General features: G+C 40.1%; 1 protein-coding gene across 2 annotated transcripts; it reads right to left on the bottom strand.

Moving 5' to 3' along the window:
* Window positions 1-12961: 12961 nt before the first annotated feature.
* LOC137297736 (innexin unc-9-like) lies at window positions 12962-61734 on the bottom strand. Of its 2 annotated transcripts, none has more exons than XM_067829677.1 (5): window positions 61625-61734; window positions 60705-60846; window positions 23933-24177; window positions 15421-16183; window positions 12962-15102 (listed from the first exon to the last, which is right to left on the bottom strand). In XM_067829677.1, exons 3-5 carry the CDS (start codon window positions 23935-23937, stop codon window positions 14668-14670), a joined length of 1203 nt encoding a protein of 400 aa, XP_067685778.1. In that variant the 5' UTR covers window positions 23938-24177; window positions 60705-60846; window positions 61625-61734; the 3' UTR covers window positions 12962-14667. The 2 variants fall into 2 exon arrangements, with proteins under 2 accessions (XP_067685778.1, XP_067685779.1); XM_067829678.1 differs by lacking the exon at window positions 61625-61734 and adding an exon at window positions 58465-58611 and having other exon boundaries at window positions 60705-60779.
* Between the last annotated feature and the right edge of the window lie 10355 nt (window positions 61735-72089).

Here is a 72089-nt window from a genome sequence, read left to right as displayed (position 1 = left end):
CGATTATTTTACAGAACGCCACCATATAGCTGGAATATTGCATAGTGTGGCTTAAAGCTAAACTGACTGACTCACTCACTCGATTCATCAAACATTGAACTGGGTCGATCTAAATCAATTTTAAATCAGAATCTCTTAAAGAAAGAAGATTCTATCCGGTTATTGGATTCTGTTTTAATGAAGTTGGTTGATTCATGGTTTACGTGGATTCCAATAAAATCTGTGGATGAGCAACTGAAAAATCCCGCAGACTTACCTATAAGTAAGGATACTATAAACAGCACTTCCTCGCTACACCCGTTATCATGATTACAACAGAATGTGATATTTTACTGGGCTGAAAACAATACATCCTAGACCCGAGACCAAACCACTTATGATTAAATATGATATATATGAGCATGCAAAGGATAAACTTACCTCGTTGACTGAAAGCCTAACTTTACCGGAAAATGTATCATTAGAACTGTTTCCTGCGTGCGGTATTTACACGTAGATCCAATTTTACACGGAAGCTGGAGGCAGGAAAGGTCATGAAAAACTGAACAGCCATGAATCAACCCAAGTGACATACTTCCAAAATGTAGTCACTGTTAGGTAAAGGGAGATAATCAGTGTGACATGGAATAGGTGCTTCATCTATGTTGCTAATTTGATCTGTGAGTGATGTTAACGAGTGAGTGAGTGAGTGAGTTTAGTTTTACGCCACACTCAGCAATATTCCAGCTATATGGCGGCGGTCTGTAAATAATCGAGTCTGGACCAGACAATCCAGTGATCAACATCATGAGCATCGATCTGCGCAACTGGGAATCGATGACATGTGTCAACCAAGTCAGCGAGCCAGACTACTCGATCCCGTTAGTCGCCTCTTACGACAAGCTGAGTCGCCTTTTATGGCAAGCATGGGTTGCTGAAGGCCTATTCTACCCCGGGACCTTCACGGGTCTGATGTTAACGACTGACTTATGTATGGTATACCACATTTAACAATATTTCATGTCGATCATTTATGCGGGGCTTCATGTATTACACCTGTTTACTAAAGACTAAGTAAAGCCAGCCGTGATAATGCTTGACAGTAAACTTATCGTCAGCACTTTTCGTTACACTCCACTACTGAGACTCAGTGATGGAATGTAACGAAATACACTGAGACTAAGTTTACCTAGACTGTGGTGGAGTGTAACGAAATACACTGGGACTAAGTTTACTTAGACTGTACTGCTTGATAAATAATCTATAAAAGAGGCGCCAAATTGCATTCACTCACACATGTACAGCAGACAACACAGGCATGTCATTTTCTGAGTGAGTGAGTGAGTTTAGCTTTACGCCGCACTCAGCAATATTCCAGCTATATGGCGGCGGTCTGTAAATAATCGAGTCTGGACCAGACAATCCAGTGATCAGCAACATGAGCATCGATCTGCGCAATTGGGAACCGATGACATGTGCCAACCAAGTCAGCGAGCCTGACCACTCGATCCCGTTAGTCGCCTCTTACGACAAGCTGAGTCGCCTTTTATGGCAAGCATGGGTTGCTGAAGGCCTATTCTACCCCGGGACCTTCACGGGGCTGTCATTTTCTCGACTCCATCGTTTTTTACTCGACTCGTATATGTCCGTAAATAAATAATAGTTATTTTCGTATCATTTTCGAAAAAGTAACGAATTTCGTCTACGGGACTGAATATATAACAAAACCTGTCTAAATCGGCACCGAGGGCACCGAAATAAAATGCCTGTTTTGACAGTGACGATCATTTTCCAACATGGCTGCCATTTACACTCGTCAGTCTCTGCAAGTTCCTTTTGAGAGGGCCGAAGACGACTGTCAATGTCACTGATAAGCTGAATTTTATAACAAGGGTTAACTCCAATCATGACACACAAAGTGACGAGTTATAATGAGATAGGAATACCAGACTCATTTGCACTCATTCGTTCAAGGACTTCATTTGCCCTCCAAGCACAAAGCTTAAGGCGCTTCAGCGATTTGAAGTTTTAATCTGTTTTGTAGCCGGTGAATCCATTTTATATAACCATACTCCTCAACAATGTTCATCATTAGCATTATTGTTAAAACATGAGCAAGGCATAATGGCTGCTACTACAGGTGGATTTAGCACGTGGTCTTCGATGTGACGTCACGATTTGGGAATTCCCTAATGTGATGGTCCAAGAAGTTAAAATGATAACAAAGTTTTGATTCCACATATTGTAGCTTGCGAGCTGCCGACGTTCTGAAGCATCGTTGTTGACTTATGAAAAATAAACAAGTGCCTTGCTTCATTGTTCGTGCAGCTGTAAACTAACACGCTCACTGACTCATGGGCGCTCGACTCTGATATGTTTATAAGTATGTCCTGAAAATAGCTGTAAATATATCAGAGTCGAGTGCCTATGCACTAACTCCCTCGGATATAGGATCAAACTGGGGTTATACGTCACGCCGCCGCAAATGGCTACCACATTGCTGGAGCTTCACAAAGAAACAACCACCTGCTCACGCATATAGTTTTGTCTAAATAAGCGAATGTTTCAACAACTATGTTACCTAGCATCCCCATTTAATGAGGAAATGGGCACAAACACAAAACAGTATGCTGGAACATATCTCTGACGATACGGCTACTAGAGGAACGTTTAACGTGAATCAAGACGCATATTTCGTGTTGTCCACCGATGTGAACATAGGCTATTTCAGTACAGCTCAGTGGCACCTGTAGTAGTAGCAGTAGTTGTTGATATTGCGTGTGAGTGGCGTCCCAAGTTGCCTATCACCTTGCCTGAACTTTAGAAATAAGTTACTTCAAAGTTTGAATCTATTGTATTCGTGTTGGAAGACGTGAGAAATAAGTCTCTCAGAGTTGCCTCCCTTAGACCACGGGCATCACCTGAGAGCGTCAGTAAACTTGTACGTTTGTGCTGATCAGCAATACTCCGACTATTTCAGGCGACAATGTAATCGAGTCAGGCTGCACAAGAGGCCATTGATATTACTAACAACTTCCCTTTCCAGGAGGGCAAAGTTGTGATGAATCTGATTACTCGATCGCCCCGTCCGAAATTATCTTTTCTAACACTGAAATTCTGTTACTTTGGTGTGTACTAACATAACAGATCGCACGTCTGTATGTTGATATGAATTGACGTAAGGAAATGTAACTTTACATACGTAATGGTATACCAAGAAGAACGGCGTCTGGACAAGACTGAAAGGGCTGCGTCACTTTCACAACTGGCAGTTTTGAAGATCAAAATTTATATTTAACGAAAAAACAACAACAACAAACAAAACAAACAAAAAGCCCTATAACATACTCACTTGTAGAAAAATATCTATATATGTGGACTTAATATCACCAGAGAAGGGCATCACTTTAAAATAAGCATATCAATACGAACCCTAACATATTTAAGTGAAAACCAACCACATTTTGCAGCCAATGCACTGTAGAAAGAGTTAGCTCCCTTTGACCGTGTTGATCCTGTTTTCGGGCATGGCTCTGTTGACTGCTGGTCTATTCTGCGCCTGGACTTCAACGTCTGTTATTTGTCCACACCATGAACACCAAAAAGGTCCACACCATGAACACTGAGTAGCAAGCTGTCACAGAGTGTTGGTGTTGGAGCCAGGAAGTACATCCAGAGAAAATTGATCCACAACAATTTGCACTTGACGAATTTTAAAACATTACAATGAAAAATCTGAAAGGTCAAGGTCGGTAGAAAAGCGTCATTCGTCCCTCCACAATCACCAAGTTCAACAAGATGGAAGTAATGTCACACTGAATGTGAACATTATGAGGAAACTGTTCCACTGTTTGTGGTTCGCCTTATTACAGTGTTCCCAGAAATTATTGAGAAAATCTTTGTTTTTTTTCTAATGATGCTAAGATTTGAAAAAGGGCTTTCACTATGCACTAAGCATACTAAATAAGGGAGACAACTCTTGAAGGCTTAGAAGGCAGCTCATTACGTCAAGAGTTATCTCCCTTGTCTGAGCAGACGGCTTCCTGTGTTGACATGGCAGAATTTACAGCAAGAGAGAAAAGAAAGCTCATTCTTGATGATTTTAAAAGGGGTGAGGCTGATGCTAAAGTGTTAGCTTGTAGACATGGTATTCCTCTGTCTACAGTATACAGAACTTTGAAGAATATTCAAACAGGAACCGGGATAGAGCACAAAGCAGGGGCAGGTCGGCCTAGGAAATTCAGTGTTGTGGATTGCCGATGACTTGGGCAGATTGTGAGTAGGGGCAAATTGAAAAGTGTTGAGAACATCAGAAATGAAATGATTAGCGGAGGAAGTCCTCAGGTATGCAATGAAACAGTTAGGCAGGAATTACAGAGACTTAATTGGGTGAAAAAACATGGAATTCTCTCGCCGTTGATGAAAGATGCACAAAAGGAAAAACGTTTAAACTGGTGTCGGGCTCATGAAAATCAAGATTGGGATAATGTTTTCTTTTCGGATGAAAGTTCTGTTTGTCTTTTCCCTAATTGTGTGAAAATTTGGACCAAAGATACTGTCAAACCTATCTACCAGCGACCAAAACATAGCCCGAAGTTTCACATGTGGGGTGGCATATCGGCTCGCGGAGTGACGCCATTGTGTGTTTTCACGGGAAACTTGACAAAAGAAAGATACGTTGACATTCTAAATGGTCACCTTCTTCCGACAGCACAAACATTGTATGAAGATGATTGGATTTTCCAGCATGATAATGACCCAAAACACACTGCGCGCTACACAAAACAGTGGTTGTCGGGCGAAAATGTTCAAGTTTTAGACTGGCCCAGTAACAGCCCAGACCTAAACCCAATTGAGAATGTGTGGTGAGTCATGAAGGACAGAATAAACCAAAAGGGACTGAGAAATATTGAAGATATGAAGGCCGAGGTGGTCCAATATTGGGATACCCTGTCACACGATTACCTACAAACTTTGATGGGTAGTGTGCCTAGGCGTATTCAGGCATGCATTGCTGAGCGAGGAGGTCTAACAAAGTACTAAAACAAGACTGAAACTGTAAAAGGATGATGTTTTAACATGCTTATGTAAGTAAAACGCCAGAAGTTAATAAACGCAATGAGTTACATGACGCAACATGATTCTCAATAATTTCTGGGAATACTATACATGGTAGTTCTATCAGTTCTCTATGTGGAGGTTCAGAAAGCCACTGCCATGTTCCTACTCCATCATAGAATTACTGACGTCGTTGATGGCGCTGTTGCCGTAAGCCCCGATTGCAACACTGGGAAATTCATAAACCGCTTTAAACATTAGCTGTGAATGGGGCAAGTGCTATTGTACCGGCACAGTTCGTGTTCTACTAGGACAGCATGGTTTGGCTTTCCTTGTCTCCATTCTTCACCAGCAGATTTGTTGTGAAGTAGACCGCTGCTGATGTTAATCGTAGCCATTCACATGTAGGCTGCATCTGCCCCGTTCCAAATGGAATGGAACTCGTGTTTTTATTTGTTTAAAAAAACGACATGTTTCATTTGCAGTGTAATTAACAGTGATGGCGTGTTTCTGTGTAAATAATGTATTTCAATTCATTCCTTTTCTCATATGCATTTAAATCTATCATGGTATATTAAAAGTTCAAATGAAACTATCATCTGATAGATACTGACACTGTATATTCGCAGCATATAGATGCGATCATTTCACTGCATCCAATTAGTAATCATGGAGGTTAGTCGCGGAGGTACACTCATGTGCCATATGAAATGACCGCTGTGATTCCTGCCAGCAGCAGTTTGCTCTATTAAATGAAAATTTATTTCACCTTGGCATTAGTTAAAGGGTTTCAAATTTTAGGGAGTACATATTTGACGTAACACCTGATACATTTTGTAAGCAAAGGGGGAATAACTCTCGTGTACTTTGTATGACGTCTGCTCAAAGTGTCATGGCACCTAGAGGTAAAGATCTTACAGTCTATCAGGTAAAGTTCATATTAAGTTTGAATTCACAACGCAAGATGTGATGTGAAGTAGGTAAAATAACTGGAACCAAGGGGTTTACTGTCTGTAAATTCCTTAAGATATATTCTCAAGGCATTCTCTTCCCACAGAGGTTACTTGTCATATCCTCGTACGAACCTCTGTTCCAATACGGCCATATTTCGCGGTTCTCATAAAATCCCCTACCGGCAAAAATGGCAGAAGATTATCTCCCTTTTTTCTGTCCAATCAGAACACCTGTTACAACGACTTAGATTCAAGTTGACAAATGCAAGCAATGTGGAGAAACAAAAATGACATGACTGAGTTCTGTCTAGAAGAAACATTTGAGTATCGCGCTCTTGAAGAGGTTCTAGTTTTCACGATGCATCCGGAAATTACCGAGATTTTTTTAACGATCAGTTTTGAAACAATGTCGCTGATTGCACTACTAAATCTGATTGCCTTCAATCACGAGTCGGGAACACTCGCACCATGAAAGGGTCGTATTAGAACAAAGGTTATGTAGGAAGATATGACAAGTAACCACTGTGGGAAGAGAATGATCTCAAGGAGGACATACAGAAAATCATCAGTGGCAGGAGAAGAAAATCAACTGACAGATACTAGGGCTTTCTTGAATGTCGTGAAATGTAACAGGAGGAAGTCTCTTCATGATATATCTTCACTTTGGGACCAGGTATCTCAAGTAGGACTATTCAAGAGGACGATACAAAGGCGTCTCCATGAAAATGGTTTTCATAGAAGAGTTGTGAAGAAGACAACCACCATATCCTCTCAAAACAGGTTCACGAGAAGAGCCTTTTCCACAACACGTTTGAGATGGAATGTAAATAGAGATTGGTCCAGGGTAATATATTCAGATGAGATTCAAGTTGTTGTAGGAAAACATCAGAAAGTTATATTTGTAGAACCAGTGAAAAAAGTGGAAACCCCGGTGCCTCGGTGTGTATAAAGATAACCATGCTCCATGGCCCAGTGTCATGTTTTGGGGTGTTTTTGTTTTGAAGGTGTTGGAACCCATGTCAATGTAGATGGTCACATCAACTCAAAACGTATATAGATATACTGGACAGCAACCTCTGACCAGTTAAAGCCAGCATGTCAGGGCTATATATTTCAAGAGGACAACTGTCCTGTCCATGTTTCAGTTTTAACGTGTGAATGACGTTCAGACAATGAATTGTCCCCAGAGTGTAATATCATTAAAATGTATGAAGAACTCCGAATATCAGGCTACAAAGTCATGAAACATGAAATAAGAACGAAGAAGGATCTGATAGATCACGTTCACAGTATCTGGACATCACTTACTTCAGAGTACAAAAAATTTACTTACAGCAAATGGCTGTATTACTAAACACTGAATATATCAGGTAAGTGATTTAAGGCATAATCTGGAAACCAAACTTTATTTACATCCCATCACAGAGGGTGGCATTTGGTGAACTTTAATATGGCACATAAGTGTACGTGTATTTGTTTTCAATAGTACATCGTGTCCATACCTCCAACAGCTAAATGTTGTGATTTGATAAGACACCACTCAACGTAATATATTCACAACGAATTATAGAATTAGACATTTCAATCAGATAGTAGCTCTATTAAGACCGGACATCCTTCATCGTAGGTGATAATTAATGTTACTTGCTAAAGGTGGCTACTTGCACTGACTAAAGGTAGTCATAAACTTAATTTGAATAAACACACAACAGAAGTTATTTTGGTGACCATCAGACTAGACAGGGCTGCCAAATGGCCTGAAGCCAGTATCTCTTTGAAAAGTCACACGGTGACTTTCATCTACGGCAAGCGTTCAGGATTTGACTGACCAGTCCATCTCGGTCACCCAAGCCATTTCTGACCTTTGGCATTTGTTGACATACGACAGGTAGACGTGACAAGATATCTGAGGATACACATTGGCGATCTGTCCCTGCCAACCCTGAGACAGACAGGTACTATATCTCACAGGTGCAATAGTGCATTGACTGAATTTTCCCATAATTGTAACACCCTTCTTACCTTAAGAATGTGTGTAGAGTAGGATGTTTTTTTCAGTGAAAATCAAACATTCTGAGGTACATGCAGGTGAAACCTTGCGTGTCCGGGTGTGACCGCTGAATGCCTAATCGTCATATTTGAACATTATCTAATACCTGGTAGGGGTGTTCCTGTTTCAATATATGCACACGTCAGAAACGGCGACTGTAAAGTTTGGAGTTAAGTTGTAAAGTTGTAGTATTTGTTCCCAAGGTGAATTCAACGGACACTAACCGGGGTTATTGTACCATACAGCGACGTGGTTGCGTGTGTGCGTAGGTAATCGTTGCGGTGCGGTAGTCCAGTGGTTGGAGCGAATACTCGTGGAGCCTAATCGAACCCGGGGTTCGATTCCCAAGATGGCTACAATGTCTGAAACCCTTTTCTGGTGCTCACCACCACCATATTGATATCCTAATTCTAAATCCCTTTCAAAGATTTTATCAAGTAATCATTCTATCAATCTTGTCTGAAGTCATCAGTGCTGTTATTGCGAAATAATCATATGCCACGAAACGCTTTTCACAATTACAATATATCTTCGTTAAAACGCAGGAACCTTTGTATTTTTCCAACACGCATCACAAGCATGTATTTGTGAATCACTATCAAGGCACACTGACTATACAATTTTTTAAAAGCACGCAATACAGGGTATACGATATCTGGAGTGCAATGATAACACACTTTAACACACCACATGCGCACATGAAACGCTAGAGGCACCCGGTGAGCGGAACTGACCCAGTTTAGAAGATCTTATTTGTCTCGGTGTTGTGATGGCATTTATTTTTTGTTAAAAAATTCATGTTTTCATGGTGTTAAAGGTCAGTGCGCCCGTGTATGTTGATTGGCCATTATCTAACACGAGAGCGCAATAACAAGGTCTTGTTCGCAGCTGAACGCTGTTGATACTTTCGTGCCAGTTGTCATGTATTAACAGATATATAACACTTTAGGTCGAGACTAAAAGTTTTCTGGTTATCCTAACTGTGTTGCTGAACTGAATCATCTGTGTTTTGATATTGGGTGAGTGAAGGTGTGAGGAATAAACACCGCTTTTTACTACAGTTAGGACGGTGGGGTAGCCCAGTGGTCAAGACCCGGGTTCGATTCCCCGCATGGGTACAGTGTGTGAACCCCTCTTCTTTTGTCCCAAGCTATGATATTGCATGAATATTGAAAACTAAACTCACTCTGTCACTCCTTGTACTTCTTCAGCAGTATCCCGGGATGACAGCCATGGTTAGGTAAAGGACAGGTGTAAAACTAGACTACCCTGAATACATATAGTGTTAACAGAAAATAAATTACTCCCATATTCCCATTCAGACTGAAACGGAGCTACGAACAACGTAGTAAGATATGACAAATGACCACTGTGGGAAGAGAATGGGTGGTCAGGTTCGGTTGACACGTGTCATCAATTGATCGATGCTCTTGCTGTTGATTACTGGATTGCATGGTAAAGACTCCATTAATTACAGACCGCCACCATACAGCTGGAATATTGCTGTGTAAAACTAATCTCAATCACTCACCACACCAAAGGGTTATCGGATCCTGACATGGCTAGGGGACGCAACTTCCTTTATAGGCACTTAGCAGACAAATGAGAATCACTGAAAGAATAAATGGTGAGTGAATTTTACGCCGCTGGTAGCAATATTTCAGCAACAGCACGGTAGGCCACACCGGAAATGGGCATCACACTTTGTGCGCATGCGGGAAATGAAACCTGTGACGTGACCAGAGACGCGTTAAGCAGGAGGCTATACTGCCGGACAGTATTATACATGTAGTCGCTTTCAGTAACATTGGTCATCATCTCTTAATCACTCAATCCGTGAGGCTAAATACTCAAGTAAACTATACAGCATCAACATATTTGGCAAACAAAATAACATCACTATTCCTACGTACAAATGTTCAAGTCACAGCTTGTCTCCAGGTTTGTCTGGGCAATATAACAAGATATGGAGCTGGTTGCACTTCATAAAAAGATCATTGCTATCTGAGAGGCAGAGTGTGTCTACCCGTAAAGATCCGTGTAAGAATTGGCTTTCAGCAACCCATGCTTGTTTTAAAAAGGAACCTAACAGGATCAGGTGGTTAAAGGTCACATGCAACGTAAAACACAACTTTGCAGATTCTGGTACCTTTCGGTATGCACTTACCGAAACAAATCATCAAAAATGCCAATTCAACCTAGTTGAAAAAACGCGATGAAAAAAGCCCTCGAAATCGGAGTTCAAACGATTCACTAAATTATGACTCGTGCACCTCTGCCACATTATGAAAAAAAAAGTGTGATACTTGTACACATGACATGTTTTTATGACTGTGGGTTGCAAACAAATTACATCCATTTTTCCCGGATGACTGGATCTGACGAAATCTGGTGCAAACTCTTGTCAGTTTCAAGTCCTGCTTTGTACTTGGACGAATGACAGTTTCTAGCCGCGCAGTAGTTCACCATCTCTACGGAGATGATTTTTGACTGGATCGAACACAAATTCAGAGAATATGTATCTACAAAACCCAACATATCTATATACATTCTTTATGGATAACAACTTCTTCTAGTGCATATGATCTTGTTTGACAACGATATATAAATCCACACTGAAACGACGCATCAAGTACAATAAAAGAAGTTGTTATCCATAAAGAATCTTACTATCGTGTGACTCTCCATACTTCTAAAATGCTCATCAAAGAGATCACCTTTCTGAACACATAATGAGCCCTCAGCGTATCAGCAAATGGAGCAGCCAATCGGACGCCATCGTTACACTTGAGTGCACCCCCACCCGCTATGACTGGGTTCGGTCTCCCGAAGGCTTCGTTTCGAGGAAAGTAAGCCCAAGTACAAAACATTGCACTTTTGAATCGTGATTGTACGCTTATAATTTTATTTATTTATTTTTTAACAACCAGCAATTCATAATGTCATGAATAATTGATAATTGTATTTTAATTATGTTTGAGTTCATGGTTGCATGTGACCTTTAAGCTTGCTGATTCGGCTGATACATGTCATCGTATACCAACTGCGTGGAGCTATGTGCATGCTGGCTCGATAATTTACAGACTGCCATCACATAACTAGACTTTTGCTGAATCAGACATTAAACAAACAAGCAGAAAGCAACTAGCTTGTGACAGTTAGAGGACTGGCTACATAAGGATATAGCGACTCTAGACCAGGTTGATCCAGTGCATGTATTTAGGGAGTATGTCACATGTCAATACACAGTTTCTCGAGGATGTCCGTGTAGGTAATATGTATATACAGGATGTTCATGTTCTCTTTCAAAACGTTCCTTAAGTGCATATAAATAACAAAGGCACCTCTTAAAGAGGATTCCGACATGAAAGGTGTGACTGGAGCTATGTATTTTGAGTGAGTAAGATTCTACGCTTCTTTTAGCAATATTCCAGCAACATCACGGTGGGGGACACCACACATGGCGGGGGACACCACACACGGCGGGGGACACCAGAAATGGGCTTCACACACTGTATCCATGTGAGGTAACAAACTCGTGGCGAGGGAACACTTTAACCACTAGGCTGCAAATGCTCGTTACATGACACACACTACAAATGCTTGTTACATGACACACTCTACAAATGCTCGTTACATGACAAACACTACAAATGCTTGTTACACGACACACAGTACAAGTGCTCGTTACATGACACACACTATAAATGCTCGTTACTTGACACACAGTACAAATGCTTGTTACATGACACACACTGCAAATGCTTGTTACATGACACACTCTACAAATGCTCGTTACATGACAAACACTACAAATGCTTGTTACATGACACACACTACAAATGCTTGTTACATGACACACTACAAATGCTCGTAACATGACACACACTACAAATGCCTATTACATGACACACAGTACAAATGCTTGTTACACGACACACAGTACAAGTGCTCGTTACTTGACACACACTATAAATGCTCGTTACTTGACACACAGTACAAATACTTGTTACACGACACACAGTACAAATGCCTGTTACATGACACACAGTACAAATGCTTGTTACACGACACACAGTACAAATGCTTGTTACAAGGCACACTACAAATGCTCGTAACATGACACACACTATAAATGCTTGTTACAAGGCACACAGTACAAATGCTCGTAACATGACACACACTGTAAATGCTTGTTACAAGGCACACAGTAGAAATGCTCGTTACATGACACACACTATAAATGCCTGTTACATGGCACACACTACAAATGCTCGTTAAATGACACACACTACAAATGGCCAATGTCATACAAAGTGGTCGTTGCGTGACAGAGTATGGATGGGGCACGTCACACAAAATAGTCGTAATGACACAAGGTACAAGTGTGCACGTCTCTTCCAAAATGATCGTAATGACACACAGTGCAAGTGTGCCCGTGTCTCCCAAACTGGTCGTTACCCGGTGCACAGTACAAGTATGCACGTGAGTCCAAGAATGGTCGTTACAACACACAGTTCAAGTGAGCACGTGTCTCTTGAAATGATCGTAATGGCACACTGTACAAGTGTGCACGTGTCCCCCATGATGATCGTAATAACGCACAGTATGGATTGGGCACGTAGCACATAATGATCCTTATGACACACAGAACACATGGGTCAGGTGAGGCGTGATTGGAGAACATGGCAACTGACAGCCATTTCATAGTTGCAAAACACCACATAAAAGATGAAGCAACAATTTTCTGGATAACTTCTTGTCTATAGCATAGGACGACTGTTGGTTGATGCCTCGCTCGACTCAATAATCAAGTTCTTATAAATAAAGTTGTTTTCTTAATTATTGACTCACCAACTTCTACAGTGATCAAACAACCTGATAAATGATCACAATATTCCATGAATGAATCTCGACACAATTTTCATATAAAATATTTATTTCAAAGAACACAATCGCCACATGCATACTGATACATACATTGACATGTATGTTGACATGATAACTGTAAACATATACACCTTACAACTTCTAGATTAACTGGAACAGAGGAGATTTCATAGTTTCTATATCATTAGCACAAGGTAAATAAACACATCATCCCCCTTAGTATAAGGATGACCTCCTTTTATCAAAATTTACAAAGTGGGAACTAATGAAAATTTGATTTGGAAATATGATTTTAAAGCAGAATGAAACTTTAAACTTTCAAATGTCTGATTTCGAAGTTGAAATGATACAATGCAATGATAAAACTGAATATAACTTTATTGACAACCAGGTTAAACATGATATGGTGCGACAGCTTGTGAAGGGACTAGCATTACACATGATGGTTTTTCAGCTAATGAGGTTTATTTTGAAAACTAGAAACAAACTGGCAAATAATCACAAATAAATAACTTTGCGAATGTACAAACAGCAGTATGGAAAGCCCAGTGGCGTGGTGCTGTGCTGTATGTAGTACACTTGTTGCAGGAAGCTCATGTATTTCCTATGGTATATTCAGTTATTCACCCTTAAGTATACACATGTTTCAATACAAACTGCATATACACATCCCACAGTACTATACACAGGCGATGCTACCCATCAAAAAATATACTTTGTACATGTTTCAAATTTCGAAAATCGTATAAAATATATCTCGATGTTGAATTCGCAAACAGGTTGTCAAATATTAAGGCACTTGGAATACCAGATTATGAAAAATATAATACATCATTTGGCCGGTGTTCGTTGAGCATGGAAGACATTTGTCGGTCTAGCGGGTTTAAGTACTTACAGGTCATATTTATATATGTACAACCAATCAAGGCCGATTACCTTCTTGAGATGCCATGTTAAAGTACAAGGAAAACACCCAGTAAAGGAGAGCGCATGCAATCTCCGTTTGTGCAAAACCTCTGACCAAACGTTTTCATTATGTAAATGTACAAAACCAAAGGAAGACTTTGTGATCTTGTTGTTGTCAGCAAACAATGCAAATAATGAATTTGACCAGGACCAATAGCTAAAGCATTAAAATGACAAAAAAAATCAGACTAGAAACATTTTGATTATTTGTGTGTACTGACGTTTCTTTGAGAGATCATTGAAATTGCATATGAGTTCCTAACCCACGCCTTCTAGTTTTATTTCTAATCTAAAAAAACATGAACTATGCTAAAATAGATTTGAAACTAAAATTAATCTAAAAGTAAATAAAAATCACATGTTCTTGGTCGGAGTATATACATGTCATTTCAAAATATCTCTGGCTTGATAATAGGTCTTCGAAAATCGAACAAAAGAAACATGACTAACACGTGTTTTACACCATTGGGGGCTAATATGATGATAAACTGATGGAATGTTGATTCTCAGGTACATCTATTCAATGATATACGCCACATTCTGATGCTTCCGGGAATGTCCATTGTCAACGTGCCATTCGTGTCTTTCCTAACCTACACCATTACATGGCCAGAACAACGAGAGTCATCAGACTCAAGCAACATATAATGCCACTTATTCCCAAACGGCTTAGAGCCGAAGTCAGCTATAAGCCAAGCAAGTTCCAGAAACAAATTATCACTGGACACAAGATTGTCTGTATCAGCTAACGTAAATGTTAGCTGTGGAAGTCTAAGCGTGTGTCTCGTTAAACTCATCCATTGATTTCTTGATCATCGGCTTGTCCTTGTAGGTCTTCCACAATTCCTTGATCAGATCGGACAGAAGGATATCATTAGAGTTCTTGGCAACGATCCTCAGGACAAAGATGCCATCATCACGCAGATACTGGTCGGCAAACTTGCGGGCAAATCTCTTGTCCTCCTCTCCGTGGAGCTCGTCTAGGAGCTTGAGGTATTTCTTGACGTATCGGCCTCGGTTGACGCGGAAGAGAGCACGCCAGATCCAGAAGAGGAAGTTACCGACAGTGAGGACTGCAACAACGACGAACCAGAACCAAAGGAAGATGAAGATCTTTTCGTTGAAGAGGTTGATTGGTAGAACACACTGGACAGTGTACCTCTGAATGTTCTGGAGTTGGCGAATGTCGAAATCACACAGAGTGACCTAGAAAAATAAAAGACTCCTATTAGTACAGTCCGGCACACAAACAAATCCAAAATAAAGAGATTACTCCTTTTACACACATCGAATTTTCATTCATCATTTGCATTGTAAAATTCCCAAATAGGCCGAATGCAGATTGTATGATTCAAACTATTATTTTCTGTGCTTTGTATCTTCGTGATTAAATTAAAAAAACAACTAATCTTGATAAACGTATCGGTTATGCCGGGACCGAGATGTCATGTCGAGGCAACCGAAAATTCGACACAACGGTGCTTGTCTGTATTTGCTGGACCGCTTAAAATTAGATTTACTTACTTTGGGGAAGCGGGGAGACTCCTTCCATGTCAAATCATTTGCAAGTCCACTGAGAACCTCAAATCCGTATAAGTTATACCATCCTCCCATGAAACCGTTGAGGATGAAGAACTGGCAGATGACATTGACAACATACAGGAGTTTCACGAAGATGTACAACCCAGTCAGGAAGGTTCCATCGCGCTTGGCACACAGGAAGCACACAACTTTGGACAGGCGTTGACGGACGCGAACCAGGACGTTGAATGAATACTGACGGTGGGCTTCGAGCCACCTGTCCATGTATTTGGCGATGAACTTGATGGTTTCTTCTCTCTTGCTGGGATCACCGACTTGGGTGTTGTTGGTCATGTTGACGATTTTATCAAGGTTAAGGCCAGATGAGCCGTTGAACATTCTCCAGACAATAGCGGGACACTTGAATAGGAAAGCCATGAACAGCAAGATAATTGGCACCCACTGGTAGTAGGTCAGTTCTTCTGAATCCCTCTCGTGGTGCTCAATTGGGATGGTGGCATCCATTGGAATGTAATAAGTGTTTTTCACCCAGCAGTATGATTTTGTATACGACGTAAATGCCCCCGTAAAATGAGCTGGTGTCCAGCATTCAATTGGGTTGCCCACATACTGACCACCACTGATGAATAGGGCAAAGACGGCGAGGAGAACCACTGTGTACAAGTGGTTGAGGCGATCCACCCAATCATCGTCCAAGGAAGATGTAAGCTTGGTGTAGGAGAAGGCTCCTAGAAGTGCGCTGACTCTGGAACACAGAAGAAAATATTGTTACCCGTTGGATCATATCATTACAGTCCCGGTGGTTAGATGAGTTTACCTTCTAGTTAAAGATTATTTCTTGCGCTCCCCGTAGTGCTAGATTATTGCGTAAAAAACGATGTAAAACTAAATTCATTGGCCAGCGTACAGTCGAAGTACAGTAACAAATGTTCAGAAATCAAATCACTTTCCAGTTTAGATTAGTATATATGAAGATATTATCACGCACAGGTCATACTACAAGAGACCAAACTGATAAACGCACCATCAGGGTGTAGTTGTAAACAGTTGATGGTCTCCAATAACCTATTTTTCTTCCAAATAGAGACAGAGGAGGGGAGATTTATTTTTGTCACGCCTCTGTGTAATATACACCAGTCCCTGATGTCGACTTCAGCGCATCGGCTCACTGCTAATAGGTCACAATGTGAACTCTACAGTAGCTGGATACATTCTGACAGAATGCCACTCACATTGACAACGAAGATTAATCTATCTTGAGTCATACCCGCCGCATTGAACAATTCACATTAAACGATGTCAAAAGAAATATTTTTCATTGAATTGTGTTTCCAGGACTGAACCCTTTTGTTAACGTTGCGTTAGCTGACAAAAGCATTGACCTCTACCCCGTTGTGACATTACATTATGATAATAATGTGTGTTTAGTCTGCTCATCCTTGACGTCACACAATCAAGTTCCTTTCAGTGAAATAATGCCATGACGATTTATTTGTATGATAAGACCTGTGTTATGGCTGTTAATTTCAATGAAATAACTATGCGTAATCACGCACCTGGCCATAGTTGTACAGCTTTTATATCATAGTATTATGACACATAATACCCTCACATTTGACTCGGTATGTCAAAACATTGCCTTTTCAGCATATGCTCCAATTTATAATATATTGTATTTTGCATGTAGGGACATCGTGGGAGAATCATAGAACTAGCCTAATGAAAGTAAACATTATGTTGACTTTTATACGGGACGTGTAGCGTGAAATTCGTTTATCTGAAAAATGTTACAGAAAACGCAAGCGTCGGGAGAAGCGAGGTTAAGTCAATGGCTAAGAGAAGTTGGAAACTGTGGTCACAAATGCATGGGAGATAACTCTCATTTAAATGTGGGCTGAAAATGACTTAGAAGTCTTACACCACTAATATGTTGTATTGTTGATTTGAGTGCGCCTTGACAGGTGCATTATGCGTATCCTTGGTAATGAAGACTGTACATTTGTTTTCAGGACGAAGGCTTCAAACAGTATATCGTGCTCATTTAACAGACGTCCTTAATACATAGACATATATAGGTTAGGGTAAACTGAACGCCACTATCACCCTTCAAGCTGTATCTATCATAGGTGTCTACTTGTCCCAGCATGTTGGTGGCCTGCTTGTCTTTATCGCCATATTTGATTTCATCTTCAAGTTAAGGAGAGTCCTTGTTACACAAAACCCTATCAATCATGATACGTAAGATGTGTGTTTACGGATCATGATTATTACGGTGGTAACGAATAGTGCTTTTGAATGCAGTATTGAATATATTTTAGACTGTATCTATCTGTATACATAGCAACATTCCTATCTCTTGATTTTTTTATGGTTGCTATCCACGATTTGATAATCATGCATGTCACCTAAGTGTTCTAATCATGTCTCGTGATTCACTTGTGAATAGATCCATGACTTCCACAATTCATCTACCTTACGAAATACTGCTCTTAATGTTGCGTAACTACATGAAACATTAACGACTGCGGTGAAAGCCTTTGAAAATAGTGTGACAGTTTATTACTCCAAAAAATGTATCGATATTTGGTACAGACCACGTGACAGAAGTTCGCCTTGCAGGAGATCACCAAAGAGAAATACCCTTCGACAACCTTCAAATATTGACCCGTGTCGTTATTTGCAAAGATTAGAACGTTATACCAACGCCAACAGTTTGGGCCAGTGCCAAAATATACTTAAGCCCAGCGCTGAGGGGACCACACATTCCTGCAGTCACCGTGAGTGAGTTAAATCAGCGGTTTCCAATACAGTTTAGACATTGTCATTTTTTCCGCGTATTAGGGGTATCAATGTGACGGGTTAATATTGAGTTTTGAATATTGGGACTAAACGCGTAGGCATGTGAGACTAAACGCGTAGGCATGTATTCCTACAACCCTCTCACGTCAGCATGACTTCATGAAAACCTTAGGCCAAAGTCATAAATCATATAGTATAACTGGATTACGATAATCCACTGTTAACCACTTCGCTGAACGACAAAGTCAGCTTTACATAACTAGAAGATATGGGTTTAAGCTTTTTCGTGGCTTAATGTGCTGAGGTAATGACGGTCCCTGAAGATCAAAAGAGGCTCCGTGACATATTTCGTTTGTCTTGCAAGTCTTTGGTAAAACACCCCCAAACTGTTCAATAGAGAATAAATATTGATACAAGGGGTTAAACGTTGAATTCGACTTAAACTTAGATTCTACAGACATAGACACGTCTCAAATAAAGCCGTCTATATGGACATGTGACCACTGTGTTCAGTTTAGAAACGTTTACATTTACCAGTTTTACTAGTGTGTAAGGGAGTAGGGTATAGCATACATTTGCTATATGTCGGGGGAAAATGGTTACCGGGGCTTGGATAATTTTCACCGTTTTGTTCGAGACCTCAAAGAAGCATGGAATTAGATTCATAAAGGTTAATACTGACAATGGGTTACATTTTGTCTTTCGTGGACCATCACAATAATACAGAAACCTATGAAGGGAGACTCGAACACGAGCCATCTGCTTATTATTCTGTTTAGCGCTCGGTATAAGGGGGATAAAAAGAGGAAGTTAGCGTGCTGTGTCTACTTTGGGACTTAGTATCTAGTTCCGTTTTGTCCATTTTAAAATAGAGTATAACAAGGCCCTCCTGGCCTGAAAACGAGTTTAACAAAGTCCTCTCAACCTTTTTGAAACTAAGCTTAAGCCAAACAACCTGATGTTAGCATGTCACGCATTTTGGAAGGATGATATGGCATTCTCCGGCCGTGAAGAATGCTTGGACCGCGATTGGGACTAAGATATCTTACCGTTATGTGCACAGGGCGAGAGGGGACTGGTTGTCTGTGTTTACGTGCACGTAGCCATCTGGCGTATCTTACGCAACGGGTTACGCATGCGATTTTGTAAACAACTCGAGTCTTTGGTGAGGTTTAGGCTTAAAAGTCTCTTATTCATACGTGCTAGGGAAACGGGGCCCCAGTTATTCCCCAACAGGTGTGGACAAACAATATTTCTTGGCATGAAACAAAATGGGTAATGCGCTGTTGGGGTGATAGGACAGGCTTAGCACCAAGAACATTGATCAGTGTTAGTAATGTTTGTATGGTACCGGTATATTTACAGGCAGTTGTCTCTAAACTGATTTTAATGCCAGCTTTATTTCCTGAGTATATTTCAGCTTAAGACTGATCGATCTCCTTCGAAGAGGCCGTCCAGACAAAGTTGGTAGTTTGTGAGTTAATTTATTGTGGGTCCTTTTATTACACCTTCCCACTACAAATGACGTTACAACAAAGGCACCGTGGCACAGCCCGAGAACTGGGAGTGGCCTGAGGGGTGAACCCTTGAGGAATGGCATCGTCTTCCTAGGGAGAGTCATCAACGCACCTGACCGTGACGAAACAGTCACTACCCCGGGAGAAAATGCCTGTGGGTGGTTGGTACGACGTGTCATCTGTCTCCCGTTGTATACATTTGACGTGACAACCCCTTGGCATGATAACGGACCAATGGATGATTATGCAATACATCCAATTGGGTATATGAATGGGGGTTACAGAGAAATAATGGCTTCCGAAGTGTATAGCTATTTCAAAGAATAGTTGCCCCGCTGATAAGAATTAATCACGTGACATATTCAACAGCTGAACCCGGCGATAATGGAATGAAGGGAATGCTTATTTATTTTGTTAGTTTCTAATTAATCGACAATAGAAAATGATGAATAATTGTGTCAGAATTGTGGATTGTTGCAAATGCCCTTTTGGAGGAATTGCTACGCGTTCTTAAGATGAACCCCTAAAATATTTGGAACTCCCTCTTGGGTGGCCACGACAGGACCTGATCTCTTCTTCTCCCTCGTCAACATAGAGTGTCTCAGTGAGCAAATAAACATACAAGGCCGAATACTTCATGGGCGTTTTTTTTCCAGGTTGTTTCTAATCGTAGCATTTGGATTCGATTTTTTTATGCTTTAAAGTTTTATTACGAATGTTTACGCTCATCCTTTTAAGTCAGCTGCAAGCGGGGTTAAAGCGGACTTGTTTTGAAAGGATGTTTTCAACGAAAGATGCGTCGGTCTTGAATCCAGGTTCCTCGGCGGCTGGTGTTGCCTCTCAGTGTTCGGACATAAATGTCATTTTAATCTGAAACTACATTATAGTAGTATCCGCTTAATTAGAAATGTGTCTGTTATCTATTTATTCATTTAAAATTCACAGGAATGCGTGTACTGCAAGGAGAGTACATTTGTCCATATATTTCTTGATGTTCGACATATTCTCCAAGGTTGACCGAGATACCCTTAATCAAAAGAAATGAAGGATTTACGTTTAGGTCATACTGAACCGCGTAGTTTCATGTCCGAATGTTTCATGATAACATCCGTCTAAGTAAGACACCTTCAAACGGGCCACATACCAAGATGTTATCGGGGATTCAGGATGGAGATGATGTTACCGAAGGCCTACTTGGTCACGTGGCTGATGGCATGACTTCTGGGTCCGAGCATCTCCGAACCCAATCATGTACCATTAAGTTTTTGTTAGGAAGGTAGCTGCAACTATATAGGTAGTTGGCTTCCTGGTACTACCCATCGAAAGTCATTACAATCTTTAGAAGCAAATTCACATTGGTGTCAGAGTGAAATATCAGTGAAAATATGAGTTGGTCTCCGTATGTGTATGAGCAAAGGGTATATCCTAATTCACCCGTAGCACCCGTCATTTACAAGATTTGCCTAAAGTATTTATTGCCCAGCGCCACACAGCAGTACTTCTATACGTAAAAGCCATAAACTACATAACAGCATTACACTTAGCAGTTTATTCCGTCCGAAAAGCAATTTCATTAAGCAACTGACACCCCGAAAAGCGACGTTTGATCTGCCGCGTTACCTGATAGACGCGATTAACACAATCCTACGAGCTGTCGGCTTACATGAAGTTACATAACGCCTAAGAAATTGGTTGTTTGAAGGAAAGGTGTAGATGTTGAGGCATAGACCACGTGATGACCTAATTAGCGTTGACATCTATCTCTGCGCATAAATGGAACTACTCTAATCAAATAGTTATACATGTATTTTTAAACGTTACAATCTGTATTGTTGCTACAAAGGGTTGTGAGTGGTTTAATATATCATTTGGGCCATGCACGGTGTATGGCTCATTAGAACGACTTGATGGCTAACCTGTGTCTGATCCGTCAGGTGCATATCAAAAGAGACCGGTAACAATGAGTGCCCTTTAGCTGAACTCGGGTCTCGTGTTTCACAGAGGCATTTTAAGTTGCTAAGGAACAACAACGAAAAATTGCGGTTCTTTCACAGAATCAAGTGCATTGAACTACGCGATCACTGGTCTGTAGCCAGTTATGTTTGGACATCAGTGTAAATTTCAACCGGAAATTTGGATGGATGATTGTTTATGATGGGTTACAAAGAAGCAAGAGGCTGTCTGGTTCGTTAATAATATGTATTGGGTCAGGGGACTATAAAACTGCTGCGAAACAATTGGGGTTGAAGACAAGGTTTATGGGGAAACATTAGGCAGTGTTCCTTGCACACGCGATAACCTCAGCTCACTCCTGACAGTTTGGGATGAAGTGCACCCATTCGTAAAAATTCAATTGTAGGGATATTGTCTTTGTGCCACCTGGACGGGAGTGACGGGACAAAGGCGGTGGTTGTTGCTCCTCTGGGGCCCTTGGCATGCACAAGCTACGATAGCAGGTGATAGTTACGGGTGAACCACCTTCTGTCTCAAAGAAAGATGCATCAAGCAGCGTTCACATCTGATGCAAAAAAGAAGCCACCGTACTCCAAACATTGCTTAAAGACCTGTCATTTGTGCATCCTGGTCTGTCTCATAGTCCCTGAACCACATTATTTTGCCAAAGCCTTCTCTGCAGTGCTAAAGCCTTAAATGAAGTAAGTCTACATTTCCATAGGTTCTGAATCTCTGGTCTTTTCACTTAAAATGGGTTCATTTCTTACTATCAAAATTATATATATTCAGAAACCTAACCTTAGTCTATGTGCACCCTTGAAGCATGTCGTGTTCGGGTGTGAACAGAAGCATTGAGTTTCTTTCCAGAATAACTTTTTACAAATTCTCACTAAAATTTAAAGTTTGTAATGTCCCCAGAGGATGTTTTGACAGTACGGATTTGACAAAAGTGTCAGCAAACACTGGAAGGCCGTCTACAGACGACAAACAAACAAGCGCCATCTTGCCCCGGGTGAGGCAAAGGTGAAGAGGTATATTTAGAACCATGGACGACCAAGTATTTGAAAGTGAAACCGGAGACAACAGAAGACGGCGTACAACTCTGAATTAATGAGCAGACTTACAAAAAATAACCTGACAGGTAAAAAAAGAACAATTAAAGTGAAACGTTAACATCAAAATTAACAGAGCAAAGCATTTGTAGGAATCGTTGATCTTAAACCAGCGTTTCCCCTGAAGTAAGCGACGCAAACAAAGGCATCTAATGAGTTCCTACTAATTAGAGAAATACAATTTGTTGACACCTGACATAAAATAACAAGTAAAGCTCTATTACCCTAATTACTCCTGTCAGTGAAACAATGTACGATAACCTATGATAAAGTCCTGAGAGATTAATTCGGCATGACGTTAGTACAGGGTCGTGTCCTAGTTCCTTATCTCTTAAGCATATTGAAGATATAGATATATAAGTGTTATGTGCAATCGGCACGGACTGTTTCATTATGCATTCCCTTTGTATTAAATAACACAGGTATCTTCCAGTGATATGTTTCAACCTTTACACCTTTAAATCTATAGAGTCGTTACAACATACCCACGAAACGCTAGTCATAAAGCCACGTTTTTTTCTTTGACTCTCGAAAAATTTATGTTAGGGAAAAAAGTCTATTAATGTTAATACACACCACAAAACCCATATGCATACAACATATAAACCAGCACGGGAACATAATGAACGGAAGGCAACTGGAGAATAGTGACGTAACATAGTGCTTATACAGCGACTCTCGCGACTGACGGTAGCGATTTGTATACCCATTGCGTAGAGTGCAGTGAGCGTGTTTTGTTGTTGTAGATCTTAAACAATGGTTGCCCGATCAAGATAACTGCTATAAAGTATACTGAACATATTGTGTAAACACCGCGCTATCCTCTGCGGTGAAAGGGTGACGACAATTCGTAAGTGTACAGGTATGAAACCTAACAATCCCTTACACACCTCGGGATCATATAGCGATTAAATTACGTCACGCAACATTGAATCAACGTTATTCAGGAGGGAAATTTAAGGACATTTAAATTCGTGAAAAGTGATTGCTTGAAGTAAATATAAATGTTGAATCAACTATATGTAAAAGTTTTGTAAAAAAATAATATCCCATGAAACTGAAATAACCTGTGGTGAAACAGAAATCTTATACATGTAAACAAAGAATACTCACGACATTGTGTAAAACTCGTGTTATATCTCCGATCAACAAGTGTTGGCCCAAGATGCGATCATCCAAGGCAGCCACAGGTATTCTCTCTGTCCAGTATCCACTGGGTCAGCTTGGATGCACTACCCGAAATAATTTCCAACACTCAGGGCTGGCGAAACTTTATGTGGTCTGACTGTCAGCCACACTCTGATATGGCCCACGCTGTCGCTTGTGTCACGTGACCCGCTCTAGCCAATCAATGTCACCTGGAAAGGTACAAGTGTCATCCATGAGTAATTCCGCTCGAGGGGTTTGTCTCCCTTTGAAAGATTGCCCCTTCGCATAATATTACGTTTTCTTCCTCCAGGAAGTAATTAATGCATAGTCTTTATACTTTGTTCTTAAGGTTACACAATTTAAAAGAATCCTCTGATTTCGACATGTAGGGAAGATGAGCGCATGGGTAGATATGTGACCCAGATAAGGTCGGTAGAGGACAGGGATCGTACACCGTTGGGCTTTTGGCACCTGTTCACTGAAGCAAGTGATGTGATGCAATACAAACGTAGAATGACAAGTGCTCGCTCAACAGAAAACACAGACAGCGAACTCAAGTTTTGTTTATATCTTTAAAACGTCAAAACTTAGTAGTTTTTAAGCATCATTAACAAAACTGTAACATATTTTTACAACACCATTCATCGCAAGTTTCAAATATGGCTGTTAACACAGTAATTATAAAGAACATACATGACACTTTTAATAGATAACAACTTCATTTTATTATACGTTGTCCATAACACCTGTCGTGTATTCATGCTTTTCTAAATGCCTTTCAAGAACTTCATACTAAAGTTGTGGCCTTGTAGGAACATACAAAATTGCTTATGAAGAAAGGCTGCTAAGGCTTCGTGTCTACACGAACATGAGATCTGGGTAGGTGCGTTAGCAGCAAGTGACTTGAAATTACCTTTGTCCTCGTTAGGGTGTATTTGTCGGTTTCATTGTGCAGTCCTATTCATATGAAAGATCTTCCCAAGCAGATGTCATCAAGATACAAACGCTAAAATTAGTATACGCTTGCGCTTACGATAAATAACATTATATATCTTGTGCTAGACTAACGCTTTGTCTGTGAAAACATGTATTTTTGAAGGCGTCAAATAAACCAATATAAATTGAAACGGTGAGCCATTGAGAAGGGAGATTCAGAAACTGAGATAATCTAGACTCGCTTGAATTACAGCTTTAGCACTGCAGAGAGCAATGCAGTAGGTAGTCTGTTTCAAGTCCCCGAACCACAATATTTTCCCTACTGTATTGCCCTCCTAAATTGCTTAAGGTGCCGGCCTAAATGAAGCAAGTTTAAACTTCCCCTGAATCAGTGGCTTTGCTTTTAAATCCAAATGGGTTAATCTGATACTATGAAAATGAAGTGTATTCATGGGCTTGGCGTTAAATGCCATTGAAGAATTCTGTCCGTCTAGAGTATCCCTGGTCTAGGTAGTCAGGGAAATGTGAGACAGTTTGGCCTGTTGTTTCGAAAGTACCCCAATATGATACAACAGTATAGGAGGCCGTAATTCGTTCAGGACTTAGTGTTATATATACGTACAGAATTATGTTCCCAGTATAATGCTATAGGAGCCGTGATAACCGTATCATGAATATTGTTATTGTTGTTGCTATTTACTTGTCCGCGGGACACAGTGCGCATTGCGATTTACCGTCAATCCTCACTGTTCGATTGACGCTAATGGTGGACTAAATTAGGCCTGAAAACTGTCAGATATATATTTTAAATTTCCGAGTGGCCTCGTCGGGTGAAACGTACTGCCATGAATTTAAGGCTGTCAAAACACCACACAAATCAGACGTATCTGGTCACTACAAAGGACATGGCCTCGGATACCGACTGTAGTCATTGTTCCAGCATGTCCGCAGTTGACCGCCATCTTTATCTCAACTTTGTGTCACTCGTTACGCGTTAGAAGCCAATAATGATAGACATTGGCTTGACCCCCGAACCTTGAAATAAGCTATTGACAAATTGTATCGAAGGGGGATTTAGTTCGTGATTAATGTATGTTCACTGCAAGTCGAACGGCCATCTTGAAATTTCCAACCTGGCAGGACCTGCTTTGTTGTGAAGTAGCATTACTTCAAAGTTTCCTTGACATAATGGATTTAATAGTTACCTTTCTGAATTGCTGTAGTATTCCATTGTGTATCCTGTATACAAGGACTATAAAAGTGTTGACACTTTAATTCACAATACATCACCCAGAACACTAATATTTGGAGTGCGTAGGTGAACCAAAATCTAAGATATTATTTCATCAAAAAAGCTACCTTTTGTTTATTTGGAAGGTAAAGAAGAATATGTCACAGTTGTTAAATTTGACAAGTGCGGTACTTTGTGTTATTTATTTACCAAGTACCCCATTTCCACCTCGGCGTTATACATACAGTTATGACATATCCTGCAATCGGTGTATGAAGTGTAACGAGTACAAAGTGATATTGAAGATCATCATTCTGGTTGACACGAGTGCATTCGCCCGGGGGCATGTTGGTTATATCCCATGTTGGGAATCTTGGATATCAATAGATAATCCGTAAAGGATGAATGATCATGTTATTAACCCATAAACCACCTTCGGGATTATACAATAGAGTCTGAACAGGAATTCCAGCAACACACGCATTTTGTCGATTATTTATGTCACTTTAGCGGATGAAGCCTCAGGATGTTGACAGGAAGGTATCGAGGGTGGTCAGATGTAATCCCAAACACAGTATACGTTCCATTTGACCTCATTCAGAAAGGCATTATGTATTCATTCAACATTGTAATTTGTTATTAAACTATCTGTTGAAAATGAAAACTGGACATAGATTTGAGGTTTGTTTTACCTCACAAATGTCACAGGGGGTTGGGTAGCCCAGTGGTTACAGCGACCACTGCTCGTCATGAAGAAGCCAGGGTTCGATTCCTCATATGGGGACACTGGGTGAAAAATATTCCACCGTAGCGATATTACTGGATTATTGCTAAAGGCAACGCCATTCTTGGGAACACCAAGAATTGTCTCCAAACACTGTAAATATGTCAGGCATCGAAATTCGTACACACTATAAATGTTTTGGAACAGTATCAAAAATTTCTTCAATAAGGACACTCTGACGCACTGATGTCTGATGTCATTTTTTCCATGACGTCATATGGATGACATATCTCTGACAGTGGCGGCAGTAACATCAGCTTATTCATTCTTTATTTGGAAGTCATTACCATCACGTGTATTGGTACCTTGTATTTCGGGGTGTCAGCAGTTACAAAATTTCATATACATTCCACTCAAATTACAATGCACTGGACCTATCTAATAAGAGATGCGGCACAGTTCTGTACGTCGCTTCCGAATCACAAGATATGTTTTCCACAAACTACAATTTGCCAGACTCCTCAGACATGGAAAAAATACAAATGGCGACAGAGAACGTCGCTTCCGAATCACAAGATATGTTTTCCACAAACTACAATTTGCCAGACTCCTCAGACATGGAAAAAATACAAATGGCGACAGAGAACGTCGCTTCCGAATCACAAGATATGTTTTCCACAAACTATAATTTGCCAGACTCCTCAGACATGGAAAAAATACAAATGGCGACAGAGAACGTCGCTTCCGAACCACAAGATATGTTTTCCACAAACTACAATTTGCCAGACTCCTCAGACATGGAAAAAATACAAATGGCGACAGAGAACGTCGCTTCCGAATCACAAGATATGTTTTCCACAAACTATAATTTGCCAGACTCTTCAGACATGGAAAAAATACAAATGGCGGCAGAGAACGTCGCTTCCGAATCACAAGATATGTTTTCCACAAACTATAATTTGCCAGACTCCTCAGACATGGAAAAAATACAAATGGCGGCAGAGAACGTCGCTTCTGGGTTCCTCAACAACATATTTCCCACAAATTACAATAAAACAGACTCATTAATTCAAAGGCGGCGGCATAATTCTGTACGTGTCTAGATCCCTAAGGACTGCAGATTGAAATCTCCGTCTACCTATCTTATGTTTGTGCACAGTATAAACCACGGTGTGAGTATTGATAGAGTGTGATAATAGGGATAGCCTAATCCCTTCCATCAACAATTACACAACGTCGTCACCGCTTACGACTAGATTAATGGAAGCACTTTGTGCTCTCAAGGGTCTTTGTCTTGCGTTGTTTAAAGGTTCGATAATAAAACAAAGAGCGTCTGTACTTAAGACAAAGGATGTGTTTACAAATGTTTTTTTCTATTGTTTACAAACAAACGTTTTGTTGGTGTTTATCACAGATTACTCTGATGCCCTTCCGCCCAATGTCAAGGTCGTTGACGCGTCGGACGCAATAGGAAAAGTTAATCTCTAAAAATATCACGCTTGTGTGTCTATTTTTAAACAATTTCAAGAACGATTTCGATTACAGGATAGAAAGTGGTGCAATATAACCGCTGCATCTGAGGGTACGTATTTCAAACAATTTACAACCATCTTCTTACGAATGCTTGGTTACATTGATATCTCTGAGGTCTGATTTACGACGGGATGGTGCCTTGTCGCCTAATACGCTGTAATTCTCTGTTTAGAAGTCCACCCCTAGACCACAATAAGAATGAGATGATGTAAGGCCGCCACGATAGTGTTTCGTTGATTGACGGGACCATACCAAAATCGGTTGCACAAAAATGGTATAGGTGTCTGACAACGGCGTTAGCATTTGCACATAAAGGACGCATCATTTGCAATGAATGAATTTTCTAACCATATAACTGTTCCTCATTATCACACCTACTCCTAAATGATACGGGGGCGGTGGGATAGCCTGGTGGATAAAGCGTTCTCACGTCCCGCCTAGATCCCGGGTTCGATTCCCCACACTGATTAAAAAAACCTCGTTTATTGGTTAAGGTCTGAGGTCCGAGATCTGCACCACATAGTCAGTATTTGATTTTCTAGTTGCTTTGAAATAGTTTCTTTTGTTACTTCTAATAAGAATAACAATAATTGTCTTATGAGAGCATAGTTTCCAGAAATAGAAGATGAGACAAGACAGAAGTGGACCCACACGCATTTTTGTTTATGGCATAATAATACTGTTGTCGTAAAACCAAGGGCATTTGAAGAGATCCGTCAAGGACTGTAGTAACACCACGGAACGGACCGGACATTCCAGTGTCTCACCCTGGCCTAGAAATGAGGGTGACACATTAATAATTTCTCTTCGTAATTATAACATTAAAGATAACTGTTTGAGAACAGGGAATTTCAGATGAAATTCATGCATAAAATATTTGAAACTTCAGGTCAGTGGTAGAAGACTGGCTGGAATGTTTCCTATTTTCACGCTTACTGTTAAAAGGTTGAGGTCACTAGAACGTTGAGTTTTAGTTATCGGTCCTCTGTGCTTGCAGGTGGAGAGTGTTTTGATCGGGAGGTCAGCCTCTTTGACTTAGCTGAAACCTCATCGTGCTAGACCGCGTGGACCATTACTAAATACACGAGTCGTGTAATTATTTAGTCCAGGGTGTCGTTGCACACAGCAATCTTTAAGAGTACCTTAAATCTGTGTACACGTATGGAAGTTACGGCCACCCTAGCGCCAAGATCAGATCGCTTTGTACAACTACACCCTAATTAATCATAACATTCGCAAAAATAACCAAACAAAACCAAACCAAAACAAACCCCCACCCCCTGCCCCCCTAAAAAACCCAACAAAAACAGTGAAGGGTTAAGTTCGTATCGGCATACCAAACCAGCAACAGTTATTTACTTCAAAGGATTTGTTAAGAGCGAGGGTATTGACGATTTCAAGCCTCATCACTACCTTAGCCATATGTACTGGAATTAGGTAATGTTACATCTCTTGAGTATTATCAACTACAAAGAAAAGGTACTTGATAGGTTCGAAATAGTATGCAACGTAGCATGCAATTCGACGCTGGACAAAAGTGGACATTCGACAAGGGTCATTATCTCAAGTAAGTTACAGTGAATACACCCTTGACTTCAGCAAATATTATTTCGTTTAACAATATACTTAGGTTGGTGGCAAGCTGACATTTCTGAGCCGCCAAGTCTCGGAAAGTTTGAAGGTTACGTAACGCTAGCCAACAAAGGGCTATACTTGTAAATGTTTTCCTAGGTTGAGTAACGTTACGAATGACGATATAATCTAGTGAGTGATATACAGCCCTTGGGGTTGGGAAACCGAGCAGCTTGATGTTGTGAGCGTTTCACGCAAAGCTGTCAGTATCAACGCTTGTCGTGATTGTGTAACCATGGAAGTGTTATATCGTGGGGACGGAGTGGTCATTTCATGGTCTGTAGATTTTAAATGACCATCGTTTCCAGCGAGGATAAGTTTCTAATTAATCTTGGAGCGTATTTCCTTGACGGGATTCGCGCATTTTTATATATGCACATTGTTACGTATGCACATTTTTATATATGCACCTGTTTGAAGCAATTACAGATGTAATGACATCTTATAATTGGAATAATTGGAAGTAATGGACAAACGCTGGAATCTTTGTAAAACACCTTACATTCTGAAACCTGAGACGTGAATAGTGAAGTTTGACCTCACTGCTGAGGAGCTGAAGAGCTACAACATGCAGTATAGCACGGACAATATGCAGAGTGAATGTCTGTATTCGTGCATATATAACTGAAATACAAAATGTGATAATGAACTTTCATACTTATATAAGGGAGTGTAATAATGAACTTAAGTAATTTCAATAATTTGCACGGATACAGACATTCGCCTTGTATATTGTCTGTGCTATAGCTCCTTTGCAGTAAGATAGTATTTTGTATTTCAATTTCGAAATTTCAAGATATTTATTGTCAGTAATTAGAATTTCTTATAGACACCTCTAAATACAATGAAACTGTCATCAGTTATTTAGCTGCCAACTCATTCAAATAAAACACTTAATTAAAACTTCAAACAAAACTGGCTGTCACTTTTATTACTCACACTTCGGTGAAATAATGCGCTTCGTCTTCAAAGTACTTTAATATACTACATAAATAACCCGTCTAGTGTTTGGTGTAATTATCATTCCAGTGCAAATTTCGTTTGTTTGTGTGGAATGTTAATTGCATCAAAGAGCCTCGTAAATTATGTAATACTTGTATCGTCTCTCAGCAAGCTTGCACAAAAGAGTGTTGATTGATAACGGCTTGATAACATAACGCAACGTTATACTGCGTGAAGATACCCGGCAGATAATCAGTGCATTCTTTGTACACGGTTATGCTTGACAAAACGTAAACTAGTTAATCCGAACGAGGAAAGATACTTTTAGTTTTGAAAAAAAACCCATATCAGCAGATCCCTTGTTGACATGTTGAAGTTCGGAAATATAGTCGCTCAGTAAATATGGTTTCTGGAGTTAAATGGTTCTCGTTATGTGGTGTTGGGTGTTTGTAATTCGTTGGTTTCACATTAATTTAAGACTTGCTGTGCGCATGCGCAGAGCGTGTAAAAATATCTACTGGCTAACTTCCGCTTTGGTCGTACGTTTACGGATTGTGCAAATACACTCAAAACAACACAATTAAATGATAATTATTTACTGGTGACAACTGTTCATAGCTCACTAAATATATCCATTTGCATATGCTTTTCAGTTATTGATGACCTATTTTGGTTGCAGCTGCGTCACAAAATGTGTGTTTTGTTAGTTGTGAGAAGGGGATGTGCGGGAAGAACGGTGGTGGTGAGATGTGTTTATACAAGAAGTTATTGACATAAATTCAGCTATTTATTTCAGTACTCTCGGTCTTTGGTGCATACAAGCATAAAAATAAGTTGTAATCGACATAAAACTATGTATTTGTTTTGATCTATCGTTTTCTGTAGAGTGTGTTTACACTATCGGTAAACGTACGGCCAAAGCGGAAATTGGTCAGTAGATATTTTTACACGCTCTGCGCATGCGCACAGCGAGTCTTAAATTTATATGAAACCAACGAATGAAGGCTGTGTCCCAAATCTTTAATTGCAGAGATACCAAACTTGGAATTTTCTCCAACGTTGGTGGTTGTTTTAACGTTATCAAAATTCCAGTCTGTAAATAATCGCTTTTGGACCAGAGAACCCAGTGATCAACAGCATGAGCACCGATCTGCGTAACTGGGATACGATGACAGGCGTCGACCAAGCCTGACCACCCGATCACGTTAGTCGCCACTTACTACAAACGTGATTTGCTGAGGAATTGGCTGACCAGAACCTTCGTGGTTGTTTTCTTCAACGTATGTCTACAGGTACTTCTGTATGATATGTCGCTCGTCGGCATTGTATAGCCACATGTGATATCGATGTGAACGTGTTGTGCTTGACTAGCATTTCGTGTTGTCTTGAAAAGAAATATGTGTAAAATATTGAAGGTGAATCCCACTTTAACCTCAGTGTGACATGTATTTATCTGCGTGGAATTCTCTGTAAGAAAGCTTATGCAAAACCGGGTGTAACTGATCATTCCGTTTCAATTGAACCTCTTTATTCCTAAAGCCACCCACGGTGGATCGTGACTGTATATGTTGTACACGTGTAACGCAAAGTGGACGGCAACCTGTTTAACCAGTCCAGATAGGTTTTATAATTCGTGAGACATGTGCTTCAAATGTGGAAAGATTGAGAAACGTATCGCCATGATAGGCACCTGGGCCCCGTTCTACAAAGCGGTCTTAGCTCTACGATGATTGTAAGTCATATTTTTAACTTAGACTTACAACTGTGGTAGCGCAGTGGTTCGGCAGTCGTTTTTAGTGGGTGATGACTGAGTTTGGTTTTACGCCATTTTTAGCAATCTTCCAGCAACATCATGGCGGGGGACGCCAGAAATGGGCTTCAGACGTTGTACCATATGGGGATTCGAACCCGGATCTCGGCGTTAAGTGGGTGAGGAAGGAGTAAGGAAACGTTCCGTTCCCCACAATAAACAGGTTGTCGTCCATAAAATGATACCCCCCTCCTATCAAAGGACCTCCCGGACCTTCGACGTGTCGAGAGAACACTTTAACTACTAGACTACCCCACCACCCATGGATGGGAGTCTTTTTATTACATACACATTTGTACTTGGGGACTATACGATAAGAAACGTAACTGTCCGGGAGTCACTTTTCTCGATCATCCGCCGAAAGATTTTGTTGCGATGGAATTGCGGTGTTAATGCGTTGAAAATTATCTGAATGTATCACTGAAACGCTGCGATAACACGAGATTAATCATGTGCTCGCTACGTGAAGGTGTAAAGTTACTCATGCCGCGCCTACCCCGGCGATCGTAGATCGTTGTTCATGCTGTCTCCCATCCGGTTGTCAGGTGCTGGTCGGACCAAAACAGATAAACCTGATTCAGCCGTAAAACAACACTCAAACGCCAATTAGGTTAGGTCTCTGTCCTTAAGGAGTAAGTCTGTCCAGGTATTCATGGTCACGAGACCTTAGCTATCACGATTGTGCCCACAATACCACGACACCGTTGAACAACACGAACACATACTTTCTATTGTATGGCTGGGAAAAGAGCCATAAATATTTCTAGCCCCTTAAGCAGATAGTCCAAGCCCCACCCTAGCACAGTCACCCTAATGTGATGTCTATGCCGCCCCCCTCATAGTATAACTCTGTGTCATGTCATATTATGTCACATGAGAGAGAGAGAACCTTAACTTTACAGAATAGAATGATGACAAAAGTAAAACCGGATATCAGAAATTCTTCTTTCACATGGGTGCGGTTATCTATAGATCTACAAGGACAAAAATCTACACAAATGTTATATTCGCAGTGATATCTATTATACCTTTACGATTTACAACAATCGCTGTGACTACAGCGACGTGCAGTCAACACGAAATTCGGCTTGCTATTGCAATACATTCCGTCGTAACCTGGTTGTACATTTCACGCTATAGACACCAATGTGACCTACTGCACGGGTACAAGCAGCTGTAGATAACAGTAAGTATAGTCGTAGATCGGAGGGTCACGATCGCGGGGAACGCGACTTTAGAGGACATGGGATTGGTAGATTTTGCGTTGACAGCGTGTTGAAGGAGACAATCGCGTCGATCCTCGTTAGTGTTTGTGATTCAGGATACATGTAAATAAACAAATGATATACGGATATGAACCCGGATATGATATGATAATGACGTAACGGGTGTCGGTTAACGTGGTGTGTGGTCATGTGTATAGTGTCCACATCACAAATACGTTGAAGACAGCAACGCTGGTTACAATGACCTTGGATGGGGGAAGTGTTTGGCAGCTTGACTGTTGGGAGTTTCAAAGCCTGCAGCACTGTCCCACAACGTGACACACGTGGGTTCACTCTAGGCAGGTGAGTTTGTTCAAAACTGCACCAGATCACCAAGCAGTGAATGGGTACCCGGTGGGGTAAGTCATATTGACAGCGAGACTAACTGTTGACCATCGAGCGCCTTACAGTTACAGGCAGTTTGAGTAAGAATGCCCTGTCGCTTTGAGCATGCACAATCGCGTGAAATATCCAGTTTTATTTATTTCAAATTATAGAATTCCACAACATCGTTGCATTTTTCTGCATGTGTTGAGGTCATGAGGAAGTCGACACGGTACCCGTACCTGGACGTCCCAGTGCTGACAGTATCGTCAAACATGGCCGCAGGCATTACTTTGACAAAGATTTCGCTTTAGGCATTTTACTATCTGGTCCGTCCGTCAACTGTTTAATTATCTCTTTCAATCGGAAGATAACTGGTGACAGCGTTCCAAATTCACACAGGTACAAATTAGACAATGCCAATCAAAACAGGACAAAGATACGAGATGATAAGATGGTCTCTAGGTTCACCTGGTACCACGGGACCTCGCGAATCATAGGCACGTTTGATACAAATCATTACAGAGGACAAAGGGTATATGCACATGGGACAGGGTGATGATTATGGGAACTTCGGGGTATTGTCCTCAATGAAACATCTCCTCAGAAAATGGAATTTGTCTGAATCCTTGAAGTCGGTATAGCATATTGTTTCATTGCATTATTAACCTTTGACGATTAGTGACCGGTAACATGTAACTGAACCCTTTATAAATTCAAAGTTTTCAGGTGGATCATCCTAATGCTACCAAGAAATCCAATACCATGATGCAATGCATATTAATCCTTATAAGTATTTCATATAATATCTACGAGTTGATAACTCGATTTTATTGACAACGTATTACAGATATCAGATTACTTAACAGCGCTGCCATGAAGATCCGGGTTAGAATTGGTCTTCAGCAACTTATTCTGTTCGTAAGAGGCAAATTTAAAGGATCGGGTGGTCAGACTCGCTGACTTGATTGACACATGTCATCGGTTCCCAGTTGTGTATATCGATGCTCATGAGGTCTGTCCCTATTTCTTGGCGTCCAGCCTCGATTATTTACAGACCGCCGTCAATGGACTGGACAATTACTGAGTGCGGCTTTAAACAATTAACACAATAACAATAAACACGAACTAGCATCTGTGTACAACAACGACCCAAATCTGTTTGTGGTTCCTGGTATTTTGGTAGATTCTGGAGTATTGTTCTGTTGAAGATCAAAGCTCTGTCATATGTTCACTAACAGCGCTCTGACCCCATAAAGAAGCTGTCGTTTCACAAGGACATCTGATAAAAAAACCAACAGGTAGCATATTGTTGGATGTCAGATTTATCAACCTGTAAGCAAACATTCATTGACAGCAAGGCGGCTAAAGCTTAAGACCAACGCATGGGATTATTACGTCAAATATTATCCACACATAATTCAAATTCAATATCTGGAAACCTAAAAGTACCCCGTAAAGATTCCAAATATTGTTAAAAGGCGTGAACGTTAGATCAAGATCAAGGCAATTCAAGGTATATATTATCACAAAAATACAATTTATTTCAGGCACATGACTGAAAATTCATACATGAACATAAAGCTCTTTGGTGTCATAATGTTTTCATTTAGGAGAGCTCTGTTTAATATTTAGGGAGAGTCTGTGACAATAACTCTCAAATGACCGATAACAAACATGCTTGATGTGTCCGTGTGTACAGACTGACGTATCCAAGTTGTTGCTGTAGCTGGTGTTGACAGAGAGGAGGAAGAGTATATTGTACATTTATAGGTATGTATATACGTGAAGAATACGAACAAGCTTTCACGTTTTGATCCTGAACTCTTCATGAACCCAAGGTAATGCATGAGCGGTCAAGGTGAACTTCCCTCACTTCGTTGTTGCACTAGTTGTGTCACCTACACATTTGAGGAAACGGATTCACCGTATGGACGGTTGGCTTTGTTTTGTCTGCACCTATTACCACGGAATGTATAGTATGAACCGTGCATATTAGGGACTAAAGAAGGAGCAAGTCATAGGCACGATTCATACGTTTGATACTCCGAAACGTCATGTTATTCACAATAAAATAGGTCACATCCACAAATCTTGCTTTTCGTGGGGAAAATGAATGAGTGGATTCAAGAATCATGATTGTTTGGACAGTGTTGTCAAGAATGAGTTGGTTTAACTATAGGTGTGATTTACCCTGCAGAGGCAACATCCTTTATCCTAATCATATGAAACCTCCAAAGGAGTCAGCTGTACGATTCCGTTAATGAACCACTATCGGATAGTGATGTTATCAGATGTTCGTGAAAATGATGAACTTATCCTGCCTTTAACAAACAGATGAATACAAGCCGACTGTTGACCCGAGAAAACAGACAGACCCATATAACCAAGGCGAAAACAGGGAATTGCTACGACCATTCCAGCAGTTGTTAATGCATACATACTGAATTCCTCATGAGCCCCCCTCCTCATACAATCCCATACCCTACACAAGACTCTAATGTTGTCAGTCTGTAGGGGACGTTGGGGTATCCCGGTGGTGAAAGCGTCAGCTCGTCACAGACAAGACCCGGGTTCAATTCTCCGCATGGGTACCACAGGTGAAGTGCCTTTCTGGTATCCCCTAAGTGATATTGCTAGTATATTGCGTAAAACTGAACTCATCCACTTACTCATACATCTGTATGAGATGTATTCACTGGACCATCAACGTATTCTAAGATGTTTTCCAATGTAATAGACCCGAAAACGAATTTGGATTGAAGTTGTTTGTTGACTGACCGAATTTGTTGACCACTGCCCAAAGTCCAAGTTGCGTCATAGATCTCGTTAATGTGTACGAGTTGCTTTACTGAGCGAAAATATGGAACAATTCAAGGAATTTACATCTTACACTCCCAATTCACCGTGACCTACAATACTATGACTGTCCCACTATGTCAGACAGTGTGTGCACGTGCTGGGTATACAGTAGAATCATGATGATCCAGCAGAATGGTCAACTGCGTCGCTGCACGAGGACCAGCAATACCGACCAAATGTATGCTGTAGAAGAACAATGGACTACAGATTCTGAGAAGGTACGACATTATGTGTCAAGTCATTTCCCGACCCTTGCACGTACGTGCACGGAGTACTGACATTAAGTGTGTCTTATCTGCGTCGCACTCATAGATAAGAACACTGACCAGGTGTTAATCACGCTGGATACAATGTATATACAATACGCTCAAAGGTCAGGTTCGTGTTATTCACAAACGACTGACAATTTAATGTTCCTTTCCTCACAACATCCATACCATGATGCATAACATTGTTTTTGTACAACATATTTCGCAACATATCGAAAATACTGTCTCATATTTTTTTCAGAATTCGCAGTTGTTGGTCCCTGAGGTAAACTCCCCGACCGCTTTGTAAAGGTTCCCTGCGATTTCAAGGATTCAGCTGAACCAAAATCCCAAACCCTCATCTTCAGCCATTTAATCTAGTGGACTTACTGACACAAGGTTTTCGATTGGCAAACACTTGGTGTCATAGTTGTTAAAGAGGAATGGTTTGCGATTGCAGACATTTCAACCTGTCACTTTTTTGCTTGTGCAATCGATACAAAAAAGAAAATGTACACTTGAAAATTACACAATCACTGTTTGATATGCAACTACAATATTTCAATTTCTGTTTCTTATGTTTCAGCGACCATCAAACATGGGTCATCTTGTCTTTGCCTAGTAGTTTATGGACACTGTCGATGACCTGCTGAGACACATAAGACAATGCTTATCTGAGCCTATCTTGAGTCTATATTAATACAAGGAATATAATGCTGCACAATGTCTTGTAAGAAGAAAACATGAACGTTTTATGGTAAACCAGTTTGCCCATGGCATGACATTATTTTCTTTACTGCTATCGTTATCAATAGTTGATGTTTTCGCAGATCTAAAAGTAAACAGAAAGAAGAAGAAGAAGAAAAAATATTTTAACATATGCCGATTGCATTACTGTATCACACACATGTTCATGTTTACATAAAATATGCAAGTGTAGGATCACCTCAGTTGTGACTGCTGGAGGCCACTTGTCTCGCCTGCACTGTAACGAGAGAGAAATTTGGACTAGGGAGATGGTTTGAGGCAACTTTTTATGGCCCACGTGACAAGACAAATCATATTTCTGGGATAGGTTTGTAATTCATTGCCCATTTAACGAGACGTGTTAAGCATGTGTGCCATTTCACAGTCAAATAGATTACCCTTTTCGATCATTGCACATGCCAGGATAGATCCAAGCGTGCATGTGTATAACCACTTGTGTTGTCAAAGGTTCTGAGGTCAGTTTGGGAATCAATAAACATCAATTCTCATGTGAGGTACTTGTATGCTTAATTACATGTATACGCCAACTGTATGTCATCTATACACCACCTGTATACTATTTGTAATTCGGGCAGACAGAAATAAATTTCGGACAGAGGTAGGTTAATTGGCATCTCTAGGAAAGCATGCTTTCTAAATATATATTGAGTGAGTGCGTCGATATAGTTTTATGCAATATTGCAACAATATCACGGCGGAGGACACCAGACATGGATTTCACACATATCCATGTTCGGATTCGAGCCCTAGTCATTGGAGTGACGAGCGAACACTGTAACCACTAGACTATCCCACCGCCTCTTTTGAAGGTATGTCTGAACAGTGTCACATACGTTTACAAAATACGAAACGTGTCAAACACTTTCTCCACAATGAACGGAACATTTGTAGTTGAACGATATGGATGACCTTAAAGTTTAAGAAAGCCAACATAAGATCACAGTTCTGATACTTGAGACTTTGCTTGTGATATTAATATGCACTAGATAATAGTAAAAAAATATGAATGTGACCTAAATTATGAAACGTGGAAGGGAAGGCCACGATCCAACGCAGCTGTGCGTTTCGGTATAGAGCATGTAGTACAATTCCAGTACTAAACCGTTTTTACACCCCGATACGATAAATTCAAGGTCATATTCTACTGCGGCTTCTGGTTCATTCATACATAATTTTCCCAAAAGGGAATTTGAGGGAAATACTGAATTCCCCATGTTTACAGCGTCAGTTTACTGAGACGTCAAAAGGGCAGGGTGTCAGAGAGTCACCTTGCGGAACACCCAGCTCTGCTGAACATACAGTGCCATTTTCAATATGCAATATTTTAAGCAAAATAAGTACTGTCTCAGCGAGGGGAGACCTCAGAGACCAAAATAACTGGCAAGTTCACTGATGCATGGAAATTAGGATAACACGAGACCTTCCTCTATAGTAGAATAAACGAAAAACTTGAGATTACATCAGTTTGATTTTCTTCAGTTGATTTCGGCAGTGTCACTGTTTGATGATGTTTTCTTCGAGAGTTATCTTTTAATCAGTTCATTTCGGGAGGATTGAGGTAGAAGGATGTTGCTATTACTGCCAAACGACGACAAACATAATCAACGTTTTGAAACTATGTGATAAAATTCGATCAGGAAAGTTCCAGTAGTAGTTGCTTCCAACTGGCTCCGTGGCAGAATTTCTGTTAATTTACAAGATTCAAGATTTGGGAACAGTTTAAGAGGTTCAACAGGTTTTATTTTATCACTAAATGCCTGTAAGGTCACATTTAAGTATCGTGAAAAGGTCATAAAAACATACGATGTCTTCATTGATTCACTAAAGAAGGACATTTAGGTAACGTGACCCAAGTCAGACGTGACGTCATCGGCAAGTATTTCATATGCATCGGTGGGGTATTACTTCATTGTTTTTCGGTTCTGATCACGGTTCCACAAAGAGACCTTAGCGATGATTTGAAGTATGGGAGTTAAGCTCATCTTACTACTAAGATCACCTCACGGGACGAGGCTGATAATGCAGAATTTGCACGGAGGGCAACTCGGATAAGATACAGTGCAGACATAACGGCAGCAACAACAAGCGTTATCATGAACGTAATTGGGTATTCATACTTGCACCTCCGCCACATGAAACTAAGTAATATATCTGAGCTAACAGTCCAAACCAATGCACAGCTAAACAACCAGCATTCTACAAGTGTACCTTAACAACTAGGGATAGCTTATTGGATAACCCTTTACTTTGAATAATCGCTCCTTGGTTTCACCTCCGGGTGTTAGGTAGCTTTGTGGTTAAAGCGTTTGAACTCGACATGAAGACCCGGGTTTGATAATGCATATTGATACAGGATGTGAGAACAGCGTTAGGACGAAATGACACCGAGAGGAATGCCTGATTGTCTTCGCACAATTCACGATGGGAATGAGCGTACTTTGTCGTCTGGCGGTGTAAAGACATGTACGTTCCTCCCTCCCGTTGTCCTGACTGTCAGATGCAGTTACACCACTGTTTATCAAGCGAGACACATCCTAGTGGCCTGGTCTCATTCGTCACAGCCTGACGCGTATAAGGCGGAAAGTGGAACCAGCTGTCCCGAGTTTACATGTGACTTAGAATGGCAGGTCAGAATACGTGCTGAATGCCATACCTGTCTTACATGGCTGGTGACATTGAGACTGGCAAGCTGCATACTGCATAAAGAATCAATACACCTGATTTGAAGGTAAAACTTACTGTAGTAAAGGGGGGAGTCGAACCCGGCTCTTTTCTTGGGTCGAGTAGAAGCTTACCCAGCGGGCTGCCGAGACTAACGTTTGGTCTCTGACCTTTGAAATTTGAAAGGAACATGATGTCCCTTTAAATGAAAAAGGAACTGAGGAACATGCTCTATTGTCATGCTTCATTTACGGCTTTGGCGTTGCAGAAACGGCTGGACGGAAGAGGTATGACGTGGTTCTGGGACTGTCACTATATGCTTCCCTATATCCGTACAACCCAATCTAGAGCTTTGGCACTGCAGAAGGGGAAGGCAGAAGGGAAAGTAATGCGTCTCAAGGAGTGTTACTGTGGACGTTCCCTGCACCCAGTGTATCGGGCAATCTAGGGCTTTGGCACTGTAGAAGGGGAAGGCAGAAGGGAAGGTAATGCGTCTCAGGGAGTGTTACTGTAGACGTTCCCTGCACCCAATGTAAAGGGCAATCTAGGGCTATGGCACTGCAGAAGAAGAAGGCAGAAGGGAAGATAATGCGTCTCAGGGAGTGTTACTGCAGACGTTCCCTGCACCTAATGTAAAGGGCAATCTTGGGCTATGGCACTGCAGAAGGGGAATGCAGAGGGGAAGGTAATGCGTCTTAAGGAGCGTGGCTATAGGCTACCCTGCACCTAATGTAAAGAGTACTTTCTTATGAAGCTTAACCATTGTTGTATCTTATTACAGTCCAGTGATGTGTATCAGCATTCACACCATACAGCACTGGTTGATGTCAGCCTGGACAAACCCCTTTCCGGCTGTATTATCGATGACCTCCATTACATATAGTGACACTGCTCGTTAATTATCATCCCATCAGTATCTCAGCTGTCATCACGAAATAATACCACTTGACCTCATACCTTCTTGTAAGTCACACACCACTTAATACTCTCTAAATATGGTCAGACCTCAACTTTAACAGTCATTAAACACACAGGGAGGTTAACAGAAACATAAATATCTGACAGTGACATGGCGTTATCCCAAGGGCTAAGGTTACAGTCTACCCTTGCCGTTGTCTTGAAACAAAATTCTTACAATCCTAACAGTTTCATTGTTAGCACCGAGGCCATGTTCATTATTAACTTATGAAACGCGTTATGATTAGATATGTACCGCTTGACCAGTCGCGAGCGACACATGCTGGTGCATTATTCGCGGTAGCAGTGTATTACGTTCTAAAAATAGACTTTATTGATGTAATACTCTTTATACACCTGGTTTCGAGCTGGAATTATTGTGAATATGTTATACCCGCGATCATATTCGTTTCATGTTTGGAGATAATAAATGAGGCATATTATTTCTAAAGATCCTTTCATATGATAACTAAATTAATTCGAACATTGTCAGAAAATGCTTTATGTTGTTAATTTGCGTGAAATGATGAAAAGACAGAACAACCAAATTTAATTTAATTTTAATGTAATTCTCTATGACAGTAAGTGGACAGTAGCCAATGTCTGATTTTTAATATTTTTTATTGCTGGAATATTGTTAAAGCAGTGTAAAATCAACACGCAATGTTTCATTCTTTATGAAAAATGAAAACAAATTAAAGTACAAATTATGTCTTCAAAAGACATGGTGGTGTTTCATGGCCTTCGTAACACTTTGGTTATTGAGGTCTCTCAGCGCACTACTTATCTTGCGTTGTTTTTGCGGAGAAATGTTGTTTTTTTATTATATTGATCAATCCTATGACTAATGTACTCACTCACTAAACCATAGTCTAAAACTGAGGCCGCTTATTGAATAGAATCTGTATTCGTGTAACTGGATCCCTTCTGAAAGATATGCTTATTTTAAATTAATTAAAATTTCATTCCCTTCTTTTGTTGCAGCAATTATCGGAGATGAATATTTAAAATATGTCTGCACTCACTCAACGGAGTCCTCAACGACCTTTTTGAAATATTTCCAGCGACACGGCTTGGCCTAGTTACCAGGTTAAGAACAATGCCAATTCATCACGCCTTAGAAACACGGCATAAGAGGGAAATGATCACTTAAAACTTGGAGGATATTACAAGGATTGAACTGCACTGTTTGTGGACATTTCCTTATTCTCCGGTACTGTTTGTCGTTCTGGATTATGACAAAAGCCTATTGTATATAGCCTTATGCACAACCATATACTGCCATGTTATAAGAAGGGCCAGGGTATTTACTCTTTTACCTGCAGGAAGTTGTTTTGAAACAAGGTCGATATATCTACCTCAGCCAGCCAGCTAGCCAAATGGACGTATATCCTATTAAATTTTGCTTATGTAGTATTACGAATAATTTTACCTTATTTTATAACGTATTTAGTATTTTGTAAAACACAATCTCTCATAACCTTTTTGGGTGGCATTTGTACTTTCCGTTTTAATTTTCAAAATGTATTTTTATGGTGAGATAATAAACTATAATGTATTGTGTGTATGCTTGTGCCTCACTCATAGACGTGTTCTTTAAGATGTTAACGATTTTCACAGTTTTTTTAAAGAAATGATCACGAATGCTCGAGTATTATTCTGATGTCCCCCGGTCGTGATATTGCTGGAAATTGCCAAACGCTGCATAAAACTAAACTCACTCACACACATATGATAACATTTTGTAGGGCTGAACCCCAGTGTAGTTTGACAGATACATACTGGTTTTCTTGTTCTGTTTATGACAATGTAACTGACAACCGAAATTATAAATATCATGACGCAGCCTTATGACACATTTGTTTATATATTTATGGTTCAGCACAATACAACATTCCAGCTACACGACGCGCATGCAAGAGTTTTCTAGGTTGAGTAGCCTGGTGGTTAAGTGTTCCGTCGTTACCCCGAAGACCCGGGTTGGATTACCCACATTTCTGGTCTCCCCAGCTGACATAGTGCTCGAATACTGATAAAAGCGGCGTGAAACTAACTCACTCACTCAGTCGGCGTGGCATGGCAGATCAGGTCAATGGGTTTGACCACCCGGGAACAGTTCCACGAAGCGATCTTAACGCTACGACAACGTAAACGGTGTCTCTGTTTGGGTGTCATGACCACCTTGGTGATTGAAATGTTATGTGGAACATGTCCCTAGCTGTCGTTTTATTCAAAGGTCCAAGTGCTGTAACGATCTTAGCGCTACGACTATCGTCAGCTTACATCGTATCTGAAGTATGAGAGTTACGATTACCTCATCGCTACGACTGTCGTACGTTTGCTCTGAAGTATGAGAGTTACGGTTACCTTAGCGCTACGATAACTTTGTGCAATTGGGACCTTTTCGATAAATGTCCTCATATGAAAGCGAAATTTGGTGGGAGCCTGTCAAAACGTGGTTTTCCAACGAGATATACTGCCTGAGGATGTATAATATGTTTGGTCTCCGACCACATCATTCCAACAGACGGCAATTGATACCGGACAGGGACAGGACGCCTCGGAGTTACTATACATTGTCTGATCAGTGGTGTGTCAACATTTAATGGCGATATACCACCTCGGTGAGTTATAACTAACTAGTATATATAATCGATTAGCGAAGTACGAGCAGGAGCGTGGGCGCACGCACGCACGCACACACACAAATACACACACACGCACGTGTGCATGTACGTGTGAACGGAACTGAACTTTATTCACTCAGACTGCAAACTGCAGCATAAAGAGGTATATAGACAATATTTACATTTATGCAATATAAAAGTAATATACATTACAAACCTTAGGATAGATGCAACGTACATCGAACAAGTTACATATTAAGGCATTGAGGTTAATATATTATATTATTATACTTATTTTACAAAGGCTTCTTAAACTTCCTAGTTTATTGGTGTTAAATAGGATATCTATTTCATACATATGCGCTCTAACATAATAACACTCTAAAATGTATTTTTCTCTTTCTCTTTCTAATTCTAATGTGGGACAGATAAAAAAAGAAATTCGTCAATATGAGATAACCTTGAACTAGCAGTTAAACCTAACTGCATACAAACTACCATTTAGAGATGTAACGTATATTACGTTAAACCCTCACAAAAATGGATTCTAATCTTTCGATCGCAAGTAATATAATACCAGGTTGAGTAAGTGGCATATTGTATAAATACCATCATACTATGTCCCATGCTTATCGTACATTTAGCTGGGCTAATATCGAAAACGCACTATGTTCATTCAAAGCATGTGTTCATTCATAAAATATGCTCACATTCAGCATTCCTTCGCTATAGAATAGATAAATCACACATCGGCGCACAATATAACACCAATCCAAGGCTTTACATGCATTATCTAAATTGACGCATACTTGATTCCTTTCAAAATTGTGTCTAGCATTTGATACAAGTGACCTTGCACGTCAAATCATATGAGGTAAAGGTTTCGGTTGTGTTAACACAATTAAATGCGTATGTTAGGTGGAATTTCAATTGAAATTTGTTTGTTTTCGATTTATCTTTGATTAGCACACCGTGGCGAGTTACGTGTCGCTCTGAACGTGCTCGGTGTCTGGCCCGACAAGTCGGTCTGATTAAACACGGGCGACGCGCTAGTAAATAATGTTGGGTCATTACGTCTGACTCACACGTCAACATTTCCTTAATTTAGGGAGATCGCTAAGCTCTCCGAATTTGAGATATGTTTGCACAGGCGAATGTCCAACGCTGGGTCCATGTGGACTGTGACGTTGACGCTAACACCGACGTCAGTGACGCGTTATTTATGCTATTATCTATTTCTAGTCGTATGTACTCGTTGATGGCACATGGCATTGTTTTGTTTTGTTTAACGGCGCTCTCAGTAATATTCCAGCTATGCTATTATGATTTGTAAACAACCAAGTCTAAACTGGACAATCCAATGATTGCGAGCAACAATGCACGTCAAAGTTATCGCGTTAACAACTATAATATACAACGTCATCTGATCCACCCATAATAGGTAATCATACCCTATTACATATAAACAAAGAATACATATGATCCTATGTGGTGTCTCCAAGTGACGATAAATAACACATCCGACTTCAAAGTTTTACTCAATTTTACTCATACAGGATACTTTTAAAAGTAGAAGAGTCTATCCTTAATCATACCCTATTACATATAAACAAAGAATACATATGATCCTATGTGGTGTCTCCAAGTGACGATAAATAACACATCCGACTTCAAAGTTTTACTCAATTTTACTCATACAGGATACTTTTAAAAGTAGAAGAGTCTATCCTTGACTCCTCGCTACCATTGAACCAGTACCTATTAACATATATTATGTTCAACCTTAAGAAGGCACGTGTTGTCTCCGTATGGCTAACCGTAGTGAATATAACAACAAACTTTTATTCACTTGTAATATTAAAATAGTTTTAAATAGTAAATTCCATTCTTGAAGCTCGAATACTCTCGACCAGTTAAATACCTGATCGCTTAACTTTTAAATATCATACTCTTATAGTAATGACGCAGTATAATTATATTTTCAGTGTGGTTGACAACATGTACCCGACAACTTATCTCCTATGATTTAGTTCATTATTGTCATTGACTCTGTCAGTATCTAAATGTCGAATGCTCTAAAATCAACTTTCATTTGTATTTGTACTTACTGTATTTACTTCATATGATCATCAATGACGCGAATGGATATTTGTGTTTTCATTTACATTCCAAGTTTATGGAATGTTCAACAATTCCCACAGTGCCTACATGACAGGTTGTTTATCGACGTCCAGATTACAAAATGGTGCAAGTAAACAAATACGGTGTTGCATGGTGCATGGCGTGTGGTTCACTCAACATCTCTTTCAAGTAGTAATTCTTGATTAGCTATATTTCTAAGCTGTTTGCTTTTAAAATTTAATTTATGACAGTGTTTTTCTATTGTTTATCCATTCGTTCATCAATCTATCCGTCCATCCACTCATCCACTCACTCACCCATCCATCTATCCATACATTTCGACATATTCTGGACAAAAATAGTCAGGGATACAATGAACAACCCGAGTGACACGTGTTTTGATGGGTAATTAATCAATTCACATAAAATGCCTTCCGATAGATTAAGAGTGAAATCACTTAGTCGTGCGATAACGATAGTGACGTGACACATACACATGCACGTTGCACATATCTCCACGTCTGGGTAACTGGATCATTTTGCGATTTAAATCTATAGGAATGGTTTGAAAATTCGCCGTCCGGGTCCGGAAGCGCGGGGTCCGGTTAAGCGAGTACAATTAATGAACGTAAGTTTCGTTTCACCTAAAAATCGTCCGAAAGGCGGGGTTTCCGGATATGTGGGGTCCGAGTAAATGGGGTTCGACTGTACATGTTAAGTTTGAAATTAGGATTAATGATGTATTCATTCACTGACACACTGATGAAATATCAATCATAAAAATACCAATAACCCTAACTTCTTTTGTCCAGTATATATACACTAGTCAAAATACCTGACGAGGGAGGAAGCATATACACCGAAAAGTCACAACACAGAAGCTGACACCCATAAATCTTGTTTTTCTCAGAAGATGTTATGAAACATCCACTTTGCTTTTACCATGTCTTACAAATGAGAAAAAAACCCCACCTTTTTCTTTTAAATTGTTTTGAGGAGTATATTTGGCTTTAGCAATCTCTGTAGGTTATTAAGTCCATTCTGGGTGTCAAAGTCGTGACTTAAGTTGAATAGTGCTAACGGCGAAAAACTGTATCCATTCGCCCACTTTAATCAACTTTGTAAAAACATGTCCTTTGGTCGGTGTCATATGGAGAAGACCACAGCATGTGTTCCAGTCTCAAGTTCATGTAACGGTAAGCTATTATCGTGACTCTCCCTGGGCCTAACATTATAAATGAAAATTAAACTTATTATTTATAAGGTTTATATTGTGGTATTATGCAAATAGGTTGCTAGAAGACATGATAAATTTAAATAAGAAATCATCACAGGTAAATTAACGGTAATATGTATAATATTCCGGGTGAGTCATATTGAGATGTACAAGTCGAACAGGGGCGCTTCAAAGTGCATGAAAAGTCCATAAAGACCGAAAAATGACGATGTTTCACAGATGTAAATACAACAATGAGACGACACACACTAAACGCTGTCTGACCAGACCGTCTGCGATATGTTCCACAATCGACAAACAGGTACAAACTTCAACCCCGTGTTAGCCACGCAGGCAAATATTGCCCGTTTACCTATCTCTATTTATCTAGTAGCGTGCTACACCACGCCAAGCTCGCATGTCAAGGTTTACCTGCAGCCCAACTTGTCATACAGGTGTGTGGATTCTGGCCTAAAGTCAACACATGTACACTGGTCTCTACTCTAGATAAACCTGGAGGGCTAAGACCTAAGTGTGAAGGCAGGTCTCGACTTGCACAGTCTATTGTATGGAGATTATAGATGCTCGGTACACATCAAGAGTTTAACGTGACTAGGCATTTTGACGCTTTTTAAATACTATTACTTTGTAAAACCCTTCACATAGCTTCTTTCCTCTTTTTTATGATATTTTTGGTGGTGAGGTATGGATTTTATGAAAAGCATCCACATCACAATAATATCAGAAATTTGGACATCGTACACTTGATAACAGTTTGATAACATTTTCATTGGCAGTTACCTGTATTTTCATGCTAATAAATAAATAAATAAATAAATAAATAAATAAATAAATAAATAAATAAATAAATAAATAAATAAATAAATAAATAAATAAATAAATAAATAACGCTTATACAATAGTCAGTATTCAATTAGGTAAACAATAACTAGAAAAAAGGGTACACCTACCTTAATACACATGGAGATTATCGTTGCAGATACGACTGTTCTAACTGTATTCAACAGTGTTTCCCAGATAAATGAATACGAGCGCCTACTATGGCATCAGTTTCCACCATATATTACCGGAAACTTCAAGGAGTGTACAAGTCATTTGTTTCTCGTAGACTATACGTTGTTCAGAATATGAGTGGGCAGCGTCAATGCTGTGGTATGTTGCATCACCGACTCGGGACTGCAGGCACGTAAGCACATAAACTACTGGCAAGTACATTTGAAACTTTAGGTTTGACAAAATACAATTTATCAAAATTATTTTTTAAAACTTTGCTAGGGTCATCTCAAGGGAAACGCTTTGACGCGATGCATGTAGTGTCGTCTATGACGCCGTACCAAAAATATCACCATGGAATATTTGTTTGTTATATATTTAGCCGTGACCAAATATGGGCGTGTTCTTTCGTTGTTTTTTTCTAAAGTTTATATGAAACCAGAGAGGATGAATCCAGTCTATCTGATTCCGATTCTGTACATTTATTTGTTGAAAGGCAGAAGATACGCAGTAATACTGGAGATGACATTTAAGTATCAATGGAGTACTTTAACTTACTTGAAAAAATATACACCGGACGCTAAGCATGAGGAAACGGGAATCGTGGTCGCATAGCCTGTTTTCTCCAATACATTATTGATTGAGGGTAGAAATGTTTTTGTTTGTGGAGGGGGAAGAGCTCGTACAAACACAACAGTGAAATCGAGATGCACGTGCATGTTTGTAATAAGGCATAAATTGCCGGCTTCAGTGACAATCATTCACTTGTTTCCTGAACAAGTTTCTAGCTAGGTTAAACAGGCCATTGGGCATCTACACAATCTCTAGCGACGTTTCTTTTGCCTCTCAGTGAATGAGTGAGTGACTTTAACTTCACACCGCACTCAGCAAAATGCCAGGTATATGGCGGTTGTCTGTAAATAATCGACCAGACAATCCAGTGATCAACAACATGAGCATCGATCTGCGCAACTGGGAACTGATGAAATGTGTCAACCACGTCAGCGAGACTGACCACCCGTTTCCGTTAGTCGCCTCTTGCGACAAGCATTAGTCGTCTTTTATGGCAAGCATGGGTCGTTGAAGGCCTTCATGGGTTTTTGCCTCTCAATACTGTTCTAATTTCGCTGACATTGATATATTAAGGGTCTGCCTATGCTGTAATCTCCAACCCTGGCCCCGACATTGTAATGTCACATGAGAAATTCTTTGTAATTAGGGTAATCCAAAACCAGATATGACGCAGTAGACAGATAAAGCAATGAAACATTAACTTAAATACGACCTGTCGAGCCAGCTAATTAGCCGGACCATGTGTGACACAGTTTTATTTATTTATTCATTATATCAGCTCATGGCATGCTGGGTTTTTCTTAACAATTAGTACACCTATACACCGGACCTCCTCCAAATAGTCATGAACTTCTAACTAACGTCTTTCTAAACAATAAAGAAATACTGGACTTCATTGACAGATGAAGCAGACCCCGCCACAGTTTGATAGGGATGGTGTGATTTCACCCTCTGTATGCCACATGAAAAAGCGAAGATGGATTGACATGAAGAAGGCCTGAGTACGAAGTTTAAGAGTTTTGCCAGTTTAAGGTAATCCAGTGGTACAAGCGTCGGCTCGTCACACCGCAGATCCTGTTTGTATTCAACATATCGCTACACTATATAAATACCATTTCTAGTATTGCCCACTGCTATATTGCACGCATATTGTTACAAGCGGCATAAGGCCCAACTCACTCTCCTAGCTAAGTACCAGGCTACAAAGTCAATATTTAGTTCCTCAACGTTTGTCACGTGTATTATTACGCAATTAACTTACGTCAACAGAGACAATCAGTTATTATTTCCCCGAGCTAATTTCACAGGCGTAAAACCAATATAGTTATAAAATATATACGAATGGATCTGTGAAAGTCAATGGTGACGCGAGGGCCTGGGTGATTTTCAGTGTTCTCTTAGCGCTAAAATAGCCGTAAGTTAATGTATGGGCACTTAGTCTATCATAGCGTTAAGAGAGCTTCGAAAATCTGGCCCCAGATGTGTCACGTCCTGCTCATCTAGTAGCGGCTGTTTACCAATGTTCGTATAATAAATGTTTGTTTCTTGCTTTACCTTACACTTAGCTCTTGTAAGACATTAAAACGGTCGAGTCTGGACTAGACAATCCAGTGACTGATATTATGAACAACAATAACGCCGGTTTTCTAAGAGACTACGCTAAAGAAACAAGTCAACAAACTTGCCCACCCGGTCCACATAAATGCAGAATGAAGAGTGTCAACGCCAGGTACATGGTACAGAACGGGATACTAACCGGCATTTGATTGCGCTAAACGATTGTCATTATGTTTCAAAATCAACAATAAATATGAATATTATGTGAATATGATTCTAATAACCCTGTTCTCCTTCTCATTCTGTGATAACAAGTGGCATGTTGATACATCCCCAAGGGCCACCCTGCAGTGATAACAAGGAGGTTATCTTAATGATAACACTAGATAGATAACTGGAGATTCTACAGCCCACATATACGTTCGTATACAGTCGTATCAAACGCTCTGTGCTATCCTGTATGTTGATTCACAATTACAAGGCGGTTTTCTCCACATGTCGCTGTGCCATCACATGTTTGTTTTACAAGAAACATGGTCAGTGTTTAACGTATTCTGTATGGTCATGTGAGAAATTACGACAATCAAATATCATTTATGGTATTATTACATCATCTTCTATTACGCAGGGGATATTCTTCATTTTGTTTAACAAACAACAATCATCCGTTTCAGTGGCCATCGAAGGCTGGGGCTATGATATTTTATAGCAGAATATATGGCTGGGGAAGGTGGGTCTAGGGAATAAACCATTATGGATTCCGAGGTAATATAGGTTTTTCCAAGCAACTGCTCATTTTAACTTGTACCGTATGATAGTGTTTCTTCACATGAGCAATGCAATTTTCAGATGACCTGAATTTGTGTTTATGACACGTACCAGCATTTAGGAAGGATCCGCGAATGTTTTCCTGAACACCTGGTGTCCCCAGTATTTGATTCACATGCTTAAGGTTTAGTTAGAATCATACAGAGAACGTCTCTAGAAGTAAATTCATATAATTTTGGCACTGGGGTTTGTATATTTATATTTACATTTAAATACAAAAGGAAAATGTATTAAAGAGGTAAACGGGCCACATGATTTATCTATAGGTGTGCCTATCCGAATAAAATTTTAATGGGACAGGATGCTTGTTTTTCGTTGTTGTTTTTTTCTAATGCGAAATAATGTTTTAACTGCGGTGTCTCTTAGGTCCTATGAGGCCCGGTTGTTACATGTGTTTTATGGCTATATGTAATGTGAAACGACATGACTAAAGAATAAACTATTCTTTTTCTTCTTCTTCTTCTTCTTCTTCATTATTGATTTTTTGCAACCTTTCAGAATATTTACTTATTTTCTTCTCAAGAGGTCACTCTGTATGTCTGTTCCATTTATCCTTCAACTTTATATCATTTCATCACAGCACATATTAGTGACATATATCAGCCAGCGCCATGTATGACATGAGTCATTGAATTGTAAAGTTCCAAGCGAAGACAAATAGCGAGTTGTCGACAAATGTTAGAACAGGCTCATGATGGGAGCTACCCAACAATGAAAGCTCCTTGGCCATGTTCAGACATGTTGGAAGAACACTGAGTATATTGTTGTCAGTCGGGGAGCATTGAACCTAGTGACAGATAAATATTGAGAGTACAGGCGGGTCTGTCGCTTGAGGTATAGCTCATTTTAAATAGTTTGACATCTTCAAACATATGCGTTTTAATCAGTACATATTTTACATAGTGCTTCTCCAATATGACATAATGATCGATTGGTGGGGTAGGTTGAATGTCCAATAATGGGCCTCGTAATCTATGTTGGAGGAAAGATAATAGTTTAAGGTACAGGAGCTGTTTTTCAATATATGTGGAGGCTGTGCATGCTGAAATGTGTATGCTGAGCCAAAGAGGATGAAATTGCTGAAATATATGGAAACAACTAAATGCTGTAGTTAGAAGGCTGAAGTACAGTCACGTCGAAAATACATGACAGCTCTGAATGTTTACGATTAAATCTGAATCTGAAGAAGATGGCCACAATGCTTCTTGTCTAATTTCAAATGCCACAAAAACTGTTATTTTTCACTTACGGTTTTCTCAGCGAACTTTTTACTGAAGTTTTTCGTGCGGGATGACGACGTAGATGACCGATATCAGCTTGAGCTTTATCTGGTCTATTTACAGTGATTTATTCCACCTAATACCTCTGATAACACACGAGTGGGAGGATTTGTCACTAATGTATAGCGCAGATTGGTGTATTAAACTATGAACTCATTCAAGTTATCATATTTTCAATCCCTGACACCATATTCTCGGTTTTTCGTGGAATTGCCATACAATTCGTTCATGGATAATTTAAGACACCGTTTCTGGATATCGGTCAATGGTAAAATTCTTTACAATTAGGAGATAAACATCATGTGTTGGCCAATTTCCGGGTGTTATTGAGTATTTGAAGCACGGGAATGCATTTGGAACCGACGGCGTCAGCCGGAAGTTTCAAATGAAATATTCCCGTGCTTCAAATACTCAATAACACCCGGAAATTGGCCAACACATGATGTTTATCGACATTGTAAACGAAAAAGTAAACCAAAGGGGATTTACTGTCTGCACTCGTTTACATCGAGTATGAGTACAGCAGTAAAGTGTCATCAGCTGGCCGTTTCAGCTGGTTCCCATGGTAGCATCTGGAGTTGCTCATTTGTGACGTCATTCTAACTTTACGTCACAATATGATTTGAATGACGTCACCACTGTTGATGACACAACAAAACAATTGTTTACGTGTAAATACGCGGTGAATAGTCTTGCAGTTTCCGGGAATCTAATACCATTTGTTCATGTTTTTCAACCAATCAGATTACAGAACACAGTGACTTTTGGTTTACAATATCCAATGATGAGCAATATACCACAAACCCCTGTATTCCTGAAAATATGTATCAGGTCTTACCTGTAGTACAACGCTCTCAATGATCATATATGCAGAGTTATTCCAGCTGGTAGCCTTGCTGCTATGCATCAATAGTGTGGCAATGGTCATTGGTTTATCAAACATATGTAGGTGTAATATGCATGATAAACCCTGACGGCAATAGTTATCAAGCTGTTACTAAGCCTACTTTAAGACTGTGTTAATCCTATTGATCCGACGTGAAGCTGGTTATGAATTCTTGGGCGTATGACTGACGGCTGTATAATGTGATGTGTTCTCTGCATGGGTAGGACGGTAAGGTATATCTTATATGTCTTATGTCCTGGCATAATCTTACCCAAGAAAAATGTTATGGTGAAAAGTGAAATAAGGTTCTATTTGAATTAAGTTCAGTGGATTGTATTAAACGTTCTTCGGGTGAAATAGAGACGGATAGGATTGTTTTAAGGAGCTTTTAACAATAGTATAGTGAATAACAACATGTGTCACCGACTTGACTTGGGATTAGCTTTTCCAGTACCGATAAATCAGTAAATGGATTGTAAACTGATTGTAGAATTATATACAACACACCTTACCAACACATACCGCATACCCATCATTGTAGTGTATTTGCAGTTTACAGTCTTGGCACTTTCTACTGACACATGCAAATGAATACACCACAGGGAAAATCATATCTCGATTGTCACATTCTGCAAAAGGGAAAGATCACGGAATGGTACGTAACTGAGATAAATGACGACGTAACACAACAGTCACCGCGTACACAATTGTCCTGTAGAATAACAGCAAATGCTTGTTGTCTGAAAACCAGTTCTGCTATGCGACATGTTGTCAGCTCAGACGATTAAGTCATATACCAAGATATCAAACCTATCGGGAAACTAAAAAGGAAAGTTTAATTTTGCAATTGTGTATGCACATGCAACAACGAACATTGCAATGGCTCCTAGCGAGGCCATTACGTTACAGTAAATTGTATGTCACTGCATGTTATAACCTGTAGCTTGAGTATCACGCGATACTAAAAAAAACCGAAAAGCAAACGAAACCCCCAAAACATAATAAAACAGTGATTAATAGAATAAATACGCTTTTAAGCCAGACTGGTCTAAATAGAAAGTTATTGTAAATATGTTATGTTGGATGCCGATCACCTTGCAGGCGGAATGATGAATCGGTTCTTTACGTTAGATGACTTGTTTGGCGTATGCCAACGTACCCGTCACAGTGCGACGGCACTCACACTATCAGTCACTGGATTATTTACAAACTGGATAGACAAGAAACAGGAAAAGAACGACTGTTTCTGGTCAGAATACGGTCGGGATAGTCAGTTTGAGAGCCATACATCTATTGGGTCGTCTCGTCGTACCTTCGCACGAAGTAGTCGGTATACCTCAACACCTTCCCTGTTGTTTTTAATTCCTCTGTAGTGACGGGACTGCCACCGCTCGCGTACAAATTCTCCTCTAGGTTAAGTTAAGACGCAGGAATATATATGGCCATGGACCTCAAATGCTTAAACTCACCACGACGAGAGAATGTGTACACAAAGGTAACCTACAAATGTTAGACATACATACGTGTAGTTTTTAAATGGCAGACAATAGCATTAATAATTAACGAAATACGTACAACATGATACACCACCCAGCCATGAAAAGGCTACGCATACGCTGAAATTCATCATGTACTCAAACGTTAAACAAACATGCGCAAGGTTAAACAAAATAAAACATATATATATCTTGCATATATGGAACAAAAAATTAAATAAAAAGTAAAACAAGATAAAGGAAGAAAAAAAACCCCCAACAACAACAAAAAAGAAATAGCAACAACAGCTAAAATCCAAACAAAACAAAGGAAAACAACAAAAGCAAAACCGCACAACAAAACCAACACTCCCACCACCCCCTTAAAAAAACAAAAAACAAAAACAAAATAAAAAAAACAAAAACAAAAAAAAACCCCAACAAATCAAAACTAAAAATACCCCAAAAAGCACAAACAAGCAAACAACACCCCCCCGAAAAAACACCCCCCCCCCCCCAAACATTAACACGATAATGCTAAAGTATACTGAATTGCTAAACATGTCATTCACATAGCGAACGAATTAATTATTATTAATGTATTAAGAACCGGACATAACAATGTCATAAATTAATTAACTGTCATAATGATATTACATGGTTATTTTTTTGATTGACACCTAAACTAAATATCTATACTTCCATACCATCGTGTTACGACATTATTTCACCCTAGGTTATATTTCACACAAACCTGGAATATGGTTTTATGAAAGTGTATTTACTATTTCACCTCGCGGTAAGATATGCAACCGCTCTTCCAAATATAACCCCTTGCCTTGGGCTGTTTCAATTTCAGCTGAATCATATCTAATACGTGAGATCGCGTGAGTTATATGACTGGTTCCCTTTGATGTATAGCCCTACCTCTGTATCTTACAGCAATCCGTATATATGGATTAACCAGTTTCCAAACAACGATAGGGAATACTCGTTCTCGCAGCTATCAACGGGAATTACCAGACTCGTAACAATGATAAGGAGTACCCAACCTCGTAACAATCATAGGGAAGTACCACTCTCGTAAGATGCATGGGGAATTACCAGGCTCGTAACAAGCGTAGGAAATTACCAGTCTCGTAACAGTCATAGGGAATTACCAATCTCGTAACAATCAAAAGGAATGATCAGACTAGTTACAATGATATGGAATGCCCAATCTCGTAACAATGATAGGAAATAACGAGTCCCGTAAGAATGATAGGGAATCACTAGCCACGTAACAATGGTAGGAAATAACCAGTCTCGTAACACCGATAGAGAATTACAAGTCTCGTAACTATAAGACTTGTAACAACGATAGGGAATAACCAGTCTCGTAAGCAAAGATAGGAAATACGAAATCTCGTAGCAACGATAGGGAAAGAACGTCTCGTAACACCCACAGGGGAATCACCAGCCTCGTAACAAAGATGGTCAATACCCAATCTCGTAATAAAGATAGGGAATAACCAATCTCGTAACAACGACAGGGGATAACCGATCTCTTAACAGCGACGGGGAATAACAAACCTCGTAATAATGGCAGGGAATAACGATCTTGAATAACTACTCTGGTAACAAAAAGAGAAAACAAAATGTTTCACAACATCTCGCATCAAAGATAGCCAATAACCGGTCTCGCATCAACGACAGACAAAAACAGACAAGGGAGATGAAAGCGGGTGTTTGCCAAAGAGATAAGGGTATCTTGCCCCATTGCCGACATAGCACAGTGTCTGTTTGTTGCCTCACATAGCACAGCAGTCCTGCAGAACATCGGACGGTCCTGCGTAACCATTGATGAACATATAAATTGTCGTCTTTCAAGTATAGTAATCTCTATCATAGCGTAACACACATCTCAAGACGGATGACCTTTCCCGACGTTTCCATAATGATATTCCTCAGAGTGAAATAGTTTGTGTATGGTGCAAAACGTATGACTTGAGAAGAAAGTTGTCCGTAGTAACGAAAGGTTTCTCTAAGCGGGGGATGGTCAGAGATTCCTAGAGCAAAGCAAGCACTCCTTCTTAACCAGTTAGTTAAACAAAATGGTCTGGTTCTTAAATAACACGGGCGACGGGTGGTTATCAATTTGTTTGCCTGAGAAGCCAAATATCATTGTACGAGGTAGTACGGTGTACCTAACTGTGTATTTGTCAATAAAGTTACGAATTGGAACAACCTTGGCGCTTACACTTTAAGTGTGAACCGCGACCATGTTGTATGTAGTGCAAGGGAGATGCTTTGGCCAATCGATGCTGTAGTGATTGAGTGAGTATTGTTTTACGCTTCATACATTGTACATTGGGCAATCGAACTCGTGTCTTCGTCGAGACGAACGAACACTTCACTTCAACCCCGCCGCCCTTATCACGTAATAATGATACCATGTATCGCAAAGGCTTGATTGCACTCTGCTCCACTTGTGGCAGCCGCTACAAACGCATGCGAAGGCAACTCAATGATCCATACAAATATTGATATTATCCTATTTGAAAATATGCTGACGCCTTGAGTATTTTCCCTGACGGACTGAGTGATTTAGGGATAACTTATGTTTCTTATTGCGAGTTTTCATTATAACTTGGGGGTAGGCTGGTGGTTAAGGCATTCGATCGTCACGCCGAAGACACAGGTTCGATTCCCCACGTGGGTACAATTTGTGAAGGTCATTTTTGGTGATATTTCCGGTATATTGCTAAAAGCGGCGTAAAACTAAACTCACTCACTCACTATTACTAGTCCCATATGATAAAGACGTAATCGTAAAATGACCTCTGTTTTATCAGAGATGCATTCTCGCTTTAGTAACGATTCCGTTGTTTATAATTAACTGTGTACATTTTGGAGAAAGACGAAAATGAAGACAGTATAAATTAGTTTCCTACCGGTTTAACTTCAATGATGCTACATTTATGGCAATAACATAATAGCATATTATATTGTTCTATGACGTAAACAAAAATGCCAAACGTACTTACACGTTTCGTGTCTCTGCAAGGTTAGTTTCCAATGAACTTCTCATACACGACTTGAGATATCATCCCGTGGTGTTAAAATAAACTATAGCCCCAATAGACAGGTGTGTATATATGGAGTCCTACTTGTCAGCAGAATCACCGTGACAGCTGTAAATATGAACAGTTTTATTGATTCCATTAAGTCAATGATACGTGATAGAGGCCATGACGAAAGAGAGACCATCGTCCTTGACCCGTCACCTGCAGTGACGTAAATCAAGTCTTAGCGCTGACCGTAACGTATTGTGGGACACTAATACTGCTTATTGGTAATAACATATGCATGTGTTGAATTCCCGCTGACTTAACATTACAGGAGACTGTAAGCATGTATGTAACAGCAAATACAGATTTCTTTATGAGTGAGTTTAGTTTTACGCCGCTTTTAGCAATATGACAGCAATATTATGGCGGGAGAGACCAGAAAAGAACTTCACACATTATACCAATGTGGAAAATCAAACCCGGATCTTAAGCGTGACGAGCGACCGCTTTAACCACTAGGCTACCCCGTCGCCCTGGTTTCTTTATGACATACGTACGGACATGTGCGTAAGGACATGTATAAGTTGTTGTGATAAAATGAAGGCGGATTTCTACTGAGTATGGCGAGGATTTTGTCTTTATTTTGTTAAACTTAAAGAAAAAAATAACCAAATTCTGTCATGATGGTCGCCATTCTCCGATAAATGTTATCTGGTACAATCGTCTCTCGCGGATTATGCGTTTAGTATGCATCATGGCTTGATATACACATACATGTTACAAGTATCTAACCATTGAATATCTATAATCACTGACATTTTCAGGAATCATTGGGATATTTGATTCTCTTGGGAAATACACGTGTAATCACTAGAAATTACAGGGAGTATTGCTATGCTTGATTCCCTTTAAATATATCTAAACACTCATTTCACAAATAGTGAATAGCTTTATACATGTATACACAATACCGTTTTGAAAGTTGTTAAATGTCGTATGTTACAATAATCATCCTTCCGTAAAGTTCTAGTACTTTTTTAGCTGAATCCATTCCATTCAGGAAATCGAATCCACACCCTCAGAGTGTGGCACCTAATCATATATACGTTACAAAGAGGCAACGTATTATGTGTAATATAGTTCATAAATTATTGATAACCGTATGGCCATACTGATAACAAGGATAACTGTTTAAAGTGCGAGATATAAAGCACCATCAGCTTGATAACCTCACTGTGGATGACATGGAAGTATCGTATGTTGTCAACAAATAAAAAATCAACAAATCATATGAGCGTTGCTACATATTTGCCAATCATTTCTTGTTCCTATGGCAAGGGATATGTCGTTAATATTTACACTCGTATCAGTTGAATTATTTAGTTTTACTTAAGGAGGTATCGTATAAAATCAGTAATGCATTTGTCCTCTTATGAAATACGTTTAAATATATATGAGACATTGTAAATATGTCTTTATACATTCCAAAATATTGGGAAATAGATACATGTAAAAAAATTGTGATTACGTATTAAAACAGGCACCCTGAAAAGATAAATCGTAATTTCTCAGAGTTAATCAAGGTGTTCGTATGAAACAAATTTATTATACGTATATCATGATTTTTCATTACGGTTTTACATATTTTCTGTAACGTACGTACAAATTCATTATTAGCCTATGCTAGTTTCACCGAAACAAACGCACTATTGAGTCTTTCGTGGGCGAGGCAATAAAGTCCCATCTACATCATCAACATCGTGGGCTAAGGGCATCGATTCCTGTATTTGGACAGATGTCTGTACGACGCCTGTTTGGACTCCCGAATCGAACATTTTGATTGATTATAAAAAAAACACAACTCAACGCAGACGTCGGATTTGTGCTGATTTCATTACTACAATATATTTATGAATTATTATATAACATAGGTATGAAATAAAGCACATTGACAAGGAAAGTCCACTCACCTACGTAACAAAGTTATTAATTTGCAATACATGTACATTGAAAAATGTAAAGATATTTTCTAACACATTTCTAATTTGTCAATGCTAGTTATTGAAAAAAAATATCAATTTTGAAAACAAAATTTAAATTAGGATGCATGCAAGCATTTTTTACAATCATAGATTCGACATAAGAACCATGGGAACAGAAGATAAGCCAATTACAGCAGCAGAATCCCTGCCATTCAGGACCTGCAAACTACTTACCTGTGATTCTCGAACGATCAACAGGTAGCACAAAAGCCCATGCTGTTACACCAAATGTTATGTCAGTCTTGGATCCGCAACAAGAACTTGAACTGCAAGCAGTAGCATTTCTAAGTGGTGGGAATCAGCAGTTGCGTGGCACCTGAAGCAAATTAAGACAGGATGTAGATAGGGGAATATCATCCAGATTGTGGCGTGTTGCAGTAGGTCAGTGCCGCGGGGAGATGGTAGTGTTGTCTATAGAAAGTACACGATGCATGTGGGTATGCTTGGATACCTTTACCATTAACTGCTGCTGATATAATGCAAATATACATTTATTGCTACTGGGGCTGAAACAGGAACAAAGATGAACATCCCTAGAGTAATTGTATTGAATTTACGTCATTTATTTTCATGGATGCTAAAACGGTCAGAGCGATTTGACACAGGTGGGATACATTAGCTGGTGCGATGGGGTAGCCGAGTGACTAAGACGTTCGCCGAAGATCATAGTTCGATTCCCCACATGGGACACATATGTGAAGTCCATTTCCGTTGCCACGTCGTGATAATGTTGGAATATTACTAAATGTGGCTTAAAACTCAACTCACTCACTCGCTATTCATTAGCAAACCCTTGAATACCCGGGTTAGAATTGATCTTTAGGAACACCAAGGTCATGTAAATACTTATAAAACATTTCAAACATTAAGATTAAAGACACGTGACACAACTGACAATGAATCTGACGGTTAGATCACTCAAGTACAGAAACTACACCTACGCGCTGGACTCACTGTAAATAGATATCTTATTCCATGTTCTTTGTGTGTTAACGACCTGTCCTTGAAGAAAGAGATATGACGTCAAACCGCCAGTTTATGTGGGGATGATGGTTCTTTCGATGTATCAGAGGATGTAACATAAGATTACTTACTTGTATACTAAAGACAATCCAAAGAACGTCTCGTCTTGGTCATAAGTTGTGTAACTTCAAATAGTCTCAGACCACATAAAGCGGTATCGCCTGTATCGTAAGATTGTAGTGCTGTTAGCTAACCTTGACCTGGGTCAAAACTTATATTTAGGTCAAGGTTGATTTAAAAAACTAAAAAAATCTCCTTCCAAAATATACTCACACCCTATGAAGAATATGTATAGGAGAAAAAACGCCTCCGAAGTTTTGGTAGAGAATGTAAACCTGAGGGGTAGGGAAATCCCGAGGGGCGTAGCCCCGAGGGATTTCCCGACCCCCGAAGGTTTACATTCTCTACCAAAACTGAGGAGAAGTTTTTTCTCTTGCTTATAAACCGTCATTTTAAATATTGCGTTATAAGGAATTAGGACCTCACTATACCGCGAACATTCGGAATGACAGCAATGTCGCAACTCTAATGCACAAGTTAGAAAACGCACGGGATTTTCACGCAGTGCACGTGTTTTTTGTGAGTGAGTCAGTTATATACCACGTGGTTACTTGAATCCGCTCATTGCTAACCATGGCAAACCAGAGCGAAGACGAAATGTTTTTAACACAGTCGCAGTTTAAGAAAGATGATGACAATGCTGCTGCTGCTGCTGATGATGATGATGATGATTTTCTGTTCCGTTTCGCGGCACCTTTGACTGAGGAAGATATTGAAAGGAAATTATCTCGATGTGTTCCAAGAACGACAAGGTACAAAAATGATTGGGCGAAAGGAGTATTCAGGCGATGGCAAGAAGAGCGTCGGACGAGGTCAATGGATGCAAACATCGCGCTGTCGTCGTCCGTCTTGACTGAAGACTTGCTGGATATGACTGCTAAAGATATAAATACAGCCCTAAAGTATTTCCTATTCGAGGCGAGGAAAGTGGACGGGACTTGCTACCCAGCTGTTACTGTGTATGGGCTATTCACGGCAATAGCGTCACACTTGAAAGCTAACAAATCTCCTTACAATCTGATGGAAGGCGAAGAGTTCCAGGACAGCAGACAGGCACTGGACGCATGCATGCGTGAGAGGTCCACAGCTGGTCTTGGAGCAGACGTGAGAAAACCTACAGAGGTGATAACTCGAGACGAGGAGAACACTCTGTGGGAGAAGGGGGCTCTTGGAGAAGGCACGCCGCAAAAACTCCTGGACACAGTCCTCTACTTAACTGGTGAGTTGCATTTTGCATTTGATTTCCCTGTCGAAAAGTCGGATATTAGCAATTTTGGCATTTACAATCAAACCTTCACATCGAAAATAAATGTGATTAACTGGAACAAAATGCCCGACTTCACTTTGAGGCAAACCAAACCAAACAAAGTTTGGATGGATATTTTGAATCCCGTGTTAAGACCAAAATAGATAAACATTATATAATTGTGTACGGAATTTTATTTTCCAGGACTTAACTTCGCCTTGAGAGGTGGAAAGGAACATCGGAGTTTAAGACTACACCAACAACCTCAGATTACAGGCCCACATACAGACCAGAACGGCCGCAGGTACCTGCAGTATGTGGAAGACGTCTCTAAGACAAATGCCGGGGGAGTGAAAGACAGGAAACTGCAGAAGAAAAAGGTGCGAGCGTATGAAAATACCAAGAACCCGGAACGATGTTATGTGCGCCTTTTCATGAAGTACAAGTCACTTTGGTATGTATTAGATGTTTTCTGATACATTTCTGATACATGTTATACATTCTTTAGATATACCACTCATTTAATCACATCATGCGGGTGACTTGACCCATACTGCATGTAAATTGTCTTATAATTTTACTCCCTGATGATGATTGCACGCATTGGTTTAGGGGCATATAAATGACAAATGCAAACATTTCATACTTAATTGATTCTATGTCAACACAATTTAACTTTCCAGCCTACCATCTTCAACTCGAGCAAATGCGTTTTACTTCACCCCGATGAAGAAACCTAAGGATGGAAAATGGTACCTAGAGTCGCCCATGGGCCACAACACAATCCAGACAACGGTGAAGAGAATATGTGCTGAAGCCGGAATTGAAGGAAGGAAAACGAACCACTCGCTCAGATGCACTGCTGCTACCCGTCTCTATGAGGCAAACATAAGCGAGCAACAGATTTGTGAACAAACTGGTATGTAACTCAATGAATATCTGCAAAACACGAATGAAACTTGAAGTGACTGGGCCAAATTGCAATTTGGCGATTTTAAATGCTAGAACTTGTGATGTCAACATGTGTTATGGTTAACATGCCAAGATCCGGGTTCGAATCCCAATGATGGCCCCAAGCAAAGCGATTACAATATCATATAAATTGCTTTTCAAACGGTTATGTACAATTTGAAATGACTTATCAAGATGAATTCTTTTATTGTAGGTCACAAAAGCGAGGCAGTGAGGGTTTACAAGAGAACCAGTGATCAACAACAAGCAATGGCGTCAGATGTTCTCTCATGTTCAGCTCCAAAGAAAACTCAGACGTCTGCGACAGTGTCGGTTCCTACTTCAGAGGGAGATTCCGGTACAACACAAACTGTCGCTCACGGAAGTGTTACAATGACGTTCAATTTCAATTAAAACACTGTTGTCAGAGTTTTTGTTTTTCCTTTCCTGTGAATGCAGATTTCGGTGGCTGATCGCTCCAAACCGGTACATTCGGGACGAGGGTTTACTCCTAGTAAAACCTGGGAATAGGTTTTACTTAAATCTAGTTAAACCTATTCCCAGGTTTTACATTGGGAGTAAAACCTCTTACCGGGTATTGGTGCAAGTAGAAAGGATAATGACCATTAAAGGCAGTGATCAGAATTAGGTTTATAAGTATATGTGATTTTCAATATTAAATACATGAAATACAAACAGGGTCAGATAGACAAAAAAAAATGAGTGAAGACATTTCATTGGCTACCAAGACTAATGACATAATTAAGTTTTCGAAAGGTAAAGGGATTGACAAGGATGGATTTCGCTGGTGTTGACCGGAAATATGCCGATCTTGTCGAGTGGTGTCACCTTGGATGGCCTCTCCGAGGAAGGTCATTTATGGTCTGTGTAGCGTTCTATCGATGCTGGTTATGTTATGTAAATCGTGGTTATGTTTCCGTCGAAATGACGGGCAACATTTTGGACAGACATTCCAGGTTCCAAACGTCCGATAGCCTGGTTTCTTTCAATTTGAGGTAAACGTGGCACTTGTTGAACAGTCTTATACCCACCAATGGTGGTGACAATTCGTGCATGTTTGATTTGACGAGTAATGTGTACATGATACCCACATCGTCGTTGGTATGGTGCATTTTGGTCATTCCTTCTATTGCTGTGTTTTTACTCGGGCCTTTCAAAACGCAACAAAAGTTATTGATAACATCATCAGGCCTCACTGTCTGTCAAAACCCAGATCAAGTTAGTGTCCCGAGTTTGCTTCCTGATTTGCGTTTCTTACCCATGGTATATATTTTAGGATGCCTGGGTTGCCCGGGTATCTGAGGTGACGCTAATTAGATGTTGCGATGCCAGGAACCTACGACTGTGTTTCGAATTTCAGTTTCTGGTTTGTCGGCACCATGCCCATCATGCGTTTCAGCAAAATGGTAAACGCGTGGATCGGTCATCACTTTGAGTCCGTTTTTTCGGGCCTGCGACTTGAACGTTATACACTTCGTCTCATTATTGTTTTTTAATTCTGTATATAGTGTTCAGGATCATTAGTCTAAACGATTTTTGAAAATCCATGCATTCTCATAATTTTCACCGGTAGTTAGTTAAATCTGCTTAAATCCTGATTCCATGGTCGATATTCCCTGATGCTTCGCTACCTCAAACATTAAGTCTACTCTCCGTAATATAAAATGAGCAGCGTTTACCTTTATATACATAATCGGTATCCCGTTACCAACTGTATAATTGTTAGTGTCTGCATCTGTTAAATAGTACTCACAGTTTGGAGTAGGACTGGACAGTTACCGTGTGTCATTTAAATTCACCAATAAACACTTCATTGATTCTTCGTCGAAAGTCAATTCTTTATCATACCTTGATGTCAATGATGATCAAACTATTTTTCTCAAAAGCATGAGTCATTCTATACCTGGACTCGAGGTGTTTTCGGACCCACGTCGCTTGTCCAGCCGTCAACACCCACTGGTCTACAGACAAGCCTCTTGACCGAAACTACGCACATGAAATATATAGACAAACAGTGACTTTGCGTTTCGAGTGGTACAGTTTCGTGATTGTCCCCGGGTTGTCCCCGCGATGTGAATGCGAAATGTTGAATAGACTTCATCCCAATGTACCCTGTGTTACGTGGTATATTCCGTCTGGTCTGCCACGTGTTTGTAGACATGGATCATAAAATGGTCATATTTCGAATCGAAATCCAAATCTTTCTAAGGAAAATGTATCAACATGTTTTTTTTTGCACCCCGAAGTAAAGTGAAGTACTGTTTTAACGATCTTAAAGGAACCGCTAAGTTTAGTTAATAATAAACGTAGTTCGTATTTGAAACAAATATACGGGAGGTGACAAGGACAAAAACACAGTTCGTTATATCTGCCAGTTCGTTGTAAGCGTATGCTACTGGGTCTCAAGAGAAATGCAATGACTGCTGATGTTTTTCAATACCTCACGATAAGGAGTATTGTGAACACCCATGTAGGTAAATGAGGTTCAGTGACCTTACGTTTACATTTATATGAATGATTTGACCGAGTTTCTACTTGTATTGAAAAAAAATACCATGGAGATAAATATCGCCCAAGCTTGTTGTAAGAGGTGCCTTAAATCACGCTCGGGCTGTTACAGTGTGAGAAGTTAATGCTTTTATATGATGATACGGTAGAGACAAGTGCTCGAGTCTTTTTACAGGTGGTGAAGTATATTAGTTTCTCGTCTCTGGAATACTACGGTACTGTAGACTCCAGTCAGTTGGGTATACATGTTTCAGGATCTGTATGAGGGCAGGGTGCCCTGGAAAAGAAACTTCACTACCGAAGCTATTATTCTCTATTAGTGTTATTGCTGGATACCAAGGACACAACGGACAGTGTGCGGTGCGTGTGGAGATCTGCGCTGCTCCGTAACATTTCACACCTTTGGCATCCATAGACAACACCAATGCGTGCGTATGTGTTTGTGTGCGTATGTGTTTGTGTGCACAGGCGGATGGACAGACGCTTCGGCAAATACAGATAACTTCCATTTTAGTTTTTAAAAAATGTGCTTCACTCTGTAAAGAGGAATTTATTCACTGGGAATAAGTGTCATTTCCTTAAGATAAAACTGAAATATTTCAATTTCACAGACACATCGTCACTGGCCTACTTCCTGGTTTAACGAAAAGCACTTAGCATAACCTTTCTCACATTTATCGTCATAAAGTTTTGCTTGCAACTTGTGTCATTGATACAAAAGAACACCCCGGATGTTAGCCTCCTTGTCACCTGAGTAATAAATTACTTATCAACTCAAATCGCAAACTATACAGACAACTCAAGTCGCAAACTATATATATTATATACAACTCAAGTCGCAACCTATATATACCGGCTCAAGTGGCAAGCTATATATATACACGTATATAACATCTCAAGTCGCAAACTGTATATAACACCTGAAGTCATGAACTATATATGTCAATTATAATGTATATGTACATTGTAAAATGTATATATATGGTCCCTGGAACTTGTCCCTATTGATAACTAAGTGTTACAGTCCTTATCAACTAAGTCACACTACAAACAGTACGTTACTGCTTTAATGAACTCGGGGATCAGGAAGTTCTGGCCCATTTCACTGTAGATCACGACAGTGATCAAGTGGTCAGAGTGAGAGTGAGAGTGAGAGAGTGGAAGTGTTGACTGAGTGAGTGTGTGAGTGTGTGAGTGAGTGTGTGTATGTTAGTGAGAGTGGGTGAGAGTGAGCGTGTTGAGTGGGTGAGTGAGTACGAGCGTGATTGAGTGAGTGACTGGATGTATGAATGTGAACGCGAGCGATTGGATGAGTGAGTGAGTGAGTGAGTGAGTAAGTGAGAGAATCTGTGTGTTGAGATGGGACACACACTGTGTGGGCTGAACTGAATTTTGACAGAAGCGACGCCAAAGTCAAACGACTGAGAGGCGAAAAGTTGAAGGGTTACGTCTCCAATCACGTGACCAAACAATCTTTACGGCACTTTATCAAATTTATTTAATTTAAAAAGGACGAAATAAAGACACATAAATAGCTCAATATTCAACACCTGTTGGAAGTGAAGCAATATGGAATTGAAGTGACTTTGAGAACGTCCTCGTGCTGTCGCACGTGAGAAGCCTAACACTGTCCCGATGATGAGATCAGCTATCTTGCATTATACGTATTTAGCAACGCCCCGAGCTATAGGTCACATAGATTAAACATTGATAAAGCGTACAGTAGTTTTACCTACATGTACATAGGCTTGGTTCAAAGGCTGTGTGCATGAACATTCAGTCTTCCACTGACTTGCTCATGCGTCTTTCATACAGAAAAAAGAATTATCGGGGCATGTAAAGATACTACCCACCTCTTGCATTAGTGAAGTAATAATAGGCATTTAACTCTTAATGATACTGTAATGTGTGTTTTTGTACAATGTGTATAAGAAATGTGTTGTTAATATATCTTTTTGTATAGGTTGTACACATGATTGTATTCAAGAAGTAGGAAACAGTAAGTAGGACCTCGACAAATTCATAAAAATATCATTGTTATCTGTGACAATGAGAAACAATGGTAACCGATTTTATGGGGTTTGTGTGAAATGTGTGGAATGTTATTTGGTACGGAACCGTGAGAATTTATTTTGAACTTGTATGGTTAATTGGGTGTGTGTAATTGACGATGAAGAAATCCAGACAATTCTTTTTAGCTGTAGATACTTGATGACAAAAGGTTCGCAAGACTATAGGGCGAGCGAGATGTTTGTATCTTTTACGTAAAGCAACATTTAAGCTGTTCCAGCCTTTCTCACAATGACCGACGCTCACTCGAGCATGTTCCTTCTATAAAGCGTCATACCAAAGACGTTGATTCATGTACAAGAGTGAGGGCGTTTTTTGTATATATGTGGTGGACATTCGAAAATATCAAGCATTCTTGATAAAATGCAACTACTCATTTGAATTGTACCATGTATTCCCGTCTTTTTTCAAGACGAATATTGCTTTTCCTGTGCATGTGTTTACAATGCTATCTATGATCATCACAAATTGAAAGGGTTCTGTAAAATGAGTGGGAAAATCTTTAGGTTCTCCGTTAATTGCTTGAATGAAAGTTGGAGGGATCATGTGCGATTTTGAAACAAACAAACTGTACTTTAAGCTTACAAAGTTTCAATGGAGGAGTTATCTCACTTGGCTTCTAAACATTATCGGCAGGCGCTGGGAGTCTCCCTTAGAGATTTATTTCAAAGAGTAGACAAACTTTGAGCAACCGGCTAGAGGTACGGTACATTATTAAGTGTAGGGGTGCCCCCTATATGTTTATGTTCCTGAGTAGTCAAACTGGGAGTAGTCATACTGGGAATAGTCATATTGGAAATATACCGTTGGGGTGGGGGTGGGGTGGGTTGGGTTGGGGGTGAGGTGGTGGTGTGTGGGCGTGGGCTGATTGTGGCATGCTTGGTGACATTGATTGTGGAAATGAGCGCTCCTCCGTGGCATTTCACACATTTGGCACCCATAAACAACACCAGTTGATTTTCTACTGTTCGCTATATGTTCTTTACCACAGCTTCTGTGGAAGGTGTGCGGATAGTACACCGTCTACCAACCCAACCTAAACACTCACCCCTCTGGTCCGTTTGAGGTAGGTCATTAACGCTCAACAAACATTTACAATATATATATGTCAGATTAAAAACAAACAGATTTATCTACACTAATTCTACAAACAAAGGCCATCAGTCACATCGTACTTTACGTTGCGACAGACATGACGCTTGTACCTGTCACAAGACCCTCACGCCATAGCGTTCTGTTGCTATGGAAGCGTCAGGGTCATGACCTCTCAACTGGGAACGCTGTTCCCATAGTTAATGCCTGGTCATTAACGAAGATCTGTAAGTGTAAAAATGTCAAGTTTTGATAAAGAGTGCTTACTTCCAAGGTCACCATATATACTATCGGAGCCTCTTCGGACTCGTGTGTAGAAGAAACATGTTTGAAAGATAACTGAATTCTCTTTGAAAGGGGCTGTACTATGGTCGCGAAAGAAGTAGTACACCCTCAGGTTGTTCGGCATGTCACAGTTCGGGGCGTGTAGCCTACTGTTTCATGTCTTCCAAATTCCATAACCCAGTCATCTTTTTCAAATGGACGAAAGGGGAAGTGGATGGTGGGGCAGTTTTCACGACATCATACTAAAACATAAGTTAGTGATAAGTTGTTATGGTCGCAGTTTAATGATTAATTAATTTCAGGTCAATGATTAGTGAGTGAATGAATGAATGAATGAATGAATGAATGAATGAATGAGTGAGTGAGTGTGGTTTTAGCAATATACCAGCAATATCACAGTGGGGAATAGCAGAAATTGGCTTCACAGATAATGCCTATGTGGGGCACTACTATACTACTATACAGCTTTTCTAAACCATTATTGTGCAGTAAGTAAAACGTGACAACGTTCTACTTGTGTTTTTTCCTGTCGTCGTTTATGTCGTTAGTGCAAACCGAAACGTTTCGTCTTAAACGAGACGTGTTCCTGGTATGTCTTTACAACACTGCAAAGGCGTGTCCTTAAAAATTACAATGGCTTTTAAACTAGGTTCATGAAATCACAGGACATCCGGCATTGCACGGGTTCAAATGTAAATCTCTCTATTCGTTAGAAATGAACCGTGAAGATCCGGGTTAGAATCTATCTTATGTATTACATGCTTAATGGGGTGGGAGGTGGAGCATCAGTGTCATCATGCACTGACGACTATATTCTAACACCACAACAGAAATTTGGTAAAGAAGAGAACTCCAGTACAACATGAAGTGATGCGAATCGATTATCCTCAAAACTGCATGTTCTACAGTCTTGTTTGGGCGAATGAATTACTGAATTAATACTACGAATCTTGTTCAAAAGTTATCATAACAGGATCAGAACATTCAATGCATTGGGAGGTTATATATTGTGAATAGTTTATAACCAATTATAAAGCGTTGGAATTATATAGATCAGGTTCTGGAGTCAACGCTCCCGAAATACGTAGATTTATCGAGATCTGCCGGAACTATGCTCGAGGAAACCCTAAGTTTTCCAGTTTTTGTCGTAATCATTTTGATGACACCAGCCTGGACGTGTTGATGTCTAATGATCAGTAAATAGGGATTCGAGCCCACGATTACAGGATTCTGGCACGCCAAAGGGAAAGAACTCACCTAATTGTGACGATCTGGACGCGACGCGAAGAAAGCGAAGCTGTTGTTATAATCACTTTCAATGACATGATTATTTCATTTTAAGCCGGATGCATTGGACCTATACAACACAATATGTAACGTACAGCTAATGAGTCTACTTCATGAGTGTTTACAAGCCTCAACAGAAAGGAATGCCATTTGTAGATGTCATCTCACAAAGGCGTCACAGACAAACTCCCCTCTGAAGCGACAACACAGGTATCCGTAATGACATGATCGCCTCAGTAACCACTTAGGGGGTGACAATTTCGTGGGTCACCCCGCACCGCTTCACCGGGAGAGGAATGCCGTACGTGTCTAGACGTACCTTGATAGCGTTGTTGATGGTGCTGTATTTGGCTATTGTTGGACAGTGGAACGGAGCAACGGAAATGGAAACATGTTATGCAGTTTAAGTTGCATAATTTCACGTTGATATATAACAAGACATAAGCCAGACACTCCAATGATTGAGAGCATGAGCAACGATCATACGAACGAGGACCGTACAAAGGCGGATGTGAGAATTGGAATGTCAAAGACCGACAATTACAGCCAAAACGTGAAGACTTTAGTTGGTCTTCAGTAATTCATGCTTGTCGTAAGAGTCGACTAACGGGAGCCAGGGTAGCCAGGCTAGCTGACTTGATTGATCCATACCATCGTAACCGAATTGCGAAGATCGGTGTTCATGCTGTTGATCACTGTTTGTTTTTTGTTTGTTTGATTTTGTTGTTGGAGGTCGATTATTTACAGACCGTCGCCATATAGCTAGAATGCGAGGCCTTAAACAACAAACCCGAATCTGTAACTGTGAGTCGATCAAAGAAGGAAACAGTCCATATTTTAAAAAGTGTCCAGCGAATACATTCACGTGTATGAGGGCTGACAGACCAAGGATCATTAACGGGTTGAATTCATAGTGGAATCTAGGTCTATAGCGATCGTAACATCACATCTGTCGTACGTGACGTTGTTTCACACTGACTTTCGAACACTGTTAGCGTAACATCACGGTGGGGGTC

The sequence above is a fragment of the Haliotis asinina genome, chromosome 10 (genome assembly GCF_037392515.1).
Source record: "Haliotis asinina isolate JCU_RB_2024 chromosome 10, JCU_Hal_asi_v2, whole genome shotgun sequence".
Lineage (NCBI taxonomy): Eukaryota > Metazoa > Mollusca > Gastropoda > Lepetellida > Haliotidae > Haliotis > Haliotis asinina.
Note: the sequence above shows the minus strand (reverse complement) of the source record. Positions and strands in the feature narration are given on the sequence as shown.

What these genes read in the sequence shown, in the direction of transcription:
- LOC137297736 (XM_067829677.1), bottom strand. An exon ending in AGTCTCCCCGCTTCCCCAAA is followed by an intron (nt 15,103 to 15,420) that starts GTAAGTAAATCT and finishes TTATTTTTCTAG; the next exon opens with GTCACTCTGTGTGATTTCGA.